The 72,089-nt window shown below is 36.1% G+C and overlaps 1 protein-coding gene and 1 pseudogene across 4 annotated transcripts; both read left to right on the plus strand.

Annotated features, from left to right (window-relative positions):
- The first annotated feature begins 12,187 nt into the window (after positions 1–12,187).
- LOC143609382 (uncharacterized) lies at positions 12,188–19,431 on the plus strand. Of its 3 annotated transcripts, none has more exons than XM_077084147.1 (9): positions 12,188–12,290; positions 12,420–12,537; positions 13,154–13,190; positions 13,273–13,342; positions 13,624–13,725; positions 13,853–14,003; positions 14,083–14,165; positions 18,888–18,981; positions 19,056–19,431. In XM_077084147.1, exons 1-9 carry the CDS (start codon positions 12,260–12,262, stop codon positions 19,141–19,143), a joined length of 774 nt encoding a protein of 257 aa, XP_076940262.1. In that variant the 5' UTR covers positions 12,188–12,259; the 3' UTR covers positions 19,144–19,431. The 3 variants fall into 3 exon arrangements, with proteins under 3 accessions (XP_076940262.1, XP_076940261.1, XP_076940263.1); XM_077084146.1 differs by having other exon boundaries at positions 13,624–13,728; positions 19,056–19,423; XM_077084148.1 differs by lacking the exons at positions 18,888–18,981; positions 19,056–19,431 and adding an exon at positions 15,662–16,213 and having other exon boundaries at positions 13,624–13,728.
- A 12,568-nt stretch (positions 19,432–31,999) lies between these two features.
- On the plus strand, positions 32,000–41,590 carry LOC143609383 (protein tesmin/TSO1-like CXC 2; annotated as a pseudogene). Its single transcript, XR_013149412.1, has 10 exons — positions 32,000–32,016; positions 33,328–33,410; positions 33,477–33,775; positions 37,154–37,638; positions 38,393–38,461; positions 38,559–38,745; positions 39,688–39,786; positions 39,874–39,940; positions 40,357–40,513; positions 41,010–41,590. The product of XR_013149412.1 is annotated as a protein tesmin/TSO1-like CXC 2 (transcript).
- The last annotated feature ends 30,499 nt before the right edge of the window (positions 41,591–72,089 follow it).

Below are 72,089 nucleotides of genomic sequence, written 5' to 3' on the forward strand. Positions count from 1 at the left end.
CTATCTACACATGAACGAGCCTATACAATAGGTGTTTATAACCTATGTAAGACACATTAACATATATTAATCCACTAGTTACATATTCTACATCTAGTGATTAATTCTCATTCCATCCTACACATGTTGTAAAACAAAGACACTTACAACTATCAAACACTTAACCTACCTAATCTAACTAAGCATCAACAACTATGGGTGTTCAAAGTCGGATATCCAGAGTTTTGGATATCCGAATATTTCGTATAGTGGTTTCACTATCCGAATCCGTATCCGAAATTGTGCATATCTGAACTTCGGATATCCGAAATTTCGATATCCATTCGGATAGCGAAACGGATATCCGAAAATTTGGAAAAATAATATAAAAAGCTTATTTTAAAAATAGTTTTAGGAGTTTTAGGAATCCAAGTTTTCCAATCCAACAAACTAAACACAAATTGTTGAAAATACAAACAAGCAAACAATTACCATACAATATGAATGAGAGTATCACTATTTTGAAACAAATAATTAATAATTTACTAGAGGCTAACAGCAACTATAAATCTGAAAACCTTATCGGAAAGATGTGAGACACAATGGAGAGAAACAGCACAAAGGTGGAGGTCCCACTCGGTCAACTTTATATGACGGCTAGAGAGGTAAACGATGGTTTGATTGATAAAAAAGATAGCAGAGAGATGGAAACAGAACGACGTATGATATGTTTTAAGATCCAGGGTTTCATATATTGGTATATAAAACAAAACTAAAAAAATATTAAATTTAATATTTCGGATATCCAAACTATCCGAAAAACCCACAATTACTATCTGAATCCGAATTTTCGGATATCTGAAATTTCGAATAGTTCGGATACGGATAGTCTGATAATTCGGATACGGATTCAATTCAGATTCGGATTCTTTTGAACACCCCTATCAACAATAGATAACCCTAACCAAACTAAACCCAAACCACCCCATTTCTCCCTCTTTGGTAGTGAATACCAATAACCCCCCTTTTCTCGTCTTTCAACCAACAACCCCATTTCTCCCTACACATCTTATATCTTATCACCTCATTCACAAAACACTCTTCTCACTCCCTGCACTTCAAAATCACTAATTTCCACTTGAAGATGAAGATAATACTTCACCCTTAAAATACCACGCTGGATTCACTCGATTTGGACAAGATTTCGACACCCAAATCAGCTCCACAGAAAAACCGCGCAGATCCGGAGCTGCTGTTCGATTTGAGGTATCAAATGAAATCCAAATCATTTGATCCTTTTTTTTACTTTCTAGGAACTCATTGAAGTATAACATATCCAAAATTGATAGGAATTGGAACCCGTTTGCACTATCAAACCAGTCCAACATGCTACACCTTTCTTTTTGCCATCATTAGGATCTTGTAAGATCAAGTTGTTAGAAGGCATTCAAGGTGTGTTTAAACTTCAAGATATTATATTTCTCTTAAAAAGTCATCATTTCTTGAGGAAAGTTAGCATATACATCCTTTTGATTACAAGTCTTGTATAAAACATCACGCACGAAAATTGCTTAAAACCAAGGAAATACAAATCCATGAACACATACACCAAAAAAACGTGCTATAGATCTGAAATTTGTGACTAAAAACATATTTATTTAATCTAAAACTTTAATAAAACATAGAGAATAACTCTAAAACTTTTATAAAACATAGAGAAGCACGCTCTCTGGAACAAGTACACTAAAAAAAGGGTTTAATAAAAAGTTGGTATAGAAAATACACATTGTATTGAAAGATTGCTAACAAAAACTTTAAACCCGGTTAAGTGAGTCATAATTTGGTTATAACTCAACCAAAAGGGATGTTTTAAAAGCCTAAAATATACTACAATGAGTTACATTTCCAATGCAAGTGATCTCGTGTAATTTGGACAAGAAATGATGCATCAAACTTCTTTTGTATAAAAAGTGGTCAGAACTGTCTTTTTCACCAGCTTTTAGTGACGGTTGCAAAAAAACTTATCTTGGTCGTATCTAACCAAAAAAGATCTGGGGTTTTAAATCTAAACCATTTTACAAGATTTAGGCCTTAAAATTTGTATTTATACAAATCAAATGTATAGCTTATGCAAGTTATGACAATGTTTCCAATATAGGTCCATAATCCTATTTGTTGCACCTTTATGTCTAAATCAGTATTTTTCGAGACCTTAAACACATTCAAATTTTATGAATCATGTATTTAGATAAACCTAAGACATATGTTCACGTGTGATAGAACTTACAGAACCAAATGCCTTGATTTAAAATGCTAAAATGGTGTTACACTATGAGACAAAAATCAGGAAATAATCTGCTAATTAGGGTTTTCTTTTAAGAATGTGTATAAGGGCTTTAACCGATCAAGTCCTAGCGTAACCCATGTGCGATAAAGTATACATGATTATTAATGTATATGATACTCATATATATGCTTATACTTGGATTAAATGCACATACACAAGTCGTTAACTAACCACGAGTCACCAACGGTTCATCGGAATATACATTAAACTTGAAACGGACATCATCGAGTCTAACATATTTGGGTGGAATTTATACATGATCAACTTGTACTTTGATATTGCATCATGGGATTTTAAGAAACTATAACTGATTAGGTCACGATCAAGGAAATCTCACGTTTATTTCGGCAATACCTAGCTTGTTCATTTAGAAACTCAAAGGTGAGTTCTATGTGCCCCTATTACGGTTTTAATCTTATATAAAACTCAGGGAAGAAACATGCACATACTTGTTTTATACGGTGGTACAAGAAACACACTAATACTCGTTTTATATAGTAGTATAAGAAATGTACGCATGCTCGCTTGTTTCTAGAAAACGTATTTATAAGAAACCTATTGTTATCTACCTCACTAAATGTTAATAATAAATGAAAACCGACTTTATGTAATACATGGGTTGTTTCGTTAAGACCATATTGTAATATAACCATTAACTATCTTAGGCTGTTGGAAATATCGATAGTACTATTGGGCCCGACAAGTCCCATTCACCGTTGGTCGCTCCAACATCGTTATTCGTGTGAATGTTTATTATATAAACTTCGCTGGGGACAACTCGTATGTGTTTGGATTGGTTATAGGCTCATGTTATTACATATCATTCGTATCTCTTGAAAGCTTACGAATAGGTAATATTTCATTTGTGTTTGTACATCATATAAATACATATATGTTTCGTTTTCAAGGATACATTTTCATACATGATGGTCGCGTTCATATCGTTTTCAAGGAACACTTTCATACATTATGAACCAAGTTCATGTCATTTTCAGGGATACGCTTTCATACATTATAGCCACGTTCATATCATTTTTAAGGATATGCTTTCATACATTATGGCCACATTCATATCATTTACAAGGATACGTTTTTCTACATTGTGGCCATGTTTATACAGTTTTCAAGGGTACATTTTTCATATGTTATCGCTACGTGTAAGGGGAAACAATTTAAAGCTATTACCACATATACATTATTAACGTTTTTATGGGAAATGGTTTTACATTATGGTTACAAAAGTTGTGAACTCACTAGCTTCGTGTTGACACTTTTAAGTATGTTTTTCAGGTAATTAGAGCACAATTGTACAACTGGAAAACATCATAGGAAAACATGCACACAAGAGTCAGATAAAAATTTTAGAGGATTTTACTTGCATGAGCCAACATGCTGGGTCATATGAGTGAAGTCTTAGAAACAATGTATTTTCATAAATGTTTTAATACTTAAACTTGATTTTGGGATGTAAAATGTGAATTTTAATCTATGTATCCAATTGTGTGTTTGTGCTTATATTAATCATATGCTTTGACAACCACGTTCGTCGCCCCTCGCGATTCTGTCGAGGCGGGGTGTCACGTATATGCACCCGTATCAAATAAAACCGAAGCATAATGATTATTCACGAGAAATTTACCGTTCACCACATCATTGGAGTTTTGGGCTTGGGCCACATTGAGCATGGAAGCATGCCCACAAGCATCTTGGTTTGCTTTAGCGGCTTGGTTTGGTTGTGGAGCTTGAACAGCGGGGACTTGAACCTTTTGAGTGGGAGCCATAAGTTGAGGCACTTGAAAAGCAACGAGTTGCAAGACTTGTGGTTGATAGGTTTGGACATGGTAGGCTTGGATGGTCTAGTAAGGAGAGGGTATGACTTGGGCTTGGTGAGAACAAGTAAGTCGAGGACAAGCATTGTGGAGATGATTGGGGTATCCACAAATACAGCAAACTCTAGGAGGAGCATTGACTTGAGCCAACGGTACGGTACGGGATTGAGAGTTTTGCGGAATGAACCATTGTGGAGCGGTTTGTCCATGTGTAACTTCGCGGAAAGTGTTGGCAAGATGACCATAACGGTTGCAATTGGGGCATAACCGTCATGAAGAATAAGTTGGATGATGACGTTGGCAAGTGCACAGCGGGTGAGGCCCGATATAGGGTTTCTTGTTGGGATAGGCTTGTTGGGCTTGAGGTGGTGGATTCGATTGGGTTAAAGCATAGTTACAGTGATCGGCCTTGCGTTTGTTCTTGTTGATGAGTAGTGGTTAACATGATTATTGGGCTTAGAACAAGATTCGGCCTTGACCTGCTTTGCGGGTTCGGTCATGGCCTTCTCGGCGGTTTTCTTAGTGTTTTTCCTCGTCGAGGTTTCGGCCTTAACGTGGTTTTTGGTGAGAGTAGCAGCAAGAGAGATGGCACCATGAAGCACCATGGATCTTCAACAAAAAAAAAATCAAAAATAAGATGAGGGGGTTGAAGTTAACAATTAAAGTATTTTAGGAATCACCCATTTACTTCAATCATTCATTCAACAAAACAATAATGAGAAACCGAGTTTAGAAACGTATCACCATGATTCAGTTATAAACGAGGAATGTAGTTACCTTTATTCAAGATAACCACTAGACTACTTAAAGCTTCGAAGTACGTGACACGTTTTCGCTTTGGCCTAGTAAACTATGTTCGGATTTAAACCCCCAGGAAAGGAATAGCATATTTCCATTTATTCTCGGAACTGTTTTACCAGGGTCCATTCATAGTATCCCCCCCCCCCTCTCCCATTTACTACGAAAACAATTCTTAAGAGATTTCCAAAAAAAAACAAAAGTTTGAAAAAACTTTTGACAATGAGGATAAACCTCGGAGTTGTGTGTGTGTGTGTATGTAACAGCCCATCTATCTCCGCACCATAATATTGTCCGCTTCGGTTGGGACGTGCCACAATTGCCTCATGGATTTGCTTTTGGTTGCCCGTGTGAAGGCTTCCTAGGAGGTCACCCATCTTGATACTACGCTCACCTGAGCACGCTTAACTGTGGAGTTCTCCTCTCATCCACTACCATTAAGTGTCCAAAACATGTTATGATGTGCAAGGTATCCACCTCTTTATAAATAAGTCTTAGTTCTCTTCCCCCAACCAATGTGGGATGTCACAATCCACACCCTAAGGGGTCGAGCGTCCTCGCGGGACCTGGCACCACCGGACCGGCCCTGGCTCTGATACCATCTGTAACAGCCAGCTACCGCCGCACCATAATATTGTCCGTTTTCGTCGGGACGTACCACCATCGCCTTACTGATTTGCTTTTGGTTGCCCAGGTGAAGACTTCCCAGGAGGTTATGTAACATCCCAAGTTTCGCCGGTATTAAAATGATTTGGGTTTGATTAAATTATTTAAGATAAATGTAATTATATAAAGTATGAGGGGAATAAGTGTCATTAATTGAAAAGGTAAACATGAAACCCTACCCTCATCATATAAATATAGCCACCATGTCATTCATACCCATCCTAACCTCCAAACTCCTTCCTTACCAAATTCCCGTTTTTTGAGAAAATAACCCACAAAGATACGACGATTCCCGAAGATCTTACCGTTGGATTGGTCTCAAATTTTAACTGAGTGTTCATGGAATATAAATGTATATTCCCACTGATCAGATATTCGATCAGAGGTCAGGAAGTCCGGTTTTTATCAGCATAACCGTAACAGCTAAAAATGGAATTTCTCGGCCACTGTTCAGCTATTTTGGCGACTTTAGTAGCGGTTTCCGGAAACGACGAGATGATAGATTTGTAGATCAGGGTGAGACGGTTCAATGGACGCTTGAATCACTCAATTACGAGTTCGTTTGATATGGTTTTGGTTTATTCGAGTGATTTGGAACATAAACCTTAAAGGTACGTTTTTGTTAAAAAGATTTAGTTTTCGTGTACAGATTTGCATGAAAATTAGTAGGATGATAGATTGGGCCACGAGTATTGATAAAGTAATGAACTTGGTAGTAAACAGGTTAGTTGGTTCGTTTCGGGTAAAACGGGTAGTGTTCGGTTCGTGAAAAGGACAGGTAAACAAAGTCGGTTTTGCATGAAACTTGGTAGAATAGTAAATCGGACCTCATTATGAAAGAAAAATGTAAACTTGAATGTAAACGAGATGTTTGGAATGAAATGAGACAAACGGGTAACATTTAAACCAAGTTAGTGCAAAGAAACAATATGGTTAAAGTCCAAGACTCATTTATTATGCAAGACGAGCAAAACGAGTTGAAAAGAAGGATGGAAAATGATGGGAATAAAATCAGATTCAAATGAAAAGTAATCAAATCGAATGGACAAAGTAATCTAATCGAATGGGCAAAGCAATCGAATCGAATGGGCAAAGTAATTGCATCGAAGGGGCAAAGTAATCGAATCGAATAGACAAATTAATCGAATATGCCATTCTATTAGAATCTTCCATTCGATTAGAATCCGTCATTTGATTAGAATCTGTCATTCAATTAGAATATGTCATTCGATTAGAATATGCCATTTTATTCGAATATGTCATTCGATTCAAATGGTCATTCGATTAGAACTGTCATTTGATTAGAATTGCGATTCGATTAGAATTGTGATTCGATTAGAATTATGATTCGATTATAATGGTGATTCGATTAGAGTGATGATTCGATTAGATGATATAGTTAGAGGTAGTTAATTGATACTCATAATTATTACACAGTTAGTTGTGCCCAACTAAAGGAATCTGTTACAATCAATTCCGAAAGAAGCAGGACCCATGTGAGTTTCTAGCCCTATTTCCTTTGTTGTTTTCGGGGTTATGTGCATACTCCTAAGTGTTTGGATAATACACTTATCTTAAGTGGTAAGTTTATGCTATATGAATGTTATGAATGATATTGAAATGGTTAAGAGTATGTATGTAGATGTATATGAATATATATATATATATAACTAAAAGTATGTATGAAAGTATATAAATATAAATATAAAGAAAGTAATGTATGGTAAGAGGGTGGCAGACCCTAATAATATCTGTGAAGGAGGGTGGCAGACCCTAATAATATATGTGAGGTTATAAGGCGAAAGACTCTTTAAAAAGTATAAATATGTATGTAAAGTAAGCTAAAATATGAAAGTATGAAAGAACGAAAGTATGAAAGTAAGAATGAAGGTATATACTTATGTATGTACGAAAGAAAGTAAAGCAGGTTAAGTAAGTAATATATGAACGTATTGCATGTTGCCTGATTAACTAGAACTCACTCATCGTAGCTGACTTTTAGTATGCACGCGGATAAATATGATGAAGGAGCTTGCTTGAGGGGGGGACACATGGCATGGACTGAGCTGACTAGCATCCAGCGAAGAAAAGTTACGATGTTTTATCTTACATGGTAACAATTAATTGAGTAATACGTGAAACACATGCACTAGAATTATATTTGTGAAATAATATCATCAAGATTTATATAACACATGGTTTCCCCAAAATAATAAAAATAAAAAGGGGATGTGATTTATTCACATTACAAATTGGCGAGTGAAATGAAATAAGAATATAGAAGAAACCAACTTAAGCGAGCTGACCAACCCGAACTTGATGATTTCCTAAGAATTAGGTAAAGATTCCAAAGTTAAAACGAAACCAAAACGAACCAACATTAATAATAAAATTTGAGTTTAAACTTAAAATTAAAGTAAACGAACTTTAAACGAGTGTTCGGTTCGTAGTCGGTCCGAATGCCGTTATGTGGTCGAAAAGTAAGAAGATAATTCGGGTCAAATCTTAATGAAATTGAAATACCCCAAATTAATTTCCAACATAAACTCTAGATTGATTTTGATTAAATTGAACATGAAATCTCTCAGCTTTTTTGAAATTGATTGAGGGCTTTCATCTAGGGTTCATAATAATTCATAAAAATAAAAACTTACCCGGGATTTGATTATAGAACCAGTTGATTATGATTAAAGAGACCCGTTTGACTGTGTTGGCCAACTCTTGAAGAACACTAGATTATGCTTAATTTGTGAACGAGGAGGAGGTTTGAAAGTGAGTAGCAAGTTATGAACGAACTATAGGTCTTGTATATATATATATATGTGATATGAGCTAAATTATACATAATATTATAGAAATATTTCTTATATTTTTTAAGTACTTTTGAGCCAGATTTTATTGAATATTATTTTAATTGGTTCAAATATGAGTTTTTAAGGTTTCGAGAGAAAACGGACATTTTAAGCATATTTTGCTAAACCTAAGATGACAAGAAAATATGAAATTCAATCATACTATATTATACTCATGGTTAACATATTTCTTTTGTTTACATGAATGCTGATTTTAATAATATGATGTGAGACTTTATATTATCAAAAGAAATAAATTAATAACTAAAAGTGTATGTGGGCAACATAACAACAATATGAACTCTCGTTGAGTTGGACTTTTACTAGCATAAATTAATAAGATGGGCCATCAATATTTTAATTGGATATTTAATTTTTAGAAACTTGAGGCGCATATGTTAAAGGGAATTAACGGAAGTCGGCAAAGTTTTAGTTCAAGTTTTGTGATCTTTATATATTATATTTTGAAGAATGCAAAGTGGGGTGGGACGGCTGATTAACAAGGAAAAAAACCCACTGCCTTGTTCGACATATCTGAACAGCCGCAGAGCAAGAAGAATATTATAAATAGAAGAAAACACTTTGGTTCGAGCCAAGATCGTTTGGTTTTAACACCTACCCAACCAAGCATCATCAATTTTCGGTTTGAATTTATTATTTTAATTATGAGCTTGGTTGTTGAACTTAATTATTTTTTGTTTCTTTGATTTTAAGATGTTAGGCTAAACTTATTAGTCTGCCTAGGCTTGTGATGAACCATTGTTGAAGTTTTATTTTATTTGGAATTTGCTTTCCGTTATGGTTTTAGGATTCAGTAAACTATTTGATTTTATTTGATTGATGCGTATGTTCACTTGGTTTTACTTGTTCTAGTTTTATTATTCCACATTATCCTTGGTGATTGTTTCATATGATAGGATTTTGTTAGGTCATCTACTGTGTGTTTTTGACTAGTTTATGATTGAATTCGAATAAGATCATAGGAATAATATTATTAGTCAAACGAATAAAAGTGTGTTGCTAACCTAAAAAGCTGTAAGGTGATAGGTTATTGCTAGATCTTTGTTGATTGAGATGGCTAGATTTAGTTCTTCGTAAGGAGTCCGTCTAGGTTTGATTAATTAATATTGTCCAGCGAGTTAATTAAGTTCGTCGAATTACCTTTGATTTCTGCGCTGTAAGGTAGGATTTCACTATAAAGGTACTCTATCATAATTAATTAGATAACCGTAAGGAAGTCTAATATTTAAACTGGTGTTTTTAAGAACTTAAATAGAAACTCATAGGTGTCTTCTTGAAGGGTCAGGGGTCCTGTTCGGGTTTTCTTTTAAGTGTTTATTTTACGATCCCAGTTCCATAACTATTATTTTTCAACTATTTGATAACTGAAACTTTGGGGATTCTAGCTTATGTGGTTTTTCATCATCATCTTATTTAAATAAATTAAAAGTGCCATTTGTTTATTTTACTTGTTTTTTATTAATTAGTTTAAATTTAGTTTTTAAGTAAAAACCCCCCTTAAAACATTATTAATAAATAGTCGTGTCAATTTGTCAAGTCTAATTAATTAGTTAATATACGTAATTTAAAGAGTCTCGTGGGTTCGATATCCGGACTTATTTAACTATACTAGAGTCGACCGGTTCACTTGCCGGTTAGTAGTTTTAGTTAAGTTAAGAGTCTAGAATTATTACTTAGTGTGTAAATTAGCTTATTTTTAGTTAATAATTATTTGACTACTTTTAACACATCAATATGAAACGAATCCCAACTCATGTTTATCACGGATTTCGAGATAACCCCACTTTAAACTTGAACAAATGATAAGATTATCATAAAATTGGAGATACACTTGATTAATCTTGGATACTAATCGTTGTTTGGAGATAGGATTTCACTTAGGAATAATCTAGAACCTTGAATTAGAATTAAAACACGTTTAAGATAAAGATTGAACATCAAACGAGCTGAAAATCAAGGTTAAACGAGCTGAGCCGTGAAACATGATGAACCAGCTGCAACCTGGGTGTGGTTGCGAGGTGCAGCCTGCCCACTTACTGTTTTGTCATAAATAGTCCCTCAAGTTTAATAAATTACTTCTTAATTGCTAAAACTTGACAATTAAATACATAAACGATCTGTATTAATAATTCAAATGACAAATGGATAAAGTGGACTTTATATTAATAATTCAAGACCAGAGTTCTAGTGTGGGTCGGGCACAACGAAACCGGAAAAAAAAACGAATGTTACACACGAGTTGACTAAAAATAAGAAAATAAATCATGTGTAACTATACATAAATATTACTCAACAATAAAAAAAACAATAAAAAAAATCAAACCATGGTTTCAAACCACGGCTTGACTAGCAAAACCACCACATATATGAAACTAGGTTGTCAAACTTGTCTTTGTTATGAAATTCCATATGACAGATTCACACAAACCGTGGCATGTTCCTTCTGAAATTGTAGGAATTATATTGTTGTTTTCAAGTTTAGCTTTCTTTAACTTTTTTAAGAACGACTACTTACACACCCTCAAATTAAATTCTAATTCTAGTCAACAGTCCACTCCACAATGTTACTCAAACCCTCTCCTCTTATACAGAGAGAACACCATTTAAATACACCAAGATACCATTGGACTAAACACCCTTTGGTTTTGTATTTAGCTAGCAACATCCAAGTTTCATTCATATCATTTTCTCTAGTAATTAGCCATAGTATGTAGGTATTTCATCGTTAATGGGCTAATTTAAAATAAGCTAATTGTGATTCTTTTTTGTGAACACATCACACTAAAATTTTCGCTAAGATGTGAAGTGGTTGTTGCATTCCTATGGGGGAAAGGGGCACGCATGGATACCACCCATGCACCGGTCAATCCAGTATTGACACCTCATTTCTACCTTCAAGTACCCACAAACCATAAAATCACTAGTAACACCTACCAACACGTACCCTAGAACTTTTTGTTTGTTTTTTTAGTTCTCTAATTACAATAAATGTCATAAATGAATCAATTTTATGTGGCAAATCTTTGGAATGAAATAAAGCCATGCACCATACCCATATGGGGTGGCGGCAGTGTTACCATGTGGTTTGGAAGCTATAAACTCTACCCGTATTGGTGCCCCGTCCTCTCTAATCTCTGCTGCTTGTTCTTCACCAGTGATTTTTATAACTCGTCACATTGAAAAAAGAAATTGTTGATGAAGTTTACGTGGTTGTATGTATTATGTAAATGCAAGTGGATATATGAACATTTTATACCATTCGGATTCCAAAGTTCTTCACTATAGACAGACATGGGCAGTATGCTTCTTATACGCTTGTTCTACGCGGATATATATTCTCAAAATGTCACTGTACGTCAAAGCACATTCTTCTACCAATTTCAAGAACATATTCTCTTTTAAGTGTACACTGCAACCTAAGGGACCATATGGTTTTAGCAGATAGTTATACTGTTGTCTTGTTTTGAGTGGTCAGAACTATATCCTTGATACTCTAAGCTACTTTATTATCTCTTCTTTGGTGGAACCTGATCATATTTAGCTTTGGCAGGTAGCTTCAGGCCGGTATAACTAGTGTAGCTAAGAGTAGCTGATTCAGATTCATGTGCACTAACAAATTTTATGTTTCCACTTCCCTGATAATAATGTTATAAATAGATTGCCAAGAGTAAACCTTTTCAATCAATCATTGCTGGGTGCTCTTACTGGTTGTTGCAATTTGGAAATATACTTTCACATAGTGCAATAATTAATTAAGAGTTAAAACAATGAGCTACAGCAGATCAAACATAGGTTCCGGTTAGTCTCTTGCTGCACCTAACCAGTCATCAATGAATGAAATAAATAACATTGTTAAAAGTCCATCAATATAAAAATTACAAGAGTAAGATTTAAGGCTCTGTACGCATCCATGACAATATGTTTCAGGTAGTAGGAATGTCGGAAGGAACACATTTGAGTTTGGAAGGACTTATGTGGTCATGCCCAAAGGGAACCACCAAGCAACTATCGTTTGGTTACACGCCATTGGTGAAATGGGATCAAGGTGATGATGATTGTGTGCTTTGAATTGTGATAATTCTGCCAAGTCAAATTTGATATCAATTGCAGAATAGGAAGAGGGTTGTACTCGTTCCACCATTTTGACATTTGATATTGATTTTTGACTTCGTTAAATTATATGTTTTCTGCTATTTATAGCACATGCATGGGTAGTTTAGGAGTGATTTTTGGTAAGTTCCTACTTACAAATTCATGTGATCACTATCAACAGTCTATCAAAAATACACTTACATAGTAAGAAACTTGGGTTGTCTTGTGGATCAAGACAAACTATCACTCAAACTGACTAAACAAACCTAGTGATTCTTATTTCAAACTTGTTAAGGAGTGAAGGGATGGAAATAATTTCATGGGGCATCACAAAAATGGAATCTTTTTTAGTTCTCATGCAGAAGAAGTGGTGACAAATTAAGGCATCACTGGCTTTAGTATTAGAATCAATACTCTTCATCTATCCCTAGAATCAATACCCTTGAGCTATCAATATTAGAAAACTTTGTATGATTTATCATTTCCATTTTTGGTAAGTAGTATGAATTTCGCCCTTATCTTCTTCGCTTCGGTTTTCATTTTTTTACCTATTGTTTTCTTTTTTACAGTTGGACACAGTTCTTAGAATCACTGCCTCTTCCAAATGTAAGAATTATACGTTCATCAACAAACAATTATAACTTATACGAAGTACTTTATCATTTTATTAATATTTTTTACAATATAGATTAAGTGGATCTGCCCAACAGCCCCAACTCGTCTGATAACTTTATTTGGTGGACACCAATCAACTGCATGTAAGTCTATTCTTTCTATTTACTTGTTTTATAACCTTCACCCATGAGTTTCTCAACTATGTTAGGTTCAGTCAACTATCTATATCTTTTATCGACTTTTACTTTGTTGAGTCAAGTGTGTTTCGTGTGTGCAAAATTTTTATTTTGTCTGTAGGGGAAGATGTTATAAATGAATAGAAACTTAATAGTTCTTGGTATCTCATTCATTTTTTTCAATGTTAAAAAAGGATAGCAATGGTTACTGTCTTTGATGATTTTAAAGATCTGTCCAACATTATCAGGGTTTAATGTTGAAGACTTCTCAGACAATGCTACTGATGATGTGGAGGGCTTAGATTCTTCAGCTATGCATATTGCAAATATGTTGTCCAACGAGCGTGATGGTAGTAAGTTTCAGGCACTAATGTCCATAAGTAATTGATAAATATCTGTCGGCAAACCATTTGCTAGAATAATGTTACTGATATGCTGTTATATTAAGGGAGTTACAAAATTTGTTACCTTTTACAGTTAAATTAGGTGTTGCAGGCTTCAGTATGGGGGGCGCGATGGCTCTCTATTCTGCTACATGCCGTGCTATGGGGCAATATGGGAATGGAAACCGATACCCAATCAATCTCAGCGTGGCTGTGGCTCTCAGCGGCTGGCTTCCGTGTTCCAGGTTTAACTTTGGTTATTAAAAAGCATATTATGTATATGGTTAAGCATTTAGTTGTACTGATCAGATGAACTTATTCTAGGATGGTGAGAAGCAGAGTCAATGCATCACAATATGCTGCTCGGCGTGCAGCAGCACTGCCAGTTTTAATCTGTCATGGACAAGGTATTTATTTTTATATTACCGATATATATATATATCTACAACTGGCTTAATCATAGCTGTAAGAATCCAAGCTACCTACAACGCTATGAACAAAATTACAGCGCTTCAAACAAAATATAATTTTCATCAATTCTATAAAACCGTTTGTTTAATGTTCAGTATCATATATCCTAGATATTTAGATTGGCTTGTTTTATGTTTAGTGATTTCTTGTATATCCTAAATAATTAGGTTTTTCATGTGAACTTGACTTGCAGATTAGCATACATTGATCGACGTATATTTATAGTTTCCCGTTAGAATATATGTTTACTGAAATAGGGATTCAATTGTAGGAAAAACATTTAACTTGGTTACTTCAAAGCAATAGATGCCAATGGACAGTTTTATGGAATCAAACTTTATATTATTAACCTACACGAGAGAGATTAGTACACTATTATCATTCTACAAAATTGTTAGAATGCTAGATGCACCATTCTGACGCCCTGCTTGCGGTGCGCACATATAATGTATATATGTGTGAACCCTTGGGTGGGCAAAAGTAAAATTGCACTAATTTTGACGTTATTTTACTAATCACGTGAAAATAACGTTAAAAGTGGCGGAAGGTTAATCAGGCATCATGTGGTGGCGTTGATAGCCGAAAGACAAGGGCACATGCACCAATCAGCCGGTGTCCCGATGATTGAGTGTTATGTGTCTTATGTCCAAGGCTTGATTCAAAACTACTATCGAGCCGGGGGTCTCACCGGAAGCAGCCTCTCTATCCCTATGGGATAGAGGTAAGGCTGTCTACATCTTACCCTCCTCAGACCCTACCATAGCATTGCTATTGGTGGGATATACTGAGTACGATGATGATGATGATGATGATGAAAATTGTTAGAAAATCACATGCTAAAACAATTTAAACAAGTTTTTCTAACCATAATAACTCTATACCTTCCACGGTTCGATTTTATCTGATAAACAAGCCATGATACGTGCAAATCTTAACTGTCAAACTGAGATTTATTCTTCACTATAACATAAAAGTTCTTAAACAAGAAATAATACCAAATAAGGAATAGTAAGGAAAGAAATTGTGTAAAACTAACGCCAACCTACAAACAAATATATTTGCAGGATTTTATCTTGTTTTAAGAAGATTGAGGTGTAAATATATCTAGGAGTTTATTAGTTTCAGCATACCCTTTCTAATGATTCAAGGCTGAGATTAAACTAATAATTCGTTACTAACACTTATGGCCGTTATATCTTGATAAATTGTGTTTTGTAAGCCTAATGCTAGAAGTACTATTTGTGGCAATGCCTCAAATTTTTATTTTATTAAATCTGGCAGTTAATTAGTATACAGTAATCATTCTTTTTTCTGTTTAGATTACTTGATGGCAATAACTAACTTTCCTAATTGAAGTTTTATCATTTTCTTGTTGGTCTACAGTTCCTTAATCTTCACACTATTTAGTTGTGCCTACTCACTTGTTTTGCAGTTGAGTAGAGAACACTAGACCTAGTTGGAGGTTGTTGAAGCTTGATATTATTGTTGGGCCACTTTATCTACCAGCTTCAATTCAGCTTCTAGATGTTGGTGACTTGACATTGTATCACAGCTCAGGTTTTGAAAAGTTATGGGTTCAGTGAACTAATTACCTTTGCGTATAGTGATAACGTACCTATGTGTGTCACAAGTGAAAATGTCGACACTAGCTCGATCGATAGTATTACTATTGTAATGCCCTTTCCTACCGGCCTAACCTCCTCGATCAGTGTGTGAGCATGATCTCACATCAAAGAGGAATTTTTAAAGCTTGATAGCATATACAAGCCCATAACCTCAACGAGCTTGACATGGAAATATTATTTAAATTGGGTACTCCACCTTAATCTTTTTCCAAAAGTTGTGTAATGTGAATCACTAAGTCTAATTCTCATGTTTGGTGATTTGCAGAAAATTAATGTACTATGATTTGTAGATATTGATTGGCATAGAAAATTAATGAATTTATACGGAAGTAGTAACCATACTGGTTTGGTATTTTGTAACATGTGGTCTTGATTTCCTTCACTAATGTCATTTGATTTTACTTTCTTGTGTTGGCACAATTTTACTTCTTGACATAAGTAGGTGACTTGGATAGAGATGATGTTTCTAGGTAGTATGAAAGTATATAAGTGTTTCTATGTAGCCTACGAAGTGACATTTATTTTATAATTTAACTGTATTTTAAAATATAAATTCACTGTTTTACTTATTTTTTAAAAAATTTTGATATAATTTGGTTAAATAAAAAGAGTTCTTTTAAGATAAATGTATTTTTCAAGACAAAAAATATATTTTATTTTGAATAAACTCATATTATTATCTTTTTAATATTGGAATCTCGATTTGTTTTACAAACAAAACATACGTACTTTGATTTTAAAAAGAAAATATTAAAATTGTTCTAGAAAAAACAAATTAAATGTTTAGATAAATTGTAGAAAATGGAAAGTGAAAAATATATTTCAAACAAACCTAGTTTGCCAAAGAAGGGAGGTTTGTGATGTGGTTATACACCTTATCCCAAACGATTTAAGCATGCTTGTCTTATTAGTGTGCTTCCTAGAGATACTTATACTTTTTGAGATCACATAAGAGGCTAGAAGTACTGTTTATTTCCCTAACTTTCCTATTTATGCAAAAGCAATTGTTTGTCAACTATAAGGTCTTAATTAAGATTCTATACCTTCTTTTTCTTAAAAAAAAAAAAAGAAAAGAAAACTTGTGTATTAAAATTGACGATTTAAAAACTATTTATTAAAAAAAGTGATTCTTTGGAAACATCCTTTTTATTGACTCCTAATCTTATCAGATAAAAAATATCTATTTAAAAAATCGGCTTTAAAGCTTTTTGTCTTTCAAAAAGTTCTTTTTAAATAGAAAAACATTTGTAAAAAAATATCAAAAAGTATTGCAACAAATTAAAACATAGATATAAACTTCTTTTTCTTTTTTTTTTTGTAAGAATATTTTAAAAAATTGTATACGTAAGTATAGTAGACAAAATATGTTTACATTAATAAAAATGGGCTTGAATAAAAGTTAGAAGGAAACCTTTATAAAAGACCTAAATATATATTTTACAAAACATTTTATAAAATAACATCATAAAAAAACATGTTTTTATAAAAGAAATTTTAATTCTTCAATTTTTTAGAGAACACCTTTTTAAAAAAAACAGAAAGTTATCTTCATCTAAATAAGATTAAGGGTAAGAATAAAAAACCTTGTCCAAAAGCATTAATTTTGATGAATACTACTTGAGTGATCACCATCATTTTGTTAAACAAACTTTCTACTAACATGTTTTTTTTTCTTTATCCTATGAATTAATAACTAAGTTTTGAAATTGTTTCAATTATGTCACTCATAAAATGTTTTGTTCCAATCAGTTCACTAAAGTTTTTTCTTTTATTCTAATTTTAGATATTTTACATGGAGAGCAGGTTATGTAGGTTATTTATTTATTTTTAAATAGTTTGACATTACAAAATATTTTTTTTTAATTGAAATAATTAGTAAAAATTGAGAAAAAAAATTAATTGCGAAAAGTTGAAACAAAAATTGCAAAAAAAAAAATCAGATTTTTTTTCCAATTTTTCCAGATTTTTTTTTTGCAATTTTTGGCAATTTAAAATTAATTTTTTTCGCAACTTTTACTAATTTTTTAAAAACTATTTGTGCAATGTCTAAGTATTTAGAAACAAAAAAAAGCTGCATGGCCTGCTATCCAGGTAAAATATATGTGATTAGAACACAAAGAAAACTTTAGTAACTTGATTATAACAAAATATCTTATGAGTCACCTAATTAAAACAATTTCAAAATTTGATTACTATTCTATAGAGTAATCTCTTTCGATAAACAAAAAGCTCAAATTTATTTCAGCACTGGATTTAAATAAAACTTTGAAAACTTTTAGCAAGTATATATTTTGTTTATATATTTAATACCTAATATTATTTAAGTATACTTTTGTCATTATTTTCATGTATATTTTTTTTATTACATATATGTAAATTGGTACACATATATGTAATTTGTTTATTTTACATATGCAAACTTATCTAAATGTAATATAAAATACATATTATAAATGGGAATATTTGTTTAATTGTTAAAATTTGGCTTTGCCTAGTGACAATTTCGTAGCCTTATTTAGAAAAACGTCACATTTCAAAACAAATCTTTTATGTTGTGTTTCAGAGCTTCATTTAAAGGGAGAAAATAAGTGAACGGGGAACAAGAAGGTGGGGTCTCTCCATGCCAGACAATCACTTTTTTTTGTTTTTGTTTTTTCAAGTACACTATAATGCGCGTATCAAAGGATGGGTTAGTTAACGCACAATATTTTCTACGTGACAGTGATGTGACGTTTTAAGTAGACAAACCACGACGCATTATCTAAGAGATAACCTCCTGACCACAAGACGAGGAGCCTAATGGCTTGATTTGATATAAATGAAATTAGATACAGATAAAAACTTAAAGTAAAAAAGGACAATATCGTATTTAAGAGGTCGAGTTCTCTCAAACTCATTCCCTTCAAAAGGAAACTCATGTTATGCTTATAATAACATCATAAATTACAAGTCTTCAATTATATTCATATATAAAAAGGACCAAAAGGATGTTTTCGTTGATCCATGTGAGTAGTTTAAGTTTCCTTGTTTCAGCCGATGATGTAGTTGAACACAAACATGGGGAGAAATCTGCAGAGATTTTACGTTCTTCCGGATTTCAAAGCATAACGTTTTGTACCTACAACGGGTATTCTCTAATGACTAATGATACCGTTTGCATATCGTTAGTAGTGTCACTTACTCGGTTTTTCATATATATAGGGTTGGTCATTACACTATCCCACAGGAAATGTATGATGTGTGTAGTTGGCTCGTTAGAGAGATGGGGATCAATGGATATGGTGAATAATGTCATATTTCTCTCTTCATAACTGGAAAGGATGGAAAACCAAATATATTTAGTACCAATAAGAGGTGTGGCACTGGGTACCATGCTAATAGTTAAGTTGCTATAGAATAAAAAGATGGGAATATTGATAAATAAATAAAAGCACTTATTTTTATGTAACTTTTCATTTTCTCCATGTTTTCTTTCTTGAACAAAGATAAGACGACTAGAAATAAGACTCATTCGGCTCTATCAGATTTTCAATGTGGTTTATCTTTCATTTCCTTCAACATGAAGTTGTGAGATTGAAAAGGAGAAGGTTTGAAGATAGCTAGTTCTGAGAATCACACTTCACTCATTTATTTTCTTTCTTCATTTGGTATGCATTTATAAACTACAGATATTATGATGTTCCTATATGATGGATGAATTCTAGATAGTGATCATGCTTCTAATTTCATGCTCTCTTCAGTGGCGGATCTAAAAAAAAATTTCAAGGGTAACCCAAAAAATAAAAATTAGTCGTGGAGCCGTCGATTTGGGGGGTGGGGTGAGTTGTCGATTTATCCCTAAATGTTAAAAAAAATCGGACTAGTTCGTGAAACATGATGAATAGATAAAATCCAATTTTCAAATAAATAATAAAAATGCATCTATCCTCGTCATAAATTCATAATTAAAATAAAATATTCCAACAATAGTCTTTCAAAGTTTTCATTACAATACTTTTACATTCACACATGTATGCTAAAAACATTTTATCAACTATCTTATGCTTACTTTTCGTATATTCGTCGTTAATTGGTTTACGTTAATAACAAATATTTCTAATAATTAAACCTCTTTTACCTCTCTGGTAATGATTATTGGTATTCTAAAAATATGTTAAATACTTACTGTTATGTTTTTTTTTTCATAAAATGGTTGAAAATCTATAATAATTAATAAATAAAACTTTTCCTCTACCACGTGTCATCTACCAACCCCATCCTCACTCTTGAAATCCCGCCTCCTATACTCCTTTCTCAATCACGAAACGGATCCTCTACCCGACCCTAATTTGAAGTTACAACCCGAACAACCTATCTCATCATCGTGATGTTTTAGTTTCATAAACCCTAAACCATTCTTATTCTTGCCCCGTTCCTTAGCAAATCGAACTCATCTAATTGGGTTCTATTTTCTTTGAACTGTGTTAATTTGATATTCATTGCTTAAGAAAATCAATGGCAAAATTTTCGATTCATTTTCAATAGGTGGGTTATGTTCCGTGTAATCATATATTTGAATTAACCCCTTGACCTGCTCTCTAAGAATCTACAAAGTCTGCTCCTAAATCGGAGTCATTGCCAATGGCTTTACAAATTCTGCATCCTACTCGGTATCATCTGCTTAGTTTTATAATAGTTAAATAAATTTATTAACATTTGTTCTAGGTGTGATTTCAAAGGACGGTGTTATGAATAATCATGTTCCAATAACAATACTAGAATCAATAATGATGCATGAGTTTGCGAGTCTTCATGAATCTGCCTTTGCACTTTAGACCAAAAGTATGTCAATCTTGATATTCTTGTCACTTTTAGTTATATTTTAGGCTTTAATTTAGTTTTTATCTAAATAAGCTCATTAAGATATCTAATTATTAAAATCCTCTTAGGGCATGGTGAAGGAAAAAACGTTGATTTTCACATTTGATAAAACAATGAAGGCTCGGTTCGTATCCTTCCATGATATGCAAAGAATGAGCTTCTAAATTGGCTTCACATTTTCCATGTGTACCCTTCAGAAAGTATTATTTTAGTTCTTACAATGATAATTATTTAATATCCTCTCTCTTTACCAGTAAATACATGAAGGGAAGGAGATGAAGTTGTTTTGTTTACCTGCCGCCTTTAAAATCCAAAGTGAATATGGTTGGTGGAGCTGTTAAAAAAAGTTTGAAAATTTCTCAATTGAGTAATTATTCATACTTAGACTTTCGCTATTTAGGTTCGAGATGAGATTCAACACGGGACCGGTCTTGCATCCCAGAAAAAGTTGCTCGACTCTGCTGTTGAGTTCCTAGAGTGAACGAGTTCTGCACTAGCAGGTAAATAAAACAATAATAATAGTAATAATAGTATTAATAATAATAATAATAGTAATAATAGTAATAATAATAATGGCCATTTTAATTAGGCATTTTACCAAATCTATTGAAAGGTATCACCGTTACATGAATGTATAACCCAATCAAAAAACACCATGTGGACATAAAATTCTTCATTGGCGCAAGTTTGGGCTTAAACATTGCCATTGGTTTAAAATTGGTGAGTTTTTTCCTTGTGGGGTGGGGATTGATTTAATAAATTTGTAACACTGGTACTAATCATGATCAATTAGGGAAAGGAAATATAGTGCAGATATAAAGAGTAAAGCAACAGTTTTATGGAAACATTTTTCAGTTCTCACAAGTGGTGGAACTGAAGAGGATATATCCAACTCTATTAATTTTGTGTAAAAAGATTGACAAGGCTATTTACACAGTTTTATGGAAGCATTACAATAGCAAGCACAACCAAATGATGAAAGAAGCCCATTTGCAGATTATTATGGAATAGACAAAATTAATACAAGAGATTAAACAGCATGGTGGAAAAGGTCCTTTGCATATTGGTTTATAAGAGAAGCTAGCCAAATGGAATTATCATGACTTGAATTGGAGGCTTTATAAAAAAGTACATAGCTCAAAAAGAAACACAAAATTTTGATGGACCAAGCCCATTCGAAGTGCTGCAATTTCCGCATAGGAAGATTTAAGGTGTAATGCAATCATTGGTCCAAGATAAATGTAGCTCCTGCTTGATAAAATGGGTCTGGAAGAAGCATAAAGGCCGATGACTCAAGCGCACCATCCGTTTCTGCCCAAAGAGCCAGGGGGAGTTCGTGTATTGCTCAGTCATACTGATGCATACAAGGTGTATCGTTACCGTGCCCTTAGATCATTACAATTTTATGTGTAGGAGGAATAATATGGATTAATGTTAAATAATAACGGAGTTAATCCATATATGATTAGGGACTTGTTCAATTCAGCACCTTGCTGATTGTATGTTGAAAAACCAAGGAATAGGTAACTTATTTGCTTGAAAAGCTCATCCAATGCTGTATATAATGTTTTTAGATATTTGTATTTGTAGCAATACATTTGTAAATTGTAAATGTAACTTATTATCATATAATTTATAGTAAAAATATTGCTATAAATTTGTCTTCATTTCATAATTTTCTTTAAACGAAATCCGAGTATCAAGCAGGTTTCAAAAATACTATTATAAAATATTTTATTTGTTGGTGAGATGTCTACTGCTATAGAGTAGCAAATGCTATGTTTAGACATTTATATTTGATTAAAAATTAGTTTTGTATTTTGTTCTTTTTTCTTTTAATTTATTATTTTCTATTTTTAATAAATATTTCCTGGTTTAAAAATTTTAATACCAACATAAATATATTACTTTTTTTTATATAAATATATTGTATTAGCTATTAATATTAAGCTTGTATAAGTAACGAAATTACACGTTAATTTAGATAAAATATTTAATTTCAAATTTTAAAAAAGGTAATTTTCACTTTATTTTTTTTTCAATAAAGATTAATAAAAGCTAAGATCAATCGCTTTAGATGTTTTGTTTGTTTTTAAGACAACATGTTTTAACACATTGTCAGTTATGAAGGATAAAGTTACAGCTAAAATTATAAATATCGTAATTTAGAGATTTACGAATTTTCAACATTTTTATATTTTGTAATTTATTCTACCATATATTATATCTTTATATATGTAGAACATACTTTTTATATTTCACATTGTGTTATTACTTAAATAAATTTATTTATTTTAACCCGTGTTCTACACGGGTATATAACCTAGTTTTGTAAATAAATAAATGTGATCAAAATTAGGAAGAAAAATTAACTAAATTAAAATCAATAAAATGATACATTACTAAAATAATAAACTCTTTATTTTTTATACTTGGTCACTAATTATAACCTATTACTTATAAATAATAATTAAATATAATAAATGTAAAATAAGGTTTCCAACCAAGGCACCAACTCTACTGTTTTGCTATGTCATTTTAAACTTTTAAATTTCCAATAACTTAATCTCCTCATTAATATAAAGACTGAAGAGGTAGGTCCCAGCAGAGCCCAGTTGGTCCCGCAAGACTCACCTTGAACAGGGACGTCTGCGCAAAGGCCATCTGCTTCCGCAGGACCCACCATGCTCAGAGAACCTTACGCGCAGTACGCAAGCTGTACACGCAGGGAAAGCCTCCCAATGGTGAAGTACCCCGCCTGTTCCCGCAGTTGCGGATACAAGCCATCAGGGAAGACTACCCGCAGACAGCAGGGCTACACGCACAAGACAATAGATACTTCAGTAGTCACATGAAGGAATGAGCAAGACGGGAACAATCCCGCCAAAATGAGCCAGTCCGTATGATTATGAAAGATCTGTACTATACCTACCAAGGTATGGATAGGACAGACAATCTGACCAGAACAGCCCATGAGCCAATCACAGGGTGACAGCTCACCGACAACAGTACGAAGAGGAGCACCCTCTAGTACTGTTTGTCACTATTAGCCGCTGCCTACTCACCAACCCTTACTGCAGGGCATGCGCAGCCTACAGTTGGTGAAATAGTGTTACTGTGGGCCGTAACCTATTCACCAACCAGCATGGCCTGCGTATAATCCACAGTAGGTAGGACGTGCATAATCTACAGTTGGAGGAATAGTGCAGCCGACATAGTTACTGTTGGCCATAACCTATCCACCAACCAGTATGGCCTGTGCATAGTCCACTGTTGGTAGAACAGGAATACTATTCAGCCGGCTATACCTTCTAACCTACCTTCGGCTATAAATACTCCAACATCTTGGAATGGTAAGATCATCTGCTACCCAGTTATCTAGCAATCTCTTAATATACACTTATATTCAGAGCAATCTAGTCTGATTCTCACGCCGGAGGGTGGTCACAAGGAGGAACCCCCCCCCCCTTCTCAGTGACGAGCTTACGGTGTTTATTTTGCAGGTCTCCTGAAGAACAGCCTTCTCAGTTAGATCTCATCCGTGGGAAACATTACTTAACCCCCAGATTATCTATAATCTGTCCAGGGTTCACTTAGTGTTTCTTCATTGGCGCCATCCGTAGGCTGACCGAGCCTACCGTCATTGGCGGAGAGGTACTCCCCTGCGCTCCACCCTGGAATGCGTCAACATCCACGCCTACAGAAAGAAGACAAGTGTTGATAAATTTATGAAGTGATAAATCTACAAAAAGAATGTTTGTACTTACGGGTTTTCTTGACCCTGAACGTACGGAGGGGCGGGGACAAGCCCGATGGGGCCGGTCTCTTGATGCCGGTCACCGTCGTCGTCGGTTCTCCGGAGGTAACAGTCGTAGCCTCCGGAGCAGTGGTCTTCTCACCACCGGGGTTCCCCGCCACCTCTTCATTATCTGACTCGGTGTCAGATAGAAGCACCGGATCAGCTGTGGAGGCCACCTTCTCCTTCCCTTTCCCGCCGGCAGCCTTCCTCTTCCGCACTAGCGGAGGACCATCTGCGGATTCCTCAGAAGAAGAAAGGACGTAAGGAATTCCAGCAGCGGGTACAGCATTGAGGGGTTGAGGATAGAATATCGCCTTACCTGGCCGCCGGTGGCTCAGGATCTCTTGGCCCGGCGGATAGACCTCCACAAACCGATCCGCCATTTGTTCCAGGATGGGCAACTCGTTCTCGTCTAGAGCACGAGTACCCATCCGCGCGGGACCGTCAGCTTCCCGCGGGTACAGGAGCGACTCCAAGTTGTTCCCCTCTGAAAGAAAATAAACAGTTAGAAGATAAACTCGTATAAGCAAAGAGAAACGGAGCATACCGTAAGGGATAGAGTTCGAACCGTATTCGAGGACGATTGGAACCTTTTGCGCGTCAGCCTCTTTCCACACTCGGCTCATCCCCAACATCACCATCCCGGACTCCGGAAACCGGAAAACCGGAGATTGGACCAGGGATATCTTTGCAAACCATTCCGCCTCTTGGTAGTTTGTGGCGTGGTGGCTCGGAATGGCTTGGCCATTTTTAAACTTCATGGCAATGGGGACGGCGCGAGCAGAAATGTAGAAGAACTCCCGCTTCCACGATCGGAGACTGCGCTCTGTCGCGCAAATCTTCAAACCCTTGATTCGGGTTGTCAGGGTGTACCACCCCTGGATGCACCTCCAAGTATAGAAGGTCATCAGGCGGTCCACGTAGGGCTCAACACCCAATATCCGGCACACCCACTCGAAGTGGCGAATCTTCGCGATCGCCATTGGGTGCAGCTCGGTCAGATGAACACCGTGCCTTTCGAGGACACGGTAAACAAACTTTGTCAATGGGAACCTAAGGTTCCCATAAACAAAGAATGCAGCATATACCCCGATCTTGCCACTGGGGGCATCGTACACGGTCTGATGGGGTTCAGGAAACTCAGGCTCGAGAGGATCGAGCATGAACTTCCTAACAACATACCGGTACTGATCGCCGGGCAGAGCACACTGGCACTCACCAGCAGTACTCTTGTCATCGGCCGAAGACTCAAGATCACGAGAAGACATTGTGCAGAAAAAAGAAAGCGATTTCGGGAAAATGCTAGCCTGAAAAGGGGGAGTATTTGCCGGAAATCGCTAAAGAAGAAGAGAAAGGTGAAAGTGTGGATTGCAAACAGCCCTCTCCCCCTTTATATACTAATCGCAATTAATGCGATGAATTTAATGCGGAGGAGAGAGAAATCGAAGGTGCAATGAAACTATGACACGTGGCATAAAGCAGGCTGGCAACAGCTGTTGACAGGACGTGTGCCAGCAATTTCGCGGCCACGCGCCCGAAAAATCGCGCCCACGCGCCTGAAAAAGAGACTGGAATGACCATATAATGTCACGTCACCATAACTTCCTGCACGTCCTGACACAGTCAGAAGAAACCGTCGCACGACGTTTCAGACGTTTGGACTGTTCCTATCTTTCTACCAACTCTTCGAATTTTGAAATTCAAAATTCAAAAAAGATTCAAAAGTAAGCGGGAAAACACCCCTTACCTTGGCAAACAAGTAACCATAAGCCGGGTGCGGGTACAGTGTTAAGGCAAAACCCTTCACATACCTAGCACCCGCAGGGAATTGAAGCCAAGAATACCTTGGCAACCAAGTAACTATAAGACAGGTGCGGGTACTGTGTTAAGGCAAAACCCTTCACATACCTAGCACCCGCAGGGAATTGAAGCCAAGAATACCTTGGCAACCAAGTAACTATAAGACAGGTGCGGGTACAGTGTTAAGGCAAAACCCTTCACATACCTAGCACCCGCAGAGAATTGAAACCAAGAAGGATCTTCTAGGCAATGCTTGCGGATAGAGGAATAACATCCCCGCATAACGGGAACGTCGAGAATTATATTGTTTGAAACTCCGTAATGGAATTGGTGGTCTTATCATAATTGATCACTATGTTGAAAACCACCAGAACCTCATGGAGACTATACAAGTAAGACTCAACGCTCCTGCCTTGCGAGAAGGTTACATACCTACCCGCATCATACCCAAAGATCAAGCAAAAAAATCGGGAATTTTTGCAAGTGACACTAGGAAACCCGCGGGAAGAATCCCCACGGAGAACCTTAAAACTAAAAAGCCCTTTCAAAACCCCTTGCTCAAAGTCCAAAAGTTCACCTCACTTTATTAAACATTCATGAGAAGAACATTGGACTGGGGGGACTTGAAGAGGTAGGTCCCAGCAGAGCCCAGTTGGTCCCGCAAGACTCACCTTGAACAGGGACGTCTGCGCAAAGGCCATCTGCTTCCGCAGGACCCACCATGCTCAGAGAACCTTACGCGCAGTACGCAAGCTGTACACGCAGGGAAAGCCTCCCAATGGTGAAGTACCCCGCCTGTTCCCGCAGTTGCGGATACAAGCCATCAGGGAAGGCTACCCGCAGACAGCAGGGCTACACGCACAAGACAATAGATACTTCAGTAGTCACATGAAGGAATGAGCAAGACGGGAACAATCCCGCCAAAATGAGCCAGTCCGTATGATTATGAAAGATCTGTACTATACCTACCAAGGTATGGATAGGACAGACAATCTGACCAGAACAGCCCATGAGCCAATCACAGGGTGACAGCTCACCGACAACAGTACGAAGAGGAGCACCCTCTAGTACTGTTTGTCACTATTAGCCGCTGCCTACTCACCAACCCTTACTGCAGGGCATGCGCAGCCTACAGTTGGTGAAATAGTGTTACTGTGGGCCGTAACCTATTCACCAACCAGCATGGCCTGCGTATAATCCACAGTAGGTAGGACGTGCATAATCTACAGTTGGAGGAATAGTGCAGCCGACATAGTTACTGTTGGCCATAACCTATCCACCAACCAGTATGGCCTGTGCATAGTCCACTGTTGGTAGAACAGGAATACTATTCAGCCGGCTATACCTTCTAACCTACCTTCGGCTATAAATACTCCAACATCTTGGAATGGTAAGATCATCTGCTACCCAGTTATCTAGCAATCTCTTAATATACACTTATATTCAGAGCAATCTAGTCTGATTCTCACGCCGGAGGGTGGTCACAAGGAGGAACCCCCCCCTTCTCAGTGACGAGCTTACGGTGTTTATTTTGCAGGTCTCCTGAAGAACGGCCTTCTCAGTTAGATCTCATCCGTGGGAAACATTACTTAACCCCCAGATTATCTATAATCTGTCCAGATTATCTATAATCTGTCCAGGGTTCACTTAGTGTTTCTTCAAAGACTTTTGTTTTTTTTTTTTACTTTCTTCTTCAACATTATGCATTTTCATGAATATCTTGCCTGCTCCTGCAATTTCACGACCGGAAAAGAAATTTGGTAATACAAACTTTACAATTCACTTTCTCTTCGTCTCAGGGGTAACCCATATGAAAAACATAGAAGAAAAAAATAAATTTACAATAATTTTAGACCTTACCGACAAGGTTGAGGGGTAACCCGGGTTACCCCTCAACCCTTCATAGATCCACCCCTGGCTCTCTTGACACGTATGTCACGCCAATAAAATTTAACTCGATAATTTTATTTGGCCAAAAGGAAGGAATTTCGGATGTGATTGTAACTTGTATTTTGTTCTGATCAAAGGTGGTCCTCGTGAACGAACTACTCATTAGTTTCATGCATGTGTGTAGTCATATCATCCTGTTTTACATAAAACTAGGGGTTTTCCCACACACGTTATCCTTTCATATATATATATATTGGAGTTATACTAAAAAGAGTGAAGTGTCTAAAAAGGCTAGGGAGGTATTCTAACCATTAGATAAAACATATTAATGGTTAAGATTAAATATGGGTAAAATCTATAGTGTGATTTATTTTAACTATAGTTTTTGTTCTCCACGAGGATATTGTGGTCTTTTGTATTATAACTAAATAAAGAAACTTCTAAACTCATTATATTGACTGATTCCATTTTTTTGCTTTGATCCAACCAGGATTTATAATAAACCCAAACTGAAGAGGTAGGTCCTAGCAGGGCCCAGTTGGACCCGCAAGACTCACCTTGAAGAGGGACGTCTGCGCAAAGACCAACTGGTTCCGCAGGACCCACCATGCTCAGAGAGATGAAGACCTTACGCGCAGTACGCCAGCTGTTCTCGCAGGAAAAGCCTCCCAATGGTGAAGTACCCCGCCTGTTCCCGCAGCTGCGGATACAAGCCATCAGGGAAGGCTACCCGCACTAATAGCAAGGCTACACGCACAAGGCACTAACTCTCAATAATTCAGTAATGTCACCTGAAGAAGGAATGAGCAAGGCGGGAATACTCCCGTCCAAATGAGCCAGTCCGTACGCTTCTGGAGGATCTTTTGTACTATACCTGCCAAGGTATGGACAAAATAGACAAGATCTGACCAAAGCAGCCCATGAACCAATCACAGGGTGACAGCTCACTGACAACAGTACGAGGAGCACGCTCTAGTACAAAATGTCACTATCAGCCGCTGCCTACTCACCAACCCTTGTCGTGGCACGTACATAGCCTGCAGTTGGTGGAAAAAGAATAGTACACAGCCGGCCATGTCACACTATCAGCCGCTGCCTACCCACCAACCACCAGCATGGCACGTGCGTAGCCCACAGTTGGTAGAAAAGGAATATTATACAGCTGGCTGTACCTGCTTGGAAACCTACCTTCGGCTATAAATACTCCTTGGAACGGTATCATATCTTATCTTATATCCCCATATATTATCTGATATCTGCTATAGTAATTTCTCTTAATATACACTTATATTCAAGAGCAATCTAGTCTGATTCTCACGCCGGAGGGTGGTCACAAGGAGGTACCCCCCCCCCCTTCTCAGTGACGAGCTCACGGTGTCTGTTTTGCAGGTCATCAGAGGAATAACCATCTTTGCCGGACCTAACCCTCGTGGGAAACATCTACTTAACCCCCAGATTATCCGTAATCTGCCGGGGTTACTTAGTGTTTCTTCAGAAGTTAATTATAGAAACAATCATCTAATTTAAAATTTATATGTACATCATCAATTAATTTCTTGTTATTAAGAAAATTTAATTTAAATATGAATTAAAACACAGTGCCATTGGATCTTAAATTACAAAATGCTATGTTATCATCACCATTCGATCTACAAGAAAAGAAACCCAAAAACCATATGCATGGTAACATCTTGATAGAATTTTGATAGTTTAATTGAAGAACAAATCTTAATTCTAGAAGGGTGGTGGGTGCCGTAGATGTATATGGAGGGAAAGATCTATGGAGATTATTTAAAACTTAAATGAATAATTTGAAGCTTGTTTCTTGTGAAACACTATAAGTTTATGGATATTGAACTCCATTATGATTATGTGTTGGGTTTCTATGGTTAAGTGTTAAATATTTTTAATATCATGTGGTGTAATGTTTATTAGTGTTTATGTTAATTATTTTGATATATTTATGTTTGTTTATCCATTAATTTTCATTAGTGTCCATTGGTGTTTGTTTGTCCATTAGTGTCTGCTAATATTCAGTTGTCCATTAGTGTTTGTTAACAATACTAACGAACGGACACAAACGAATACGTACAAACTCAATTCCTTAATGAACAAACACAGACACGAATTCTCGTTCGGTAGAGTGTTCGTGAATCGTCCGTTTGTCCGACAAAAACAAAAAGGATGAACACGGACAAGGCCTCGTCCGATTCGGTTTGGTCCGCTTATAGCCCTAGTTGTTCCTTCTATTTGAATTGAATTTGTATCTTGTATAATTTTCTTGATTTGAATTAATGAATGAAATCTTTACTTATTGTTACTTTAACACTGTCATGTATTCATGTGGAATCAAGTAGGGCCCCGACGTGTTCCGTCGCCTTTGGTCGGGGTGTGACAAATGTTTCATTGTGATTGCTTCATATTTTCAAACTTCTTTGGTCTAAATTTATTCTTCATCTGCAATTGCAAAAGGTAGGTACGTACTTCAGGTCTCGCTTATTCAGATTTTTAATTTTTGGGTTTTATACTTCATGCTTGTAATTCGATCAACATGTATTTGAGGTCTCCCTCATTCAAGTATTTGTTTCAATCCAATTATTTAATTTGCAGTTACTGTATTTCAATTGTGTGTAATTGAAGACTTTCATCATTCACCTTGCTTCTAGTTAAAATATGTTCTTCACCATCCATCCGGCTAAACTGATGATCCTTGTGCATATTTCTTTTGCAAATTTAAAGCTCGGTGGGAGTAGGAGTATGATGTAAAAGTGAATAATAGTTGAGGAAAAAATATCTATTTATCGTGGATTTTATATGTAATTTCCTATTTCAAATTTCAAATCAATGTAACATGCTTTTTGGGTTCGAAAATTGATCATATTATCATCTAAACTACACCATCACTTTTTTTATGTACCATAGAATCTTGAATGTTATAAATATTTTACAAGATTTATGGTCCAAAAATATGGAATTTTGTATACATTTGATAAATTTGTATTTGTTTTGATTGAATCTTATATCACATATCTGCATATATCTGCATGCTCAAGATGATTAAAAATATCATAACTTATAAGTACTCTGGTACACATCGAGTTTTTAACCGTTACATTCTATAAATTTCATTTGATGAAATAGTGGGTGGTCTTGAGATAAGAGGGCATTAGTTTCTAGAGTATTGAGCTGTTATGAAAATTTATTTTAAAAAAACATGTATATGGTCTCATCTATTTCCAAAGATAAATTGTTATACGTTTCATGACCGGATATATTTCCATTAGTCTTCTTAAAACATTTATTTAATTGAAATTATTTATAAATAAAAAAGATTATTCTTAAAAACGTTTTCTTTAAATAAGAAACTGTCACACCAAGCCGTATAGCCAGTCATATCTAAATTCATATAACCAATAATAGTGTGATTATATTTCAACCATGCCATGAAGCACGAGCTCTGTGCTAGTATATTATACAAATATATGCTAAAAGCTAAATAAATAAATGACAAATTATATAAATAACAGGTTTGTTCATGCTCGGACTCGGACTTGTTAAGCTTGGCTCGATCGACCTTTTTCATAAGCCAAATCTCGAGCAGCTCGGCTGCAAATGTAAACCATAAATAAAAAATGGAAATTCCCGCTCAAGAATGATTTCGAAATTCCAATAAGATAGAAATGAATTAATTACCTACCGTTGATTTTAATTTTTACAAATTACTGTGAGACAGAGTATATGAATGAGGGTTAGGGTTTGGGATCCCCTGAGCATAAATCCAACTCAGCAGCCTGGACCGCTGATTATCTTACGGTATCTTATTTCTATCATCTATCGTGTTAATCCGTATTGAATTCATTGATTACGTTCTAATTGCACATGAATTCGTATGTTAAGCGTTAGGTTTAAGTTGCGTATTCCGACTTTGAGTTGTTAGGTGATGAATTTGATTGCAGGTATTTCAGAATTACTTACATGATGTTACTATTATTAGGATTTACTAGGGTGTTTTTTTTTGGGGAATAGTGTTTGAGGTATGAATCTGATAAGGAGAATTACATGATGTTACTATTAGGTTTCAGTAAGTTTTTTTAATAGTTATGTTTGTGAATAGTGTTAGAATTTTGTTTAATCCAAAAGTTAGCTGTATGCACTGTGTTATAAGTTAGGTTTCTGTTTTGTTATGGTTTGCCATTACAACTTGCAGGTGTTGCTTAGAAATTGCTATATATATAAATTTTGCATGATATTATAATTACCGGTATCCCACCACAATAACCAATATCTCAAATATCGGCCGTTGACTGATATCCGAAATATTTCCGCATTAACTGCATAGCTACTATAAATTTAAAAGTGGTTTGTTGTGTTAAATGGGGGCATGATCCAACTCCCTTTTTATGTCCGACCAGTAGGCCCCCTTGCCCTTATCTAGTAGATAAGGGCTATTGTCCTGCTCGAGTCGTACAATGCGATTTCGCATTGACGACTCCAAGCTCGCATTTCGGACAACAGTTCCTTCGTGGGGCGGCCCTGCATCAGCAGAAGCGGTTGAGGCGCCCTCCGTTGATGTTTCGGGAAATGGCTCCATCAACACTCCTATCGAGAACGAATCTTCCGTCCAGGAGTTCGAGTGTTAAATGGTGATTGATTTTATGTTGTTGTAATACTTTGAGGATTTTGTTAAGTTTCCAAGTATGTTCATTCCTCTGTATGATGATTACCTTCTGAAATAGTGTATTTAGAAGCTAATTTAGGATAATAATCAACGTATTAATATTATTTCCTGCTAGTATTGATTTGTCTTTAGAACTAATTTTGGCTTTTCTTTATCATTACATGTTGATGGCTGATTTAGGATAATATATTAGATTACCTTCTCAAAATGTGTACTTAGAAGCTAATTTAGGTTAATAATCTACATATGAATATTACTTCCAGTCAGTATTGATTTATTAACAATCCATTGGGTATTTTTGGAGCTAGCTTTGGTTTTGTGGTCCTTACATGTTTGATGACTAAACTACTTGGATCGGTGAATATATCCTAGACACTATTTTGTATATATGATGTTTATACAAATTATACCACACGAAATGAAAACCACTATCCTGTGTGTTTCAGGACTCTCCTATCTTTAATTACATCAACAATCTCTCTCCTATAAAGCCTGTCTAAGGGACATCAGAAATTCACGACTTTCCCGGGTTTAACTCTCCTCTCATATCATCGAAACGTATCCTTACGCATCGACAGCCTATTGATTTAATAAGGTAAACTCGTCAATCGTCATACATATTGTTATTTGTTTTAAATCTAACATGAACTAATAGTTCATTATTTAATCATCTTCAACTCTGAAAGTCTTATACCATCTCAAGAAGATAAGAACACTACGGTTCCAAATCTGGAGGGTTTAAGTTTGGATAATTCCCAGGACGCCCTTACCGAAATGACTAATTTTGTGAACCCAGAGGGATCTATGGAAATCATTGACAAAGAAGGCGATAACGTGTTGGTAACACCTGCACTTGTTGAGCAAGCACCAGTGGACCAACCACTATCGTCTCAGGTAGGTTTTAATACGACTAACTTGAATAAATTGCAGATTAGTTTTGTTTGTAGTTTTGTTTCTTTAAGAGAATATTATTACAAATACGTGTTCATCTTTAAATCTATAATTACTTTTTTCTGTATAAAGCACTGTGTGCTAGTTTGGTTTTTGTTTTAGATCTGTCTTTGGGTGTAAGGACTGTGAGAAGAGAATAGGATCCAGTGTAGTCAACACACTTATTGTGATATGCATGCAAATCTGGATTAGTGTGTGAAAACTGAAAATTATAATTGTTCTATTGCACTTGAATTTCTTTACCAGTTCTTTGTATCTTTTAGTTTCTTATTGTGTAGTTGTACTTATGTTTACAGGAAGTAGTTTGAATAGAATATGTTTTTGCTACTTGTGTCTATTTTCTTGTTATGGCCCCTCTTTTCTTACTATGGTCCTCGAGTGTTTAAACATTTAGATCAAGTTGGTGAACAATTTTGTTAGTTCATGAACCCATCTATTATAATATTAAGTTTGCTAACACATTGTCAAAAGTAAGCTTTAATACCACCTCTCACTCAGTTGTGATCTATGTTCATGCCATAAGACTTGTGATTTATAAGATTAGCAATATGTCTTTGCTTTCATGGTTTAGGGCTGAGCGATCCTGTTTTTGGTATAACTCCTAGATATCACCTCACTTTCTTTGTTAGTTTGCATCGTGATTCTGTTTCTAGTCCTTTTATTCTCACCCTCCTATTAGCTAACTCAATAACTCATGGTTCAAAAGTCTGGTTTATAGCAAAAGAACAAGTTGTTTATAAGGTTTTTTAGATTTGGCCAGCGAAGGATGTACATATAGAAAAACGTCTACATGGAAATCTGTCTACTTTTTGGTCATAGTCTTGTATCTTTGGAAAAGTTAGAAACATTAGTTTTTTTTATGGCTTGGACTTGTTAGTTATAAAGAAATTTTATTATTGTTCTAAAAATATGCGTGTGTGTGCATATATATATATATATTCATATATATGAGGTGTGTTTTTTTCAAAACCAGTAGCATGTTGAGAACCGCATAAGGCGTGTGCAAATCACTTCAATAAAAATGATAAAATTGAAAAAACAATGGTTTATGTACCTCTTCCTTCCTAGGGGTGTTCAAAGTCGGATATCCGGACTTTCGAATATCCGGACCATTCGGATAGTGGATTTCACTATCCGAATCCGAAATTTTGGATACCCGAAGTTCGGATATCCAAAAATTCGGATCTCCGATCGGATGGTGAACTGGATATCCGAAATATCTGAAAAAAAATAATAATTATAAAAAAATAAAAAAAAACTATTATAAAGCTATTTCTATTCGAAATATCCAAAAAAGTTATCCGAAATATCCGAAATTTTTCCAAAAATTATCCAAAAGATCCGAAAAGTTATTCGAAATATCCAAAATCATCCGAAATTTATCAATAATATTTATTATTTATTAATTAAAATTTTTTTTAGGATACTGGAAATTTTCAAAATCACTATCTGAATCCGAATCCAAATCCAAAAATTCTATCCGAGATTCGGGATATCCGAATTTCCGGATAATTCAGATTCTGATTTTCGGATATGGATTCAGATTTTTTTGAACACCACAACCTCTTCTCACTCCTTTGATTTTATCTTGTCTGTCCTATAGAAAATGTGCACATATGTGCATCTTGATAAAAGATTAGCAATTCCATATATTTTAGGAATAAATATTAAAATATTGAAATTTATATGCATTCTTCTCAATTCATTTAATTAATAGTACGATGGTTAATGTGGTTTCAACATCGAATGTGTGTTTATGAATTCACACTCTTAATCTTTATCTTTACTATTTATAAAACATGAGTTAGGGACCTCTTAATTTTTAAGAGGTATCAAAACACATCATGCATAAATTTATGAGATTTTTGGGGTAATTTTGTCTTTATACAACATGTATGGTTATTTTAATTTCTTATCAAATAGTTACCTTTTTAGTCCTTCAACTTCAATCAACTTTTGTTAATTTATAGAATATTTAGACATTTACCCCTTATTTAAAACAAACTACCCCCACGAATTTTAAATGACCAAAACCTTTTCACACTTTAATATTTTTTAAGAAATTTATGTGATAAAAGCGAGCATTTTATTTTCTTTAATTTGAGTATAGTATTGCTAGAGTTTATTAATTTTTAAAAGTTAACATTTTACATGATTACCTGTTAGTACCGGCATAGGGTTAGGCCGGGCGGTTTTGTTTTATGGGTCAAAACGGATTAGGGTCGGATCACATCGATACAAAAACTGGTTAATTTGGTTTGGTTCTGGATGGATTTGGGTTGAAAGGGGTCAGATTAAAATGGTATCGGGTTGGAATGAGTTTCGGGTTAAAACGATGTCTGGTTGGAGCAAGTTTTAGGTCAAACGGGTTAGTTTGAAAACTGGTTTATTTGAAATTGCTGTACATTTCAGGCATCAGTTACGTGAATGACATTGTTTACATGTACCATGCCCGATCCGGCACCACATAACGCGCGTAACCCGACCTTGGTAAGCGCCAACACCACATAACGCACAAGTAATCAACGTGAGTTACACGCGCAATGTCGGTTAAACATGTTTAATGTCTGTAACGTGCATTCACGTGGCGGTTATGCGTCACGTACTACCTTTGTACAAGTTACACGTCCAATTTCGGGTTACGGACATACACCATCGGGTTTGCGCGCGTACCCCGCGGCATTGCGCGGGCCCATGATGACTAGTCATCATGTTCTGTTTTGTACTATACCCATTCTTTAACTATCATTTATTCTTAACAGTACTTGTCTTCTTTAACATACTTGCACTTACAGTCTTACACAACTTGATTGCATCTAGATTTTAGTGTTTTTGAAAATGTCAAACTCGCACATTGAAACAACACACATAGTTCTTTCAGATGATTAATCTCCAAATTCACTTGGTTACTGTTTGTTTTTCAAGTGATGAGTGTTGATTTCAGATGATTAAAAACATGATGAAACCTTTGAAGTCTTCAGACTGGTTGAACAATAAGCTGAATGAAACTGTCAGACAGAAAACTTGTCATTCCTCACCGATATGTAATACTCATTGCAACTTGGTTGAAAGAAATTTGTTCAGTTTCTTATTAGGAATATTTACTTAAGCAATTATTTTCAGTTCAACCTAAGTCTACAACTAATCCAGTTATATTCTAGAGGCTTAAGTGCAAATCAGTGCTTTGTTTTTGCACATATGCTTATGTATACATATCCAAATGTTTTTGTGGGATAACACATGTTACTCTGCGAGTTTAATTGTCTTAAATTGTAAAAGTTTATGTTAACAAGCTGTCAATGTTTGAAATACATATTATAGGTCGGCCAAAGTCAACTTGGCAAGCGAAGGCGCCTCCAGTTTGATTCACCTCAAGATAGTATTTCTGAAAACAGTCCTCACTCCCAAAATCTCTCTAATACTGCTCCAACATCAGAAGTTCTAGAATCTTCTATTTGTCGAACTACTAGGGTTTCTAGTGTAAATATTTCAAAGCCTTCAGGTATAGGCTTGCACTTGAACAGCATTGTAAATGCAATGCCTTTGAACTATCGGAGTGGTGGCGTGAAAATAAAGAAATCTATTAGTTCTCAAATGCATGATAACATGCAATGCCCTTCGGTATCATCTAATTCAAATTTACTGGAGAACGTTTCAGCTACAAGTGACGAATATGCACATCAAACGGTTTACAGTAATGCAGATTCCATGAAAATTATGAAATATCAAGAAAAGTTTGATAGCCTCAACTCTGAACAAGTTGAGAGAGATGATGTGTACAGCAGATCAAATCCTAAAAAGAGAAGGTAATTTCTTCATAATGTTTGACAGATGTGATTTTGTAACGGGTCAAAGTAGTTCCACTTTGATTGACTAGTCAACACTTGTTTGTAACGGGTCCAAGTAGTTTCTTTGATTTTGTAACGGGTCAAAGTAGTTCCATTTTCTTCAAAATTATAAATAAATACAAGGAAAACGTAGAAGTATTTTTTATTTTTAACATTTTTAATTTTTTTTGTATTTTTTGTAATTTTTGTAAAATGAGCTATGAGGTCGTTAGCATTGATTTAACTTTGAGAAACTATCAAACTGTTTGACACTACAGCCTGTCTTCTTTATAGCTACAATTGTTACACTCACGTGATGAGAATATGTGTCCCAGATGAACTCATTTTTATTTTAAATGAATAAATTTGTCCAATATACCGTGCTTTTTTATATTTTCTTTATTTTTATTAAGTTCTCCAACTATTTTGCGTAAGAAGCTTATCGTTCCTTGCATTATATTCATGTGTTTTTATAATTTTTTAGCATTTTGTATCCTCTTTTGAACTCTGTTAATCATCGAGGTGACAAATATGGCTTTGAAGACTATACTGTTGAAATAATATCCTTAGTGATATAACACATATACTAAGTGTTAAACATTTGAATCAACTTTAACTCTTTAAACACCTTTCGATTTGATTTTTTTATCTTTTTAAAACTATTTTTTGTTTTACGTTTGGCTCGTTAAGAGATGAATAATAAACCAAAAGTTTGTTTGACTACTTGTTTCAGAAAGAAGACAGAGAGCAGTGCTGATGGTTGCAAATACTGCAATTGTAAGAAGACCAAGTGTTTGAAACTGTATGTTAATCTAACACTGAAACAAGGCTTATAAAAAGCTTTCTCTTGCAGATATTGCGACTACTTAACAATGCTTATAAAAAACTTTCTCTTGCAGATACTGTGACTGCTTTGCTGCGGGAATTTATTGTGCTGACTCGTGTTCTTGCCAAGGCTGCTTCAACAGACCCGAATATGAAAATACTGTTCTTGAGGCACGACAACAAGTTGAATCACGGGACCCACTTGCATTTGCTCCTAAAATTGTTGCTCATTCTAAACAACTTCCAAGAACCCAGATTTTGGTAAGTGTTTCTTTAGGACGTGTTTAAATGTGTGCTAGGTAGGCTTGTGCATGAAACTGAACAACCAATCTGTAACTGGAAAACGAACTGAAATAACCGAATCCAAACAAAAATTGACGGTTTGGCTGTATGTTTTCGTAAAAACTGAACTGAACTGAATGTATGGATTTTTTTTTTGTATTTTGAATGTTAAGTAATTTATAAAAATTTAATAAATAGTGTAACCAATCCTTTTTAACACCAATGTATAAATAATGAGTTAATCATTTGTTAAAGAAAATGATCAGGCCTGAGTTCACTATTCTGAGGCATTTTTTTCGACCCAAAATTTCAAGCCCAAATGTAAAATCGAAAACCCAACCTAACGGTTTTCAAAAACTCAAAAAACCGAATTTTCTGTTTTCGACCCAAATTTTTTTTCGACTGAAAACCGACCATTGTACCCTAGTGTCAGGACTTAGGAAACAGATGATATGCTTATTGTGACTTAAAGTCATAATATACAGTTTTCAGTGTTGGATGTGAATATTTCAAATAATCAATTCCGTACTGGTTGTAACAAAACTGAATTTTTTGACAGTACGCCTTTGATATTGTTTTGGTAAAAAATCATTTTTGAATATTTCAAAAGTTTTTAACCGATAACCTATAAACTGTATTATTTATTATAGTTATTAGAAAATAGATTGTCATGTTTAATATGTACAGTTTTATATAATATTATAAAAGAAAGTCGTTTGGTTCACTTTATTTGTTATTTACTTAAAGAATGAGAATGACTAAACAATTACAACAACTAATTCTCTGATCATTACAACATCAAAAAAGTTAAAGGGCATTCAGTCAGTATCTCTTGGAACATGTTCCATTGTTTTTGATTAAAATATTTATCATATTATAAATAGTTTCAAAGCACACATGAATACTAAAGTTTGTGTACAGGAGGATGGAGATCAAGTGACACCACTTGCAGGACGACACAAACGGGGTTGCAATTGCAAGAAGTCAATGTGCATGAAAAAGTATTGTGAATGTTATCAGGTGAATATGATTTAATTCATGTTTGTTGCTCTTAGATTTTGCAAGTCATGTTTTTTTTTTGGGTTCTAAATGAATATATTTTAATAGGCTAATGTTGGATGCACCAAAGGATGCCGTTGTGAAGGGTGTCAAAATATTTATGGCACAAGAGGAGGTAATGTATAAATGTTCATGTCAACAAAGTTTCATAAGATATACAAAGTATACAAACTACCACCATTGAGTTGTCAGTTATGATAATTGATTACTTGATTGATAATATGAAAAAATACATGAGATAGTTTGTGAATAACATGATTGATATCTCTATTCCTACGGGGCAGAGGTAAGGTTGTCTACATCTTACCCTCCTTAGACCCTACCATAGCTTTGCTATTGGTGGGATATACTGAGTACGATGATGATGATAAAATGTGACGGTTGAAAATTATCCAAAGTTGCAATATTCTTTTTTTAGTGTTTTGAGTCTATTTCTGATTATTTGGACCGAAACTAACACAAACCTGATTATTACTAACTTGTGATTATTTTCTTTCTTCTCTAATCACTTTCTTTTTTCAATCATTTCAGTAAGCAGCATGGTTAGAGAAACTGTTAATGAGCATGCAAATGACTCATTTGACGACAAAAAACTCCAAGTGTACACTGTTAGGTCAAGATCCTCTCTACTGGAGTTACATAAACCTCCGAATTTGGCTCCTCAAACACCATCGTTTCATTGTTCAACGTAAGATTCAAATCATAATTTTTGGCCAAATTTATAAACGGTCATATTATTATTGGGGCAATTTCATATATACCATTGCAAAACTAAAAATATCATATATGCTCTATCATTGATATCCAATTCATTAAAAATAAGTTAATAAATGACCATTTTACCCATATTTTTCTAAAACTTTAAAGTTTCATACATGCCCATATTTAATTTCAAATATTTATATTTACCTCTATTTAGCATTAATATTTTTTTACCCATTTTAACTTAATGTTTTTTTACCCATTAACAATAGTTTCACAAAATATATCATTGATGTCGATCACAATCGAAATAAATTATAGGGTGTAAACAATCATAAGGGAATGGGGTAGAATGGTCATTAAGTAAAAATTCATTAAAGTTGGGTATATATATGATATTCTTTAGTTTTGGTTGGGTATATATAAAATTAATCCTATTTTTAAACATGAAGTTTTACTTGAGATGTCATTTTCTTGTTTAGACACGAAAATGCCACATCATCAGAATCGGAGTGTCCTCCATATGTAACCCCGACTCCTATATCTCCTAATGAGTCTTGTCCGAGTGGTGAATATATGGATGAATTCTCACCCGGAGACTGGTCAACCACCACGAGAGCTCAACTACGTCCTACCCGTATGAGGCTTTCTTCGCTCGGTTTCAGCTCGTCTGTCACCCCTGTGACTCTGTTTGAAGGGGCAAAACCGTCTTTTCACATCCTTGATGATGATACACCAAATATACCAAAAGTGAAAGTGGCATCATCATCACCAAACAAAAAGCGTGTTTCACCACCTAGTTTTCGGTTGCACGAGCTTGGTTCGAGCAGTTTGAAAAGTGGCAGGAAGTTTATCTTGAAGGCCGTTCCGTCTTTTCCTCCTCACTCCATGCGTTGATCCCAAACAGACTTCAAATCATCCTCCTCTTGATGACTCCTGCTAAACTGCTCCATTTAAAGGTATTTTTGACATTCCTTTGCAATTGTAAAACCTACATGTTATTCTTTAGGAGTGTGGACGAGCCAAGACGGCTTGTGAGCTACTAGAAATTGGCTCGTGAAAAGATCAACCGAGCTGAGTATAAATGTACGCAAACCTTAAAATTAGCTTAGTTAATGATCGCCGAGCTTCACTTAATGAGCTCGAGGCTGGCTTGCGTGCTTAAACGAACTTATTGTTTGAAGTTATATTATAATACCCATTATACATAAAACCATGATAAAATAACTAAATAATGTATATTATGTTCTATATAAAAGTTATAATTAAAAATTGTGTAAAAATAAATTAATTTTTATATACATTAATTTAACAAACAACAAACCAGCCGAGCTTGAGCTTGAAAAAACTACTCCCGAGCCAAACTCGAGCTTTGCTGGCCGAGCTCAAGTCTAGTCGAGCCCAGGCTCGGCTCGGTTCGTTTACCTTGAGAGAGGAGAGACAACATATTATTTTATAATTCTTTTTGCATGTTCTTGAGCTTGAAAGAGTAACAGGTCAAGCTATGACTGTTTTGAACTATTGGTCGGGCTTGGTTGGTCAATCAAACTATATTTCTTTGTAATAATATGTAATGGAATGATTAATGAATTATGGTTTTCTGAAACATCATTACTAATGTAAGCTTAATATTTATATAAAAACTGAAGGTTATATACATTAAGACGGGCTTTGGATCACCTGTTCAATCCGTTTCCTTATTTTTATTTGACCCTTTCAAGATAAAACACAATCCACATTCCCTAAAAAGCATGAAAAGTCATGAAAAACAAATTTGCCATAAAAGTCAGACTTAAGTTACTGAATGTTTTTGCAGGTCAACCAAAACAAGACGGTTTATCTTTCTAAGCACAAAAGCGGCTTCTAATGGGAATAACTTTGTTACGCGCATGTTAAACAACATTCTAACTGCAATGCAACCACACATTTTTTCATCAACCAACTGCATACACAAGATGCTTCTCTCTTCTATTTTCTTTATCTTTGTTCGAGGATGATATTATCCTTTTAAATCGGTTAAAAGTGAGAACTGTTTGGATTTGTTATAATTGGTGGCTTTCTGAGATTATTTTTGAATATTTTTTTGAGGGGTTTTTGATCTTAATAGAAAACCCATAAAAAATTCAAAAAAAATCATAATGCAACATATAAATAAAAAACAAAAAATCTAAAAAAAAACTAATATATATTTGCCGTTATCATTGTTAAAAAAAAAAAACTCTTTATTCACATTCATTTGTCAAACGAACACATTAAGAATGTATTTGGATTTCAATTCCCCTCAATTCCAATTCTTATTGGAATGTTCAAATTCCAAATCCAATTCCTTCAAATTCCAATCCTATGCAAATTCCAATTTCAATTCCATTCCATTCCGTGAAACAAACGCGCCTTTAGAATATTATGCTTGACATGAACCTAACATAAAGTAAGGTCGTGTTTGGGTTTGCATGTTAATAAACGTGTAGCTGGAAATCTCACATAAGTTATACTGAACTTTTGACCTGTTCTAAGGAGTCACTAATATTACTTGATCACTCATTTTTTTTAGAGAAAATTATTTTTTTTCATCCTCTACATTCAAGATCCGCCACTTTTCTATAAAGGTTGTAATACTTTTGAAGTTCTACCTATGCTTTCTTTGGTTTCTTATTACTTGCATATGCAACTTTAATGGGAGGTTTTTGAGAGGATTGGGTTCAAAGAGCTCACGGTCAGGCCCAAAGAGGCTCTTAGACCACCAAGCCGCCCCTGTGGATCGGACCCGCCACGGGAAAGTATCTGCAGAGACAGTCTGCAAGGATTACATTAAACGCTTCTAGAAGCTTGCGGAAGCCGTCCACAGGCGGAAGAAAATACAAAGAGTACAAATGATACCGTTAGGTAAACAACCAAATGATCCTTTATGGCCACGTGTTCTTGCATAAGGGTGAGCACGTGAGAGCTAGACCAAGGAGCGAGCGCCAGCGAGGCACTCCCTAAAAGCCTTGCGCATGGCCAGTTGTTGCATCCAATCAAAAATAAGCCACGTGTCCCCTCAGGCGAATGAAATATTCTTTGGACAGCCGCTCCCGGCTATAAATACCCTCATCCAATCAACAAAGAGGTACACACATTCCTTTAATCACACAATACTATCTAGTACTTTCTCCCATTGGAATTGTAAGTGATTCTTACGTTGGAGGATGGTTACGAGAAGCCCTCCATCTTGTCATTCTCTTAATGAGCTCACGATGATATGTTTTTGCAGGTTCGGATCTGTTTAAACTTGTTCGGCGAAAGTAGTACCTTCGAAACCCTAACCCAGTTGAGACATAGGTTTGATCCTACTCAAGGATTAAATTAGTGTTTCTCATTGGCACCATTCATTTTATTACTAGAACAGTTTATGCTGGTGGTTTTGGTTGGCAAGAGTCAAAATCAGATGAATCTGAATGTTACTCGGCCGTTCGCCAGGGAGGCGCCACCACGGGTGGTCCTAGTGTCACACCTCCCAGGATGGGGTATTTATAGTGATTGGCCATCACAAACTTACAACGAAAACATAATCTTTTATAAAAACTAAAAAATAGTTACATGTCTAATGATTACAACTAAAACATAAAATAAAATATATAAATCGTCCAACATTTAGCAACTAATCTCTCATCCTTGCTTTACCAACTTGTAATACATCCTCGGGTAAAAATACGTTAGCACGAAGCTGGTGACGCACATAAATCAACATATTTAACAAACTCATACTAAAACAATTTTATTGATTAAGTATGAACTCATTGTATGCCATGCCATAACTATAAACCGCCAGCTTCACGTTAAAATCAGGCCAACATTATATACTCGCACATACAGACCTCATGCACATCTGCTGCTGTATTAAGTGCATGTCTCCTTGAGAATATATAATGATCATTACAATATATATAACACATTGGGTGCAACACTATATGTGCCATGTAAATACATGATCAATCACAGTTCAAAAAGTTTTATGAGCATGCATAGGAGTTTTGAAAATAATTGAACTAACTCACCTGAATAAACTTTCTTCTGTTACTTTGGCTTCTCCCACTTTAACTAGAGTCATTATTTAATATATATGATTACTTATTTATATCTATGAAAAAATATTCTAATACTCATAGGCTCTTTACATAACAACTATCATTATCATGCAAAATCATTCAAGTCCAGACATATTATTATTCAACAACCATACCCAATTATTTGCAATTTATTTTATAACCATTCATGGTCAAAATGGTCGTACCATATTATAATCTAGTTGTGCACGTACCAGACAAGTTTTGTCAAGTCTTTGCGCCCAATTCTAATGAGCCACCACCCTCAAGTTTTAAAGTTATTTATTATTAAAATATTGAAGGGCTGTATTTTCTACTCCTACGAGTCACCCATTGCCCCTAATAATACTTAATTATTTTATAATTAAATTAAATTAATAATTAACAAAAAAAATATAAATTACATACCGCTCTGGTCCTTAGCTCGAAATTGAATTGTGAAGTTTTCATATTATGAACATGGATTTATATAGGAAACTTGTAACAGGATTTAAGATAATATCATTGAGTCAATTAAAATTATATTTTTTAAGAATTAATCTCCTACACTTATTTACATACATCTGTAGACACTTATGCACAAATTTTTAACACATTATTATTATTATTATTATTATTAATTTCAGTCGTGCACCACAAGTTCAAATATCACATACTATTATCGGTCAATAATTATTATTATTATTATTATTATTATTATTATTATTATTATTATTATTTAGCTCAAATCTCGTTTTTTTTATAACTTTCAGAATATAACGTTTTATTAGATTACAAATATGTTGTTAGAATAGGCTTATTTTCTCTACGTTTCAACTAATGTTTCATTAATAACAAAGCATGGTCAAATATTATTTTATTATTACTAAACGATATCTCATATTACTAATCGTTTGTCTCAATAGCTCATGTCTCAAGTGATCCTTTGACTCGCCCGTTACTTGTTTAACATATATATAAACTAAAAGTTTCATATATTTTTATTTTTACAATAAAATAGGATGTTACAAATCTTTTCACCTTATAAAAATTTCGTCCTCGAAATTTCTTGTTTGCTAAAATGTTAGACGTCATCAAGTTTCTAAGTCTCCTATCTTGTCCTTCCAGACCATTATAGGCTTATGGAATTTTAATTCGTCTAGAAGGTCTAACAATATGCTACATTTACTATTCATGAAATGTTCTTAAAACGGGTCATATTAAGTTGTCTAGATTCCTGAATCTAATTATGCCCTTTCATGGAGACACCTTTTAAGAACACGTAATATCTCCACTTAAAATTCAACTAGTCTTCTTCTTTTATTAGCGTAACGCTTTTGTTTGTCCCATGCGATTTGTTCTACTCGAGACCTTATTTGATTGATCTTTTCGATAGTAACTTTAGCAATCTCGTTACTACCAATTTTTTTTGGGCTATTCCCATTCCAACATATGTGTGTTTTCTATTTCCGTCTATATTGAGTGGCATCCTAACGCTGACATTGTTATACGCAAAATTTTACCAACGACATATAGGAATGCGGCTCTCTAAGTCAATAATACATGCCCGTAGCATGTGCGAGAGTTTGAAACACTCTCGTATTTTAATCATCATGTTGTGGATGATAGGTTGTACCGTCTATCAACTTAATGCCTAATTTTTCTTGAAACTTCCTATGGGTGACTTTAGTATCTCGATATTATCAACATATGTACCATGTGTTCTGGGCAATCTAGTTCCTTAATAACTAATCCATTTTCTTTAAGGAACACATTTCCTTAATGGCTAAAAATTGACACTATTATTTAGCATATTAACTATAGCTCATCTAGTATTTTTTTCCTTTCTGATGGTATTTACTAGTTTTGTTATGGTTACGTGTTCCTTTTTCCATATGATTATCCTAAATGGTTGTAACTTAGTATAGGGTCCTTGATGTCCAACCTTTATTTGTAGGTATGTATAACATTTTTCATATACCTTGTGATGTCTTTTTTCATGCCAGACCACCAATAATAATTCTATAAGTTAGGTTGCAAAATTTCGTAGCACCCAAATAAGCGAAATACCTTGACTTGGGTGTCTCGTCAGACCGTTTTCTTGACTTCACAAGTCGTTACAATCCGTATTCATCGAGCGCAATTCTCAATTCCTTAGTCAATTCTAGTTCAATAGTTGAACTTGTTTCATTATCATCATTATCATCATGTTTTTTAGATTCTTTAGCGTGAATCAAAGATTCATAACATCTTCATGCTAAAGTAATTCTCCATCATCATCAAACATTGGAGCAGGTTTTGGATTCGGATCATTCACAAAAGGTTCATTTAGATTTACTTCGGTTTGAATAGAAACATCACAAGGTGTCGGGAAAATAATTATTAGTACTCGATTTTCATGTTGGCTATCCAATTGTTGCTGTTGATATAATAGTGTAATTGCTTCATCAATTAACTCATCTGATAGATTGAAACACTTCCAAAGATTGTCATAATCAAACATCTATGCATCTCCAGGCTTTTGTGTAGGAGTTGAGTATCTTTGACAATTAGCATGTTGAACTTGCACAATCCGATTCATGCAAGGTAAGAATACATGTCTTAGAGGGCTAGCATAACCAACAAAGAATCCCTCCAGTGATTTTGGACCAAATTTACCATCGGGATCAAGAATAGTACACGAAGACCCAAATGGTTCAAGCCATTTCAAGTTAGGCTTAATTCGGTTAAGCAAATCAAAACAAGTCTTTCCATGCTTTTTCACAGTAAGAAAGCTGTTTAGAATGTAACATGCATACGCCACAATTTCAGTCCAGAAGCTAACAGGTAGCTTCGAGTTGACTAACATGGTGCGTGCAGTTTCAATCAGTGTGCGATTCTTTTGTTCAGCCACCACATTTTGTTGTGGAGTATAGGGAGAACTAAACTAATGAAGAATACCACGTTCATTACAATACTCTAGCATTATGTTGTTCTTGAACTCAGTCCTATTGTCACTTCGAATTTGTTTGATCAGCAAGTTGTACAAATTTTCCAACTTCTTGAAAAGAGTCAACTGACAGTCGAAGGCTCATCGTTTGCGTCTAAGAACATTACCCAAGAAAATCTTGAATAGTCATCAGTAACCAACATGCAGTAAAGTTCACCACTGATACTTTTGACATTCACAGGACCGAATAGATCCATGTGTAATCGTTCAAAGTGTAAGTTGATAGAGTTGATCAATACATGCAGTAAAGTTCACCACTGATACTTTTGACATTCACAGGACCGAATAGATCCATGTGTAATCGTTCAAAGTGTAAGTTGATAGAGTTGATCAATATGTTCGGATGTGACTTATTCTTTTGCTTTCCCTTTTTGCAGATAATACACTCATTACTCAAATTAAATCCTTTGACATGAAGCCCATCCACCAACTGATTGTGAACCAAGTAATTCATCTTTCTCACATGAATGTGATCCATCTTTCGATGCCACATAATTGATTCTTTCTCTGATGTATTTGAAATAAGATATTGAGCCTATATAGAAGAAGTGGTAGCGGTACCCATGTTGAGAACATAGAGATCATTCTCCTGAGGAGCACACATAAGAATCCACTCTTCAGGAATTTTGAATCTAGGCGCCAATATCATGCATTCTTTGTCGGTTAAATTAATTGAGAACTTGTCACAGATTTGTGAGATGCTTAAAAGATTGTTCTCCAGCTCGGTGATATAGCAGACTTTGTCAAACATTACCATCCCATTTGATAATGTCCATTCACCAATGATACTTCCACCTTGATTTCCAGCAAAACCTACATACTCGCCCTTGATAGGTTTGACATTCTCGAGTAGGGCTAAGGTACCCATTAGGCTCCACTATCCATAATCTAACGTGAATCATAAGATCTTGGAAGACCATGCACATGCCACAAGCAGGTTACTGAAACAGGAAACCAAGACTTCTTGGTCTTGGGTTGTTTGAATTTATCAACAAACATTTCTTCTTCCAAATCATTAAATTATGTTTTAATTGAATTAACATATTCATTTGAAATTTCAGAACTTGACTTTTCTTTGAGAACAACACTAGGTAAATTTGCTTTTACTTTTGATTCAACATTGATGTTTTTAGCCACCTAGTTATGTTCTTTAGAGTTAGTTTTCTTGATATAAAAATTACCATTCTTAATTCCAGAACTTTCATCCTTTTCAAAATTACCATCCTTTTCAAAATTTATTTTCAAATTTGGGTACAAACAAACTTTGGGGGTCTACCACTTGGAGAAAATGTTTTACCAGTGACATTCCTATGTTTCTGCCCATGATCGTGCTTAGAACTATTAGGAACCATGAAGAAAACATGTCCTACTTCATTACATGTTAAACATCTTCCCCGGTCAACATATTTTCTTACCGGAGGTCCTTGAGCACGACCATGATCAGTCTTATGTTTGAAAAACTCATTGTTTGTTAGACTGATTTCTGAATTGAGACTCTTTCTCACTTTCAGAAGTTGTTCCATGAACAAACACAGTCTTTTTCAGTATTTTTGTTTCTTGATAAAATCTCGTTTTTGCAAACCGATGCTGTAAATTGATTTCACAACTCTCAACATTTTCTCAACCAAATCAGATTTATTACTTTTAAACTTAGAAAACATTCACACAAACTTCACTATCACAATCAGAACTATCAACAGTTTTAACAAACTCCACATCAACAGACTCAGGTAGACTTGTTTTAGGGTCATTCATAAGTGGAGTTTTTTACTTCCACATTGAACCGTTTTCTATCCTGTATGGTTTCTTTTGAGCATAAGAGCTCCATAATGTGGTGGAACTAGTTTATACCCTATACCATGCTCATTGTGCCTAAACACATTTTCCCCAGTTTCTGCAACAACACCAGTTGGTTTGGGGAGAATGTGATCAAGCACATATGAAGCTGCCTTGTAAGTTTTCAGTTTTAAATCTACCATCTCAGTCTCAATTATAATAGATTGTAATTCTTGTTTAAGAGAAGCATTTTTATAAATGAGTCTGTTAATGGCTATTTGTTTATCTTAAACTGTATGTTTTAACATGTATATAGTTTTCTTATCTTGCACAATTTTTTCCCATAACTTTTTTTTCACATTTTTGAAGCTTACCATAAGCTTCCTTCACTCTTTTAAGATCAACTAAAAGTGAATCATAGTGTATTTTTAACATTTTATATTCTACATCTTTCTAAACACACTCCTCACATGGCAAATTATTTTTTTTCACAAACAAACACATTAATTTTAGAATGTACCTGATTTTGATTTGCCATCAATGCATGCTGACTTGGTACTTCAGCTCCTACAACTCTTACCTTCTCTTCCAAATCCACATACTCTTCAACTTGAAGTCCATCAACTTGAGTTTCTTCAATCAAAGTCTATTCTGAATCATCATATTCTCCAAAATCAATCTTCCCATGAGGCATTTCTTCACCATTAAACCATCCTGAAAAATTCTCAATAATATCAGGAGAAATAATTGATTGAAAGAAATTAGGAGGAATATGATAAATTTTATAATATATGCGTGGCACGAATTCTTCCTCTGATGAATCAAAATCTTTATCAACAAAATCTTCAATCGAATCGAAAGCACAAATGAAGTTTGGATTTTCAACAACTTCAGATTCAGCTTCACCAAGAACAACATCCTCAACATCAACTTCACAATCAGTTACCTCAACAACTTCCTCGATCACATCAATATTAGATTCAATTTTAGCTATAACTACAACCACAACATCATCAACTTCAACACTTAATAGTTCAACAACATTTGCTTGATAAAGAAGATTATTCCAATCAAATCCCTCATCCACGTGTGAGATAAACAAGCTATGTTTTGTGATGTTGAGGCTTCTTTTGATTTTGGTTTGTTGGGGTTGAAAGGATCAGATGTATTTGGTGAGCTTCGGTAATTAATGGCTTGTTTGTTGTAATATCTTCTAAAAGGATTTGAACCATTATCAGGAACTTCCTTACTTGTACATTCCCATTTGAAACGACCTTTCTCTTTGCTCTTGAAACACCTAACTTTGGACTTGTTAAAACCTAGTTTTTATGGTGTTCCATCCAAATAGTTCCTTCTACTTATTTCCTTGAACCTTTGAGCTCTCCCAACCACACTTGCCATGCAACAACGAATACCCAACATTTCCATCTCTTCCGGATCAATCAGATCGCAGTCTTTGAAAAATCAATACGTGATGATTTCAGTTCATACTCACGGATCTAGTTCTTGATATAGACAGATGATATGATATTCGATTAGCTAATTACATTAAGTGAAGTGTGAGAGGATAATCAGGAAGAGTAATGGCTCTTGAATAATTGTAATCACACTTGTTAATTTACTGAATAGGGACATATTAGACTATGTCAGCTAGATTAGATTATTATTATTATTATTATTAATTGTTATATTGTAGAGGGTAGCTAAGTGTATTTAGTTACTTCTGTATATTAAGATGTAATCTCCTTCATTATTAAGATACAAAATAATAATACGATCACCTTCAATAAACTGATTTGGTATCAGTACCAAATCAGCCAATATTTTCTCTAACCCTAATCGCCTTCTGCCGCCTATCCTTTAACCCTAATCACTTTCTGCCGCCTACCCTCTTCTTCAATGGCAACAATCCTTATCTTCTCAAACCAAGAAAAGACCACCCATAACTCACACATATTCGCCTTTATTCTCAAGCCCACCAACTATGGCTATTGGAGATCCATGATCGAATCCTTCTTAACGTCACATAACCTCTTCGGTTATGTTGACGGAACAATTCCATGTCCCTAACAAAATATTACTGTTCAAACCGCAACTACTGATAATCCCAGTTACATTCCATGGATTTCTAACGATGCTCATATCCGCACCTTAATTATCTCAACCGTTTCTAAAGTATCGTATCAGCATGTTCAGGGAAAAACTTCCGGTGAAGTCTGGCTATCCTTAGAACGGGCTTACGCACCCGTCACTGCTTCTCATGAATTCACCCTCAGAAGTCAACTCCTCCGCATCACTATGAAGGGGGACGAAAAACCAGTTGACTATCTTTGCAGGGTACAAGAATATGCAACCGCTCTTGCCAACATCGGAGAACCGCTAAAGGATAAAGAACTTGTCATGCTCACCCTTGCAGGGCTACGTGAATAATACAACGACCTGAAAGGAACCCTGCTTGGACGCCCACCACCTGTCTCTTTTCATGAAATCTACTCACTATTATCCGACCATGATTACGTGGTCACTAAACTGGTGCAAAACAACCCGCAAGCTTTACTTGCTGCAGCCTCCAACTCCTTGGCTGCCCCTGGTCTTCTACCAACCCCACCCAACCTTGACCAGTTGCAACAACAAATCCAGAATATACAACTGATGGCCTCCCAATTGGATTACCAGCTGAACCCGAATCTGTCACCACGACCCAAGGCCCACTTTGGGTCTAGTTCCTATAATAACAATCGTGGCACAAGAAACAACCGTGGTTATTCTTAGGGAAACTCTCGTGGTCCCTTTACTCCACACCCCAGAGAAAATGGTGGTACTAGACAATTTCAATGGGCTTCTACTCAAAACACCGTATACGGTCACTACAACTAATGCGGAATCGGGCATCTCCCTCTCAATGCCCCAATCAGCCTTCCCTGCAAAATCCGCCAGCGCCTCAGGCAATTTTTTCTCCTTTTCGGATACGGCCTCATCATCTGGAACTGCTTGGAAGCCTGACACGGGTGCAACTCATCATGCTACTCCATACTTAACTAGCCTAGACAACTATGAGGCATATTATGGTAATGATTCAATACTTGTTGGCAATGGTAATTCTATACCTATTTTACATATTGGTTCATCCAAATTCCACTCAAAACTCAAAACCTTTAAACTTTCTGATATTCTTCATGTTCCTGCCCTTAAACAAAACCTTTTATCCGTACAAAAATTTTGCATTGACAATAATGTATTATTTGAATTTCACTCTACTTTTTTTGTTGTGAAGGACGAATCTACACGCAGTACCCTCCTAACGGGTCCCAGTGAACAGGGCTTGTACTCTATCCGTCTTCCACAACTCAAGTCGTTGCCCAAGGTTGCCTTCTCCGCTGTCAAAGCTTCTTCAAATATTTGGCATCAACGTCTAGGACATCCTCATGCTCAAGTTTTTAATTCTATTGTTTCTCATTGTTCTTTACCAGTTTCGGACAAATTATCAAACGATTTATGTTCTTCTTGTCAAATGGGAAAATCATCAAAATTGCAGTTACCCGAATCTAATTTTCATAGTTATATTATTTTGGATCTGGTTTATTGTGATGTTTGGGGTCCATCTCTGAAACCATCTATTGATGGTCATCAGTATTTTTTGTCATTGTACTCATTATATGTGGTTCTATCCTTTAGCACAAAAATCTGATGCTTATGCTATATTAACAAATTTCATCACAATGGCTGAACGCCAATTTAACAGAACATTAAATTCCATTCAGTCAGACTCGGGGTGAATTCCGCCCTCTCACCAACCTCTGTTGCAACCTTGGCATCATCCATCTCCGCTCGTGCCCACACACCAGCGAGCAAAACGGGTTTGTGGAACCAGGTCTCTCCCTATTGGCTCACTCAACTATGCCCCAGCGTTTCTGGAACTTCGCCTTCGAAACAGCCGTTAACCTCACGCGTATCCTCCAACAAATGTCCCTTTGAACACGCATTTCTCCGCAAACCTGATTATTCTTTCCTGAGAGTCTTTGGCTCACAATGGTTTCCATACCTCCGCCCCTACAATCGTCACAAAATCGAATTCCGTTATACTATGTGTGTCTTCTTTGGCTATAGTATTTCCCAGCATGGCTATCGTTGTTTTGATGCCTCCACTAAGCGTATCTATATCGCTCGACACGTTCGATTCAATGAACAAGTCTTCCCCTACAAACCCTCACCACAACTAACCCCATCATCACTACCCGCATCCCCGTACATCTCTATATTTCCCAACCCACCACCTGGTTTCTCACCCAATACGAGCACACATACTGCCACTGACTTATCTCCACCATCCTCACCCCATCAGCCACCAAATGCCGATCCCACTCCCATAACCGAACCTATTACAGCCCAACAAACCCGCTGGCCTCCCCCTACTACCCGCCCTCTCCAGCCCACCACACACATACGGAACATCCCCTCGCTGCCCAACAACCATCCAACGCCAACCATCCTAACAACCCACCACCTACGGTTACTCGTTCCCGACCACCCAACCTCCGGTAGAAGCCTAAACAACCTGATTGGTATACTTCGGCAACCTATATAGCCAAAATTACCTCTTCCTTACCCATTGAGCCAACCAGTTTTACTATTGCCAACAAATATAATGAATGGCGTCACGCTATGTCCGAAGAGTTGGGCGCGCTGCACAAAAATGGCACGTGGACTTTTGTGCCACTTGTTCCTAATGTTAATATTGTTGATTGAAAGTGGGTTTAAAAGTTAAAAACGGATGAAAACGGGAAAATTTGCAGGTTTAAAGCCCGTTTGGTTGCGAAGGGCTTTCATCAACAACACGGAGTGGACTATCATGAGACGTTCAGTCCAGTCATCAAACCTACTACTATTCGGATGATTTTATCATTAGCCGTTATAAACAAATGGTCCCTGCGCTAACTGGATATTCAGACTGCTTTTCTACATGGTGATCTTAAGGAAACCATATATATGCGCTAACCACCGGGATTCGTTGATCTTACCAAACCGGATCATATTTGTTTTCTGCACAGATCTTTTTACGGTCTCAAGCAGGCTACCCGTGCCTGGTTTAACAAATTATCAAATGCTCTTCATCAGTTGGGGTTCCATGGGTCAACGACTGATCAATCACTGTTAATTCTCAAGGCTCAAGGCTCATTGGTGTATCTCCTGGTTTATGTGGATGACATTATCATCACCGGTAACAATGCTGATACAGTTTCCAAGATTATCACTCGTCTTAACTCTATCTTTGCTCTTAAAGATTTGGGGCAACTACACTATTTTCTTGGGGTGGAAGTCATTCACAAGGAATATGATTTAGTTCTTTCCCAAAGAAAATACATTGGAGACATTTTGCATCGGTCGGGTCTAACGGATTGCAAGCCTATTTCCACTCCTATAGGTACTTCTCATGTCTTGCTTCCTGATGACAGTCCTCCTTTGGACGACCCTTCTCGGTACAGATAAACAGTTGGCGCTCTCCAGTATGTGACTCTTACCCGTCCCAACATTGCATTTGCAGTTAATCGGGTTTGTCAGTTCATGCACGCCCCTACAGAAAACCACTGGCAGCTGTCAAACGCATCTTGCTTTATTTAAAGGGTACAATGAACATGGGTCTTTGGTTCCTTCACAATACAGTCTATCGGCTGCAAGCCTTTTCTGACTCTCATTGGTCTACCAACGTGCAAGCCTTTTCTGATTCTGACTGGGCTGGTTGTCCAATCGATCGTCGCTCGACGGGGGGGTTTTGTAACATCCCGGCCTCTCGTACCACCAATATTGTCCGCTTTGCCCCAGATGGGTTGCCCATCCGGGAACTCACGGCTTTGTTTTTGGTTGCCCAGGTAGAGACTTCCCAGGTGGTCACCCATCCTAGTACTACTTCCACCTAAACGCGCTTAACCATGGGGTTTTCATGTGCTCCACAGCCAACTAAGCCCAAAACGCGTTGGTGATGTTAAGAGGTAGGACATTACTTATGAACCAAGGATATCTCTTATCCACAGCCGATGTGGGATTTGCCTAAGAGTGGAACGATGTTGTGTTTGCCAAGGGTGTTACAGGATAACTATCTACTTGGGTTCAAACCTTATCTCTTGGTCTGCTCGCAAACAAAGAACTTTTTCTTGCTCATAAACTGAATCTGAGTACAAGGCTATTGTAGACACGGTTGCAGAATTAATTTGGCTAAAGTCTCTTCTTGGAGAGCTTGGCTTGCACAGTGAAGCACCAACACTTCGGTGTGATAATCTTGGTGCCACATATCTCACTGCAAATCCGGTGTTTCATGCTCGTACTAAACATATCAAGGTTGATTTAAATTTTGTTTGTGAACAGGTTACTCATGGTCATCTCAATGTCAAATTCATTTCAACGAATGATCAAATAGCCGATGCTTTTATGAAGCCTTTGTCGTCTCAAAAGTTTGAGTTTCTACGGTCCAAGTTACAGATCGCAAACCACCCTGTACTTGCGGGGGAATATTAGACTATATAAGCTGGATTAGATTATTATTAGTTGTTATATTGTAGAGGGTAGCTAAGTGTATTTAGTTACTTTTATATATAAAGATGTAATCTCTTTCATTATTAAGATACAAAATAATAATACGATCACCTTCAATAAACAGATTTGACACATGTATATATAGAAGACGGACCCCATTCGTTACACATCTCATAACGAATGGGGTCCATTCATGTTCATTTCCTATCACTAACTTAAAGTATAACTAATGACTCATTCTTTATACCTCATTCGTTAACGAATGGTACTAATACTTTAACAACTGGGCTCATTCGTTATACATTCCATAACGAATGGTCTATAACATTAACGGATGGGCTCATTCGTTAGCTATCCTTAACGAATGGCCATCCAACATAAAGAATAACGTACACAAAATCCCCAATTTACCCTTACATTAATAATAATAAATTACAATAGATAAACAAAGACCGAGACGATAAAACCATGCATAAACAAACTCCCCGTCACTCGTGCTCTTTGTCTTCGATTACCTGAATCTTTTTGTCTTCCAATCCGCACAACTATGAACTCCAAACGCATGGCAAACACGCACCGTACGTTGAAATTGCATAGCAAGATCGTAATCCTTCATGTCAGCAAATCAGATCTGTTTGTTGAATAATGTATCATTATCTGATTCCGATAAATTAACCAACCACATCAAGTCGATTAATTGAATGAACTCCGTCCTCAATCCCGTACCAAGTACGATAACGGGTTCACCGGTGCGATTGTCATAATACCACCAATTGAGTGTCTTGTAATTACTTGGGGAAACGTCTTGACAGGAACTCATTTCAAAGTCCATGGCGGCTTTACATCTATCTCGTCGATATATTTACGTGTTGGTACCTGAGGTTTAAAGAACTTGAAACCATGGCGTACCTCATACTGCAGGTGTCGATAGAACCAATCCGCCATCTCGCTTTTAACAAGATAGATGAACAACCTATTTGCAACGTGTGTACATCCCACATCGGCAAAGTAAGAACATCGGCAATATGTTGGAAATATTGTACGCCATGTTTCCACTTTATTATTCATACCTTAAGCTTAGAGTCGTAGAGCCAAGTGACGATATCACCTTTGATGGTCTTCGAAGCTTTGAATATCGTCATTTGGTGAGCAGTTGCACGAGCTTTGACCTGCCTATCGTCGTCTTGCTCCGCACCTTAAAACATCAATAAGTTTCAAGAGTCGAACCTTATTGTGTCCAAACATTCCATCAAATCCTTGATCCTTCGAACCTAGTCCTGATTCTTTTACTTTATCCTTATTTTTTTTCTTACCCAAATGTTCTTCAGTTGCTTACACATGTTCCGTAGTAAAGAATGGAATACCAGTATCTGTATTAGTACGCGTGTACACACCAGAATATCCCTTAGTTGTCACGTCCTCCATTTCGACTTCGTTATAATTAAACGACGTATCTCCAGACAGGATACTCGTTTCAAACCTGAACTCATCGTCATCAATAACCTCAACGTCCACCTCATTCTTCTGTTTGTCCAACTCATCATCGTTTAACCCGACTAGTACCGTGATCTGATCTCTGGTTAAATACTGATCAATAAATTCACTTTCCTCGATCTCGTCAGCATTAACCATGCTCATCACAACACCTCTCATATTATCCACAAACAAAACCGTATTAGCCTTTATAGACTCAATAGGTTGCACATTAGTAGTGTCATGGTACACCACTAACTGCTTATCACCACCTTCCGCCTCAACTCTAGCCGAGATACCACACACACCGGTCTTATTTTGCTGCTCAACACCACTCGTTCCTGCATCAGGGTCTATGTCATTTTCATCACCTTTCAGCTTTTTCAGCATAGCATCTTTGCACGTAAGCTGAAGGATGACATCTTCTTGTTCCTTAATCTTCTCCCCCTGATTAGTAACAAGGGCCCGTAGCTCAGGATTCTCACGTTGATAGTAAGAAATGTGGCTAACCATCTTGCGTTGATCCAACCTGATAAGTTCTTGAAACTGGAAGTTAGCGGCGATTTGATTTTCCTGAAGATGTATCAAGTTCAACAACATATTCATTTTTGGAGGAACCGACATAGTAAAGAACAAAGGAGGAGCAGGTTGCATTGGGTCTTGAGGACGGTTGAAGGCCATATATGAAAAGTCCACTGGTTGCATCGCCATCCACATTGGCGTAGGATTTTTGGAAACTGTAGTGACAAGAGGAGTCGGCATCGGCGATAGTATTGATTGTGGTATAGATGCATATCTCGGATTAGAAGACGCCGTGGTCATCAAAGTAATATCCGGGGTACTAACAACAGTAGAAACCACAGGTGCTTGTTGAGGAACGGACGATCCTGGCCTAATGTGACACCCGGTAATTTTCCATATACTTTAATCTTTATAATTGATCAAAATTACATGTTATTTATATAATTTATATGAGGTATAAACCATAGTATACTTGAAATGTGGACGAGAACAGTCGTTATGCCTATAGGATTGTATAAAGTGCCGATGAGAACGGCTATATGATGAAGATAGCCCAGTAATAGTTTAGAGGTGACAAATATATCAAGCTAAATATATATCTATGATCCAATATAAGGGGTAATGGTAAGACCATGCCCAGTAATGTCCTAATTCCCTAATTAGGACCAAAACGCCATAAACATTTAAATAATGGAATATAGTCGCCGAACCGGCCAAATCAATGATACATTATACAGTGAGACGATCAAGATATGAAACTATGAAGGAATTAAAGGTATACTAGTCAAAATAATATGAAGTTAATAATTTAAACAATCCATGAAGGATTACAATATGGAGCACTATTTAACCGAATATAACTCCGGGCTAAATTTAAATATACATCATACCGGGAACCGAAATAAATACCGAGTTCCATACCATCTATAATACTTTATAGGTGACCAAATAAATTAAGAGAAGCTCATAATACCCAAGTCCAATATAAATTCCATAACTTGTTTACTCGATGATCAACTCGTCCTAACGACTATCCACTTAAGACCCGAACCAAGATTGAACTTAGCACTACATTTGGACAACCAATATATTTATTAAATGACCATAATACCTTCCCTTTTGCAGCCCAAAGCCGAACCCCAACCTCTTCCCATTCAGTTTTAATGTACAAGGAACAAACACCACATTAAATCTTATAAACCATTATCCATGCACCCATATGTATCATGATCATGTATCATCATCATCACCAACATCATCATAATCTTGGTTACTTGCAAGATCAACCAAAGTCCCTAAAAGCCTTCACAAAATCTGCCCACATTATAATATTACAAAGACCATACCTCTGACCATTTCACTTGACAAGATCTTGAGGAGTTAGCAAGATTTCAATCCCTAAACTTAAGGGATGATGTCCCCTACACTATTATTAATATACACCATCAGATCTTCAGCTGAAATTCACCACAAACATTCAAGAACACAATCCAAATCTCCCTTGTTCCTCTCTCGGCCGAAGAACAGCAGCAGGCCACCAAACAGCCGCCTCTTTGCAACCCGTTTTCTCTATAATGCTGCTCTGAACATCTTGAACCCTATATATCGTTGGAAAGCTAGAAGAAATCCTTAAACCGTGGTAGAAAGCCTTGAACGGATCTCTGCCCGGAAGACTCGGTAAGAAGCTTTGAACCTTCAAAGGTCACTACTGGAAACTGCATTTTCCAGCAGTACCCCCCTCTCTTCTTTTGTTCATATCTCACAAACCACTTGGTATTTTTGGGTGATTCTTGTTTAGGAATCCAAGGAAACTCGCAAGGATCACGAACCACCTTTTGAACATCCATTTCCGGCTTCATTTCAGCATTAGGTAAGCCGAAAACTCGAGTTGTAACAGTTTATGGTGGCTGGAAAAACACAGATTCTGTCCAGCCACGGTCTCATCATTTTACTTGACCCTAATCCACCTATTTCATGTTATTTGAACATATTGTAGACTCTTAACATCGTGGTTAACGTCAAGGAACTTGGATCTCGTCTTAAATCGCTCAAAAACCGACATTCCCAAGGTACTAATGCCATATAATGTTTAGTGGAAAAACATGGACTAAGCCTAAGATACATATACATAATGAGGTGATTAGACATAAACATAAACTTGAAGTGTGTTGAAATGACATATAATTAAGGATAAATCATGTTAAGTAAAAGATATAAAGGATTTAAAGGGTGTTTAAGGAAGGTTAAGGTTAATAGAACACCTAGTTAAGGTAAAAATGATCTTGAGTAGTAAAACCCACTTATAAATAAACAAGATGATATAAATGTAAAGATGGAATTTTGGTTATGTTAAACTTTAAAAAGGGTATAACTAACGTATTAAAAACCGTATCGGGTTTGTCATAAAAGTAAAAATAATAATAGTAATAATAATAGTAATAATAATAATAATGATAAAATATGAGTACTAGTAATAAAGATAAAAGTATAAATAAAAGTGCACATTAAACATAAGGTGCAATCCTTGCATCAAGTCTTGGAAATAAAAATAACGATGATTGTACGGGTAAAATACAAGGTACACGTATATTCCTATATACGCAAATGAAAATATAAATACCCATGTATAATGTTATAAAAACAAAGGATGTGATAACTATATGTTACGAAGACGAAAATACTAATAATACTTATCGTATACATGAGGAAATGATATATACAATTAATACACATATATTCCTATATATGTGCCATACGTATAAATATAAAATACGGGTTTTTGTGATGGACATTGCGAGTAACTGGAAGGGTGGAGGTGCCGGTAGTCGGGACGTCCTGTCTAGGCTGGTAACTGAATATATCATAGATGGGCCCGTTACCTACCTGGGGACTAACGATGAGAGCTCCAAAACCTATTAGGCTAAAGCATGTCACGAACGTCATGATTACCGACGAATAATTTGTATCGAGCATTCCCTAATGCTCGGAGGATATATATATAAAGAGGATATAACGGAAATACATAACAAGTATAAGACGTTGTCTAACGTCCGTATCGCTAATGTATAAAAAGTATACATATATACCGTCACCTCATAAGTATGTATCGGGCTAAGTATTAATAGTTATATATTATGTACTGAAGTGCATACGTATACGATATAATACAGGAAACTCACCAAGTATAACGGAACATTATTCCTCATTTAAGGTGAGTCTCACAGCCCCTATTTTCACTATGTTTTAAACTGTTTTCGGGGCGAGGGACACGTGTTTAAATATGTTTTATCATGGTGTATATCTTGATTTACAATGTTCGTGTACATGAGATATTTGGCGCGCTCATGGTACATAAAGTCCCCGGTATATATTGTAACCATAAACTATAGGCAACTATAGCCGAGGAACTCTACGGGTAGTACTACTGGTCTGACCAACCCACTCGTAAGTGGTAGCGCCACTTTATAAGACGGGTGCTTAGTTTTCCGATTTATTTATTCCCTCGTGGACTCGTGGGATGTTATGTGGGGCTTTATGGTGTATATATATAGTCAAGGAATGGTTACGAACTCATGTATTCACGTTACACTGCAAGTCATGGATACTGCATTCATGACGTTATGAGAATCATATTATAAAGCATTTTATCGAGTCACAAAACTTGTGAGCTCACTCAGTTTATACTGATTAAATTATTTTACGTGTCTTTCAGGTATTTAGCTACGTGGAGAGGTCACGGTGTCTCACTACGGTTTTATGTTTAACTATGGAAATTTCATGTATGAGGATTTTATATTTTGGAGTTTTCACGGTTATATCTCCCTTCGGCAGGACATAACTGTGAAATCTCAATATGTTATATGTAAACCTTTTTATGGATATTTTTGTAAAACTTATATTATGAATGAAATCCTCATGTATTCTATCATATAGTTGTTGCTTAACCGCGCTCTCGAAAACCTTTCATGAGTCGCACACCGGTTGTTTCCGCCTATGGACCGGGTGTGACACCTAAAAGGACCTATCTCCACACCATCACCTCTACAGGTCCTCATCTTCTTAGGCTTCTCAGTCATTGTTGCTTTGCATTTTCTTTTACGTAATGCAGCCTTAGCATGAGATGCCTCAACCATATTCCCACCATTTACACCATCACCACCATCTCCACCATCATTGTTCCCACCTGGTCCACCTTCACGTTCAGAATCAGAATCCTCGTGAATTCAACGATCGTTAGGTGGACATACATAATCAGATCTCGGCACATGACCTATCAACCTTTTGTATCTTGGCCTGTTCTCTGATGTTTGATTACAATACATTTTCATCCTCTTCATAATGTCCTTAGTCATGTGCTCCAAAACCATCACATCATCTACCAATGCCAGATCACTTATCAAGTCAGCTACCAGGTGATCAATAATTAACTGAAAGAATTGTGGATACATAAAAAGCTTATTCTTGCGGTGACGGACCCAGACAGTTCTCTTTCAAATGATAAAAGATCAACTCTGAAAAGTTGAATGGCTTGTTGAGAATGAGAGCCACAAAAGCAGATTGCGGCATGATCCTGCATTCGTCGTATCCACCTTTTCTCCCCCAAGGCAGTGAATAAGTACGTGTAGCAAGTACTTGTATAGTTTATGTATGCCTTGTTGTATTGTGATTTATCCAGCTCGCCTTTGTAGTTCAATCTTTGAAATAAACCTCTGATCAAAGCTTTATTAAACTCACAAGGATCGTTTATGGTATCAGTCTACCGTTGGACCTTGCATATCACATCAACATCGATCACAATCTTCTTATTCTAAATTTCTGATTCGATGTGCTTCTCGGCGTTGACATATTTAGCATTATCCCAAAACAAGCGGATAATCTAAAATGTATAGGGACATCAACATATATTGCATAATGAATTCTTGAGTGACTTAAGAAGGCAATTATGTCCCCAAAACTGTCTCGTCCCACAAAAACAACGAGCAAGAACGCACAAATGTTGTGCTTCTTGTCGTACGCCAACTCAGCAATAGCAGGTGCATCGTGTACTTGTGGTTATGCTTGGACTTGTGCTACCGGTTTCTCTTGAGCAGGTGCATCAACAACCTGTTCATTTTCCATATATGTGAAAAACCCGAGCATTAGAAAAACGAACACAATACATTAAACATTGCAATTTTCACCAACACTTAGTGAAAAAGTGCATTCTGTTAAAAAATTTACATTTCTATTTAAAATATAGACCTTATTTGTTACTCATTCGTTAATGTTAACGAATGATATGATTCGTTAAAGATAACAAATGACCACATTCGTTAAAAATAATATACGAATGATTACTCATTCTTCATATAGTATCATGAATGATCACATTCGTTATCAAAACACACGAATGGGTTAATTCGTCATCTAGTTAAATGAATGAGACTCCCATTCGTTATATTCAACGAATGTGAACAGACAAATTAGATGTTTGACTCCAAATAGTCAAAGTCCAAATTGGTTTGAACATTTAGTTAACATGCAATTCAGAATCCAATTAGGCCTAAAACTACATGAAGCATCTAAACTCTATACCATTAGAATCGTAATGTCATCGTTAATCAATCCAAATCGTCTAAGTGATTAAACATTGATGTTTAAATCATTCATTAGGCCTAAATTTGATCTGTTCATTCCAAGCCCTAATTAACTTATCAGATGTTAAACAGAAAAAACAATGAAAGTTACATCGTTGTTCTCGTATATACCTTAGGATCAATGTGTAATCAACAAAACTGAGTTTTATCACGGTTTAGATTTCTGGAAAATTTCGGCAGAGGTTCTTCATGTAAATTGTGGTTTTTAAGGTGAACTAATGAAGACCATTCGTTCAATTTTGGGTCTTATGCGTTATATTGTATTCTCACAAACCAATGTGCACGAATAAGTCCATTCGTTAAATTTAAACTAACGAATGACTACTCAATCGTTTGTTCGTTCGTTAAAGAAAATTAACGAATCAACACTTTAAATTATATACAAACGAATAGCTATCTATTCGTTAGTCATTTCGTTATCTCAACATAACGAGTGATGTTCATTCGTTATCAGGTTAGAGGTAGCGAATGATATGATAACGAATGGGTTCCATTCGTTATCAAATACGCAGCGAATGATCATAATTCGTCATATAGATTAAACGAATGAGTTCCCATTCGTCACTACAGTGTTACGAATGGGATGGATTAAATAAAACTGGAAAATAGTTACCATTTTACCATTCCAAACGCTAAATAAGTATCAAAACACATGTTTTGATAGTTTTTTAACTTAAAAAAAATTATCTCAAAAGGTAAAAACCAATACCTTAACGTGTTTTTACGGAAAAAACACATAACTTAAAATTGTGGGAAAAACTCATTTTCTATTTTCTTTTCAAAATTACCCCTTAGCTCGAAAATCGAAAATAAATTAGAAACAAATTATGTTTTGGATTTTGAATATTTTCGAATTAAAAATAAATTTAAAAGCTAAGACAAATATGAAATGTAATCTACGAAAGCAATACATATTTTTGTGAGTTGAGCAGGGAATCATATTGATCAAGAAATCTTCCATAACAGATTTAATCTTCGGCTTTTTATGACTGGCATTAAGTCGATCATTGATATTGTTGTCTACTTAAATTTTTTAATAAAATTTATAGTCTTTTGTGATATGATTCAGCTTCAATTAAGGCACAAGATATCGGAAACTATCAGTCTCTAATCTCAGTTCGGGCTTAATTTGACTTTTACCATGTCACCCAACTTGACTTAAACCATTAAGCCTGCTGATCAAAATATATGATTTTATAGTTTTTTTTGAGTAATCTAGCAAATAATCCCCACTACAAGGTATACCCCCGTTATTAAGCAATACACCAAGCTTCCTTTACCGTGAATGAGTATGCACGAGTTCATCTGTATGGCTTGCAGACATTGTATCCCTTGGGTCCATTTCTTATTGGTATTAAGACGCGGGCAAGGTATGAACAATGTATGACTAACAACGTTTTTGATCAAGTTAGTAGTGAATTTGTAAGAATTACAATAGTGATCAAGTTTATTGGCTTATAAGGGTTCGCTCTTAAAGTATTTTAATGTTCAGATTATGAATACCAAAAGGATTTGAGGCCATAAGACCATACATCATTGAAGTGTTAACCATTAACTAGACACTTTATTTAGAATTTTTGATTTTTGGTGATCAAACAGACATAAGGATTGTGTATGACAGGCTATTATATTTCTGCCTTCATTACCAAGGCTTTTGGAAGAGAATAGCACCTATTTCAATTTGACAATTTTATGTTTATACCACATACTTTGCTCTAGTTGTTTGTTTAAGACCTATCAACGCACCAATGTAATTAAGCACACAGTCTTTTATGCCTATTTTTATACTGATATTTATCATATTCTCTTTTTTGCTTCAAAACTCATTTTGAGGAGCACAATTTTCTTTTAATGTTTTTGGAATTTTTGAAATATTTGAATGCTTTTAGAATTTTTGAAATATAAGCATGTGTTTAGATTTTATCTATACAAACAAAAAGCACAATATTTTTGTATTTTTCCATTTTCTCCCCCCGAAAACCAAAATATTAAAGAAAAGAACAAACAAAACTGTACATAACAAAAAAAAAAATGATTATCCGAGCTTAGGCATATCAGCAAGAGATTTTAAACCATTTAAACCAAGCAAAAATTTAAATCTTGTTTTATTAAATGCTTTGGTAAAAAGGTCTGCCTTTTTGTGATCCGTGTGCACCTTTTCTATGTCAATTAGTTTCTTTTCATAGCAATCACGGATAAAATGATAACGAATCTCAATGTGTTGGTTTTAGAGTGGTGCACGAGGTTCTTCATTATACATATGGCGGCAGAGTTATCAATATAAATAGGAGTATTAAGAAACTTCAAGTTGTAATCCCGCAAGTGTTGCTGGATCCATAAAACCTGTGAACAGCAACTCGAGGCTGCCACGTATTTGGCTTATGCGGTTGAAGTGTAGACCATTGTCTGCTTCTTACACTGCCATGAAACAAGCCAATTTCCTAAGAATTGACAACCCACTAAGATCAAAAGTATCGTACTTAGGATACCATAACCTGACGTCAGGATTACCCCTCAGATAGTGGAAAATACGCTTCACAGCCTCCATATGAGTCACTTGGAAACTTGATTGATACTTGGAACACAAGCAAACACCAAACATTATATCAGGATGCAATGCAATTAAGTATATTACAGAACATATCATAGCTCGATAAAGGGTCTGATCAACGGTATCTTCCAATTTGTCCGGTGACAAACTAAGACCCACGTGGAGAGGAGTAGAAGGGACTTTTCCAGAAGTTATCTTGAATCATCTCAAGACATCGTGCATGTGTTGGGTTTTAACAAGATTAACAAAGTCATATAAACCTATTTATATGAAAAACGCAATGGATAAATAAGTTTTAAATCTTGTTAATTAGATGAATATAAAACCGATTTTAGATGAAAAACTCAAGCCCCGGATCCATATACGAATTTGCATGCTTACCAATATAACCAACTATGGTGTTTATGCAATATACCTTCAAGAGTCCAAGAAAATGAAGGAGATGAAGATATGAATGGCGATGATGACCGTCGTTTGAGTCAATCAAAAACCTAATTATTCTAAATAGTTAGAGCAAGTAAGGTATCGTATCACAAGGAGTATGTGGTCAATGCAATTCGTGTACATATTTAATATTATGAAGTAACTAGTGTTTAGTGCTGATCACACAAGCAATTTAAATTGAATTTAGAGAACTAAGAAATGAACAAGTAAACGAGTATTAAGCAGTTAACAAAGCAAATCACACCCGGAAATTCAAGTAAGCAACCAACAGTTATCTCATGCAACCTAACAGATTAATTATTAACGATTAACTAAAAACTGATCAATCAGACAAAACCTTAGACATCAACAATTACTTTACACTCGGCACTGGTTATCAAACAGTCCTTGCTAGTGTGACTCAGTTAAGGGAAATTGTATGTTTTATCGTATTCAATCTAACCAAACAATTATATGATTAATTATCTAGCAACTGGTAACAGATCATTCAGACTAACGTAAACCTAAATCGACCGAACACATAGAAATACCAAACATCAATAATCATATATCAATCATAAATAATTATGCACAAGTGTTCTTAATCACATGAGATAAACTGTAAAGATTACAAACTAGACATCCCGGGTGAGATTCTAGGAGATTAGTCGAGCCTTGACATCATCAAATCTTCGATACGGATGATATGGATCATGCGGAAGGTCTTGGCACAAGCTATGGTGGTGGAAATCGCCTCCTGGAGCTGCTGGAATTGACTTCTCTTCGTCAAAATGGAGTTAGGGTTGTTTAGAATGAAAAATATTATTTAACCCTAAATTTCCCGTCTGAGCACCCCATCGCGATACGCGATGGGGTCTTAACTGGTCCATCGTGTATCGAGATGGACTAGAAAGTCAACATAATAATAATAACCCATCGCGGTATGCGATGGGACTTGTCATCAGCAAAAACCCAGTATGTGTCTCGTTTCGCGTGCTGGACATCCCGGGTCTTCATTCCTTGTCACAACAGGTCCATATTGAGTACTTTAACGCATGCGACCTGAAATCCAATAATACATGTATGAAGTATTGAAAGTTCTAAAATAAACAATTAAAACTAAATAATAAACCAACTAAAACATATACAAATTAACCGACCATCACATCCCCACACTTATCTTTGGCTTGCCCTCAAGCAAAACTCTAAATCAAACATCAACCTCCATCATAGGTATGTAGTGTTGGAATTGATCTGCCCAAGATACATATTAGAGTTGATATGGCTAGTACGTATTGATCCAAGTCGGGTCATACCCAATAACAAGCTAGACAAACGCCACGATAATTATTACTAGATATGATCTAAGAAATGATTATCAACACTTGCATATTTAGAAAAATGGGTTTTCTGAACATTTTCATATGTGTGTGATAAGTAAATTACATGGATAATTTATAGTAGAGATTTATTATTTATTTGGATAAATAATAATATGTTAAAATGAAAAATTAACAAATTGGGTTTTGAGTTTTGGGGGGAAAACCCCTTAAAGGGGGCCGGCCCCTCCTCTCTCTCTCTCTTCCTTTTGTTGTTTTCATAACATGCATGAAGATCTATTGGATCTTCACTTCTTGCATACATCTCTCTTACACACACACATTGCTCTCTCTTCTTTCTCTCCAACTCCAGCCTAGAACAAGAAGAAGAACAAGAACAAGAACAAGAACAAGAACAAGGGTTGTTCTTGAATCAAGTGTTGAAAGACCCAAGCAATCAAAGGTGTTTGTTGGAGCTTGTCGGGTATACAAGCTTGAGGACTCCTTTCCTTGGATTCTAGCCGTTCATAATCATCATCTCCTTCAAGTTTCTGGACTTGAAGGTATGTATGTTAAACACCCTATGGTTGTATTCTTGATAGCTTGATAATCATATATGGATCCTGGATTGGGTTTAACATAAATCGGGTTATGTGTAATGGTTAACAAGATTTAAACTAATATCTCCCGCTGCGTTTTTTTAATAAATGGTTGTTTTGGACTTTGATAATCTTGCTAAAACCCAGCATGTAGATTATCGCCATTAATACTAGTAAGGTTTGAGGTCATACCCAGTTTCCCAGACTGACACTGTTTTTAGATTGACATCTCCCAAATACGGTTAAGTGCTATAATAAAACAGTAGAGCCGCCCAGACAAGTGTACTTTGTTTCCGGTTAAGGCACACATGCTCATACCCCTCGTAATATAGCATCTCTCCTCTCGGTTTAATATATGGACTAGCAAAATATGTGCCAGTATCACTCTGCTCTCAGTATAAAGCACATATTCATCCATCAAGCTTCTTTAACACAAATGCAAATTAAGAGGTCTTAAAAGGGTTGTAACGGGGCCATGTGTAAGGGTATGGAAGGGAAATATTTAAGTAGCTCAAACGATCCGACTCGGCTTATTACAAAACATCTAAATAAACGAAACTACTATACAACTGACTGACTTATTATATAACCTCTAAATAAGCAAACTAACATACAAACTGATTTCACATTTTTTTTACCGTAAAAGAACTCAACGAACTACTGAATACATACTGAATATAAACAGACATCTTTTTGGCTTTTTTCTTCATTTTTTTAAGCATAATAATGTGATGCTTAATAATGGAACAAATACAAAAACAAAAACAAATACAAATACAATTACAAATAACCTAGTAAGCCGGATCGTCTCGTAACATAATGTCAGGATTAAACAAATGAAAAATAAGTCCAAGAATTGTTTTCTAAGGGACCCAACCCCCCGCCCTCACATTAACCATCCTCATATGTATAATGTATGAGGCCCCAACCTCCCAGTACCCACACTCACGCTCATCCAGACGAGGCTTAACCTAATTGCCTCTATGACTTTTGCATTTTGCCAACTACGATCCCATAATCCAAGAACATCAATGAAAGCACTCAAATGACATGTGTGTACTATATATTATATGTGTATTATATATATTTGGGTCAACTCACACACGTACTGGAGGAATAGGGTTGACGATATAAACATGTGTACTTGTCCTCATGACTCGTTATCCCTGCCTAAACGACCCCATTTTCAACTTCTCGTTATAAAAACATTTGTGAGTAAGACTAATGAGAAGATGACAAACCAACCATGACCATAAACCTATGACTTGGCATTAATGGCAATAATTAATAGTTAACAACTTTGGTTTCTGAACACTCTTCAAGGTACTATCGGGCTAAAATTTTTCAAATTTCCCCCATCCCCACACTTGAGGTTTACATTGTCCTCAATGTAAGAATACTTAACATTGTCCTCAAAGTTAAAATAGATTAAAACGATTAATGAACATTTGAGGGATGGGGTTGAAATTGACTCTTTGACTATTAAGCAATTTTAAAAATTCGGGGCTCAAATGTGGCGGTTCAACTAACAATTATACAATTACACTTTAAATGTTTAAAGTAATAAAAACAAAACAAATTATGAAACTGAAATCACCTGATATCAACAGGACTGGAGAAGGACCAGTCGGCTCGTGAACTCTCATAAACACTCGTATACTCTCGTCTCATCCAATTACCACACTGATAATCGGACATGCAAAATCTCAAGATGTGTAGAAGCAAGCTTCTCACAAGTGTAAGACATAGGTCTTTTAAGAGTTATGAAAATGAGTTGTATGTTATGTTTATTAAGACAATTACCGAGCCAAATTAAGTCGTTTCATAAGAAATTCTGTTGAATTAGTTAAAAACGTTAAAAGGCCTAACTTACTTTCGTAGGAATCACGATTGCATTTAGCGTATGCAACAAGCCCTGTAAACCCCCGGTAGCCCGGGAGGACGAGTGGGGTCTCGTGAGGGTTTATAGTGAACTACACCCACAAAGTTCAGTTACAACAAAATATACAAATCAATCAAACACAACAGCAATCAAAAGATATATATACACAAACACCCAACCGGTTACCTATACATGGTTCCCCAAAATATAATATAATATAATACAGACCAAGATACCAATAAAAACAAAATAAGGTGAAAAAGGTAACCAAAAAGCTACTGTGCTGGTGGATCATCAGCTTCCTCGTCCTGCGGATCCACTGGCTGCTCCACTGTAATGATCAATGACTGTGGGAGTGGTACCTGTGAAGCAACAAATAACAAACGAAAATACTCATCATACCGCGCCCGCTGTGCCCTCTGCTCCTGCTGTATATCCAACTGCCGATGATATATCATAGCCAATGTGACGGGCTACTGCGGCTGGCGTGAAGAAAAGGGTGGTGGCTGTCGGAGTGGATGCTGCTGCTGAGGTAGCATGATGTGCGGAGTCGGAGCACGCTGCCGACGTGTCGGAATACCTCTCTGTAGAGAAACTGCAGCCTCCGATCACTCTGGTGGTGGCGCCTGCGGACCATGTCGGATCGGGACCAACGCTAGTGGATCATGCTCCTCAACGATCCCTGCCCGACGGGCCTCCAATAGTCCGAAAATGCCTGTAGCTGGCCCCACCGTAAAATATCTGACCGGATAATGCTCAAATACACCTAGTCGCTCAGCGATCCTCGTAAAATAATGCCCTAAAGCTAAGCGTGCCTAGAATCCCTGTAAACTGCGACCCCGTGCAAATGACATGAGCAAGAGCATCGCCACATTGGCCGTTCGGCTGCCAATGATAGAATATAAACACAACATATCTAAGTTGCTGCACTTCTCGTGGCCCGAATGTCGTCCGACGAGAGTACATGCAACGATCCTGTAGATGTAGCGATGGATGGGGTCCCTGATAGACGACTCCACAACAGCACTGGAGTGGGCCCCGTCAGCAATCTCCGCCCAATACTGGCCGAGCTGAGTCTCCGTGAGCCAGTGCTCAAGAGGCGCCTACTGATGTGTCGTGTAACCACGGATACTCTGCAGGAAGTCAGCAGCCTGAACCTGCTCGGCCGTATAAAATCCAGTGGCCACAGCAAAATCGGGGACGGACATCTCATATAGATGCCATCCCAGTGAGAAGGATACCGCGCGTGGCTCACTGAAATCCATGGCGTAAAGTCAAAGGCCGAGTAAAACTCACATGTGAGCTCGACATACGTAATCGAGTCACACGCGAGCACAGCTGCCCACGGACCTGTCAATAGTGCACGTTCATGGACGTCAACAGCCAAATCGTGCAGCAATGTCCAGTCAAAAGAACGGTGGCGAAGTAGCTGCATCTGTCGAATCCTCTGAAATCTCGTATACTCATCCGATGTCAAGAAGAATTGAAGGACCTGATGTGGAATACGCCCATCTTCCATAATATCAGCTGGATCGATGCCAGCGACAATCTGCACCTCCTCGCTATCATAGTGTATGACGCGAGGCTCAGTCCTCTGCCTCTTGCGTCGTGAAGACTCAGGCGCGTAAGACATATCTGCGAAATCAAGTAAGTAAGTTAGATATGTCAACGATCGATGTGGCGACGACCGTATAGCATTTCGGTCGCGGTCGTCCCATATAATAAAATAATATTAAAATATTAATAAATATTAAAATAAAAATGAATAAAGACGAAAATTCGGGGACACCCTATGCGTATTTC

The sequence above is a fragment of the Bidens hawaiensis genome, unplaced genomic scaffold (assembly GCF_021521415.1).
Source record: "Bidens hawaiensis isolate Kalapana, Puna unplaced genomic scaffold, B.hawaiensis_p1.1 tig00419591_1, whole genome shotgun sequence".
Taxonomy (NCBI): Eukaryota; Viridiplantae; Streptophyta; class Magnoliopsida; order Asterales; family Asteraceae; genus Bidens; species Bidens hawaiensis.

Excerpts from the sequence above, each read along its gene's own strand:
- LOC143609382 (XM_077084146.1), top strand. The coding sequence starts at position 12,260 with ATGAGCTACAGCAGATCAAACATAGGTTCCG. Across the intron at positions 13,729-13,852 it reads GTCCAACGAGCGTGATGGTA|TTAAATTAGGTGTTGCAGGC; the intron begins GTAAGTTTCAGG and ends TACCTTTTACAG. Across the intron at positions 18,982-19,055 it reads ACGTTTTGTACCTACAACGG|GGTTGGTCATTACACTATCC; the intron begins GTATTCTCTAAT and ends TCATATATATAG.